The sequence below is a fragment of the Triticum aestivum genome, chromosome 7A, assembly GCF_018294505.1.
Source record: "Triticum aestivum cultivar Chinese Spring chromosome 7A, IWGSC CS RefSeq v2.1, whole genome shotgun sequence".
Classification (NCBI taxonomy): domain Eukaryota; kingdom Viridiplantae; phylum Streptophyta; class Magnoliopsida; order Poales; family Poaceae; genus Triticum; species Triticum aestivum.
Genome location: NC_057812.1, coordinates 219,721,070 through 219,793,158, shown reverse-complemented (window position 1 = coordinate 219,793,158; position 72,089 = coordinate 219,721,070).

The following is a 72,089-nucleotide window of genomic DNA, read 5'->3' as shown; positions in this document are numbered from 1 at the left end:
AGGGGAATCCGTCGCCATCGTCATCATCAACCTTCTTCCATCACCAATTTCATGATGCTCACCGCCGTGCGTGAGTAATTCCATCGTAGGCTTGCTGGACAGTGATGGGTTGGATGAGATTTATCATGTAATCGAGTTAGTTTTGTTAGGGTTTGATCCCTAGTATCCACTATGTTCTGAGATTGATGTTGTTATGACTTTGCTATGCTTAATGCTTGTCACTAGGGCCTGAGTGCCATGATTTCAGATCTGAACCTATTATGTTTTCATGAATATATGTGAGTTCTTGATCCTATCTTGCAAGTCTATAGTCACCTACTATGTGTAATGATCCGGCAACCCCGAAGTGACAATAATCGGGAGCACTCCCGGTGATGACCGTAGTTTGAGGAGTTCATGTATTCACTATGTGTTAATGCTTTGGTCCAGTACTCTATTAAAAGTAGGCCTTAATATCCCTTAGTTTCCAATAGGACCCCGCTGCCACGGGAGGGTAGGACAAAAGATGTCATGCAAGTTCTTTTCCATAAGCACGTATGACTATATTCGGAATACATGCCTACATTACATTGATGAACTGGAGCTAGTTCTGTGTCACCCTATGTTATGACTGTTACATGATCGATCGCATCCGACATAATTCTCCATCAGTGATCCAATGCCTACGAGCTTTTCATATATTGTTCTTCGCTTATTTACTTTTTTGCTGAAACTGTTACAATCATTACAAAACCCCAAAATAATACTTTTGCTACCGTTACCTTTTGCTATCGTTACCACTACTATCATATTACTTTGCTACTAAACACGTGCTGTAGATATTAAGTTTCCAGGTGCGGTTGAATTGACAACTCAGCTGCTAATACTTGAGAATATTCTTTGGCTCCCCTTGTGTCGAATCAATAAATTTGGGTTGAATACTCTACCCTAAAAAACTGTTGCGATCCCCTATACTTGTGGGTTATCAGCCGGCCGTCCCTAGGAGGGCGCGCCAAGAGGAGGAGTCCTCCTCCTAGTGGGAGTAGGACTCCCCTTTCCTAGTCCCACTAGGAGGGGGAAGGAAGGAGTGGGAGAGGGGAAAGGCAAGGCCCCCCTTCCTTGTCCTATTCGGAATCAAGGGGAGGGGGCGTGCGGCCTGCCCTGGTTGGCCCCTCTCTCTCTCCACTAGGTCCCATCAAGGCCCATTAGCCCCCCGGGGGTTCCGGTAACCCCTCCAGCGCTCCGGTTTTCTCCGAGATCATCCGAAACCCTTTCGGTGTCCGAATATAGCCGTCCAATATATCAATCTTTATGTCTCGACCAGTTTGAGACTCCTCTTCATGTCCATGATCACATCTGGGACTCCGAACTACCTTCGGTACATCAAAACACATAAACTCATAATACTGATCGTCACCGAACGTTTAAGCGTGCGGACCCTACGGGTTCGAGAACTATGTAGACACAATCCGAGACTCATCTCTAGTCAATAACCAATAGCGGAACCTGGAAGCTCATATTGGTTCCTACATATTCTATGAAGATCTTTATCGGTCAAACCGCATAACAACATACGTTGTTCCCTTTGTCACCGGTATGTTACTTGCCCGAGATTCGATCGTCGGTATCATCATACCTAGTTCAATCTCGTTACCGACAAGTCTCTTTACTCGTTTCGTAATGCATCATCCCGCAACTAACTCATTAGTCATAATGCTTGCAAGGCGTATTGTGATGTGCATTACCGAGAGGGCCCAGAGATACCTCTCCGATACACAGAGTGACAAATCCTAATCTTGATCTATGCCAACTCAACAAACACCATCGGAGACATCTTTAGAGCATATTTATAATCACCCAGTTACGTTGTGACGTTTGATAGCACACAAGGTGTTCCTTCGGTATTCGGGAGTTGCATAATCTCATAGTCTGAGGAACATGTATAAGTCATGAAGAAAGCAGTAGCAATGAAACTGTAACGATCATCGTGCTAAGCTAACGGATGGGTCAAGGTAATCACATCATTCTCTAATGATGTGATCCCGTTAATCAAATGACAACTCATGTCTATGGTTAGGAAACATAACCATCATTTATTCAACGAGCTAGTCAAGTGGAGGCAAACTAGTGACACTCTATTTGTCTATGTATTCACACATGTACTAAGTTTCCGGTTAATACAATTCTAGCATGAATAATAAACATTTATCATGATATAAGGAAATAAATAATAACTTTACTATTGCCTCTAGGGAATATTTCCTTCAGCTGCTTGCTCCATTGTTGCAAAGTGGCTTTGTGTGTTTCCTTCTGGTTCGGATATGGTCTTCACAAATACTGCCCACTGAGAATAGATGCTATCGACAAGATAGTATCCCATGTTGTAGTCATGATCGTGGGCAGTGCAGTTGCACGGTGATGATTCCCCATTACAAAGCCTCCTGAACAAGGGGGTCGCTGAAGCACGCTGGTGTTGTTGTGAGAATCCAACATTCCAAAAAGCATGCCAAATTCATAAGACGAAACCATGTGTCATCCAGTAAAGTTTGGTCCGGAGCAAAGTAGTCCTTGTGCAGTAGCCGTGCTTCGGCGACCCTATCTCAATTGAACATTATTGTTCCTTTGATTGAGCCCTTGAAATTGAGAATGTGCTCCACCTGCCGGTCCATTTCGTCTTGCATGCTCATGAGCATGATCATGTCCAATTCTTCATCTGAATTCGACGAATCGAAGAACGCATCTTCAATAATTTTATCAAACTCCGTCGGTCCATACTCCTTGTCTGACAAAGCATCGGAATTCATTGTTTTCCCTACAAATAAATCACAAAAAACTGGGACGGGCAATCTGTCGAACACATAGAGCGCAAGGGGCAGCTAGGTAGTTGTGGATGTACCGTGATGGCTTTTGTGCCGGGGACGATGCCGTGATGGTGAGCACGGGAGAGAGGACTATTGTGTAGCTGCTGGCGACACTGAGGCTCAGAACGGCTGCTAAGAAAGGGTGGCGGTGGAGCGGCGAGACATCCGCCGCGGAGGAGAAAGAAGAGAGGAGAGTGCAAACTGATCCACTAGGGCGAGGGGTGGATTTGGTGTAGTTTGTGGTCGGGTAGGCCTGTCTCGTCTGATGTGGTGGACGCACCCGAGCATCCCCATATCTAGCCAATTTTTGGGTTGGATATGAGGGGTGCCGGTCAGCCTAGGCGTTTACGCACTCGTCCCGGTCGGTTTTTTTATACAATCAGTGACCGAGCCATTCGCCGTGGCATTTGAGGGGGATTGGGGTGCCCGGTTGTAGATGCTCTAAGGGCATCTCCAATGCGGACCCTCAAACTACTTGTATTCATCCGGACATAGCTGTCCGGACCCCGGAATCCATCCAACATTGACTTGTATCCGTCCGCATAGTAGTCTGTACCATGATTTTCCTGCAAACAGGAACCAACCGTGGGGGGCTTTGCTAGAGTCCATACATGAGACACGTTGGACATTGGCACACCTGGCCCACCCAAAAGCAAGGCGGAGCCTGCGCTTTTGTAGCTGCCCGCCCTGTTTCCGCGCCAAAATCCACAATGTCTTCTTCCATCTCGCAACTCTTCACCTAATTCCTGCCCTTTTCTACCACTCTCTTTGATAAACTTTGAAGTCAAATCAATGTTGAAGACAAACCAAATATGCACGCCAGATGAAAATCTTCGAGAAAGTTTGGTGGTGGCGTTACCCACCGTATAGGAAGTATTAGACCCAGACACGGCGCACAATTATCGTGGCGCTCCGAAGTCAAATTCCACATTAATGTATTCACACTTAGAGGGTAAGTCTGCATGAATTGGAGATATACGTTACTTTGTGTGTTGCACATCTAAGTCATCAACATGCATAAGCGTTAGGATGTGTGTCCATCCACTGGAATTTTAGGATTCTAAGATATTTAGCTCACACCGCAGCTTGCAAAACCTTTTCTCATCCAAGGGCTTTGTGAAGATATCTGCCAATTGCTCTTCAGTGTTGACGTGAATGATATCAATGTCTTCGTTCAACACATGATCCCTAAGAAAATGATGACAGATTTGAATGTGCTTTGTCTTCGAGTGTTGAACAGGATTATGAGCAATCTTGATGGCGCTCTCATTGTCGCAGTAGAGTGGCACATGCTTCGTGTTGATTCCATAGTCCTTGAGAGTTTGCTTCATCCAAAGAAGCTGAGCACAACAAGATCCAGTAGCAATGTATTCGGATTCAGCAGTGGAGAGTGATACACAGTTCTACTTCCTTTAAGACCAATAGACAAGAGATCGTCCAAGAAAGTGACGTCTGCCTGATGTGGACTTGCGATCAACCTTGTCACTGATACGTCTCCAATGTATCTATAATTTTTTTGATTGTTCCATGCTATTATATTATCTGTTTTGGATGTTTAATGGGCTTTAATATGCTCTTCTATATTATTTTTGGGACTAACCTATTAACCGGAGGCCCAGTACCAGTTTTTGTTTTTTTGCCTATTTTAGTGTTTCGCAGAAAAGGAATATCAAACGGAATCCAAACGGAACGAAACCTTCGCGAGGATCTTTCTTGGAACAAACGCAAACCATGAGACTTGGAGTGGAAGTCTGGAAGTCCGCGAGGCGGCCACGAGATAGGAGGGCGCGCTCGGGGGTAGGCGCGCCCCCACCCACGTGGGCCCCATGGAGCTCCACCGACGTACTTCTTTCGCCTATATATATACTCTTATACCCTAAAAACATCAAGGGGAGCCACGAAACCACTTTTCCACCGCTGCAACCTTCTGTACCCATGAGATCCCATCTAGGGGCCTTTTCCGGCGATCTGCCAGAGGGGGAATCGATCACGAAGGGCTTCTATATCAACACCATAGCCTCTTCGATGATGTGTGAGTAGTTTACCACACACCTTCGGGTCCATAGTTATTAGCTAGATGACTTCTTCTCTCTCTTTGGTTCTCAATGCAAAGTTCTCCTCGATGTTCTTGGAGATCTATTCGATGTAATACTTTTTGCGGTGTGTTTGCCGAGATCCGATGAATTGTGGATTTATGATCAAGTTTATCTATGAATAATATTTGGTTCTTCTTTGAATTCTTATATGCATGATTTGATATCTTTGCAAGTCTCTTCGAATTATTGGTTTAGTTTGGCCTACTAGATTGATCTTTCTTGCAATGGGAGAAGTGCTTAGCTTTGGATTCAATCTTGCGGTATCCTTTCCCAGTGACAGTAGGGCAGCAAGGCACATATTGTATTGTTGCCATCGAGGATAAAAATATGCGATTTATATCGTATTGCTTGAGTTTATCCCTCTACATCATGTCATCTTGCTTAAAGCGTTACTCTGTTCTTATGAGCTTAATACTCTAGATGCATGCTGGATAGCAGTCGATGTGTGGAGTAATAGTAGAAGATGCATAATCGTTTTGGTCTACTTAAGACAAACGTGATGCCTGTATTCATAATCATTGCCTAGATATTCTCATAACTATGCGCTCTTATATCAATTGCTCGACAGTAATTTGTTCACCCACCATAATACATGCTATCATGAGAGAAGCCACTAGCGAAACCTATGGCCCCTGGGTCTCTTTCTTATCATATTGCATCTCTTCTTATTTACATCGCATCTTGTTTACTATTTTGCAATCTTTACTTTCCAATCTACATAACAAAAATACCAAAAATATGTATCTTACTATCTTTATCAGATCTCACTTTCACAAGTGACCGTGAAGGGATTGACAACCCCTTTATCGCGTTGGTTGCGAGGTTCTTGATTGTTTGTGCAGGTACTAGGTGACTTGCGTGTTATCTCCTACTGGATTGATGCCTTTGTTCTCCAAAACTGGGGGAAATACTTACGCTACTTTGTTGCATCACCCTTTCCTCTTCAAGGGAAAACCAACACATGCTCAAGAGGTAGCAAGAAGGATTTCTGGCGCTGTTGCCGGGGAGATCTACGCTCAAGTCAAGACATACCAAGTACCCATCATAAACTCTTCTCCCTCGCATTACATTATTTGCCATTCGCCTTTCGTTTTCGTCTCCCCCACTTCTAAAGTGATTTTCGAAAAGATTTGCCTTTTTCTTTGCCCCTCTTTCGTTCGTCCTTCTGTTTGCTCGTGTTACCATGTGCCTTCTATTTGCTTGCATCTTCGATTTCTAAAAATCTTTTGTTATGGATCCTCATCCTCTTGCTAATCTTTTTAAAATATCCAATTATGATGAACCAATTGCTAGTGAGTTTTGTGCACTAGATTATCTTTATGAGGTTTTGCTTGAAATTCGTGAATCTGAAAATTGGGATGAAGTGTTGAAAGAAGAAACTTATGAAGTGATTCACGATAGCTCCTTGAATGAAAAGCATGATTGAAATGATATTATTATAAATTCTATTAATGTCAATTGTGTTAATGATATGCAAAACCCTAAGCTTGGGGCTGCTAGTTTTGCTATGTCCACTAGTTGTTGCAATGATCATGATTGGGGTGATTCTTCTTACAATCTTGAAAATTTATTTAAGCCCCATGATGAATATGAGATTGATAATAATGTTTGCAATAATACCGAAAGTGGGTTTGGAAGAGTGTCAACTTTAGATCACACATATTTGGATAATGTTCAATCTTATCAAGTTTTTGATAAAAGTGGGTTTGGAGAGGTCACGACTTTAGTTAATGGTATTCCCACTAATTTGGAAGAGTGTCAACTTTGCATGCATGTGGATCATGTAGAGAAAAATTTATGTGAGAGCTATATTATTGAATTTGAAAATGATCCCACATTTAATTATTATGAGAGAGGAAAATATGGTTGTAGAAATTTTCATGTTACTAAATTACCCCTCGTTATGTTGAGATTGTTATTGTTTCTTACTTATTTCTTGCATATGCTAGTTTTTGCTTGTATTGATAATTTATTTGCCTATAAGATGCCTATGCATAGGAAGTATGTTAGACTTAGATGTGTTTTTCATATTCTTTATGATGCTCTCTTTGTGCTTCAATTCTTGTCTTTCTAGTGAGCATCATCGAAATTATCAATGCCTAGCTAAGGGCATTAACTGATAGCGCTTGTTGGGAGGCAACCCAATTTTATATTTGTTCATTACTTTTTGTTCCTGTTTAAATAATTTATCTAGCCTCTGTTATTATTGTGTTTTTTATCTTTTCATTAGTGTTTGTGCCAAGTAAAGCCTTTAGGATCTTCTTGGGTGATAGTTGTTTGACCTTGCAGAAAAAAACAGAAAGTATGCGCTCACGAAAATAATTTTCATTTTTTACCAGGGAGCGCTAAAATACCAATTCAAACTGCATTATAACAATATACAAATTATTTAGGTCGTCCTAATATTTCAGAATTTTTGGATTTCAGAAGTATTCGAAACCTCCAGATTGCTACAGACTATTCTGTTTTGACAGATTCTGTTTTTCGTGTGCTTATTTTGATGAATCTATGGGTAGTATCGGGGGGTATGAACCATAGAGAAGTTGGAATACAGTAGGTTTAACACCAATATAAATAAATAATGAGTTCATTACAGTACATTAAAGTGGTGGTTTGTTTTCTTATACTAATGGAGCTCATGAGATTTTCTGTTAAGTTTTGTGTTGTGTAGTTTTCAAGTTTTTGGGCAAAGATTTGATGAATTTTGGAACAAGGAGTGGTAAGAGCCTAAGCTTGGGGATTCCCAAGGCACCCCAAGGTAAAATTCAAGGACAACCAAAAGCCTAAGCTTTGGGATGCCTCGGAAGGCATCCTCTCTTTCGTCTTCGTCTATCGGTAACTTTACTTGAGGCTATATTTTTATTCACCACATGATATGTGTTTTGCTTGGAGCGCCTTGTATGATTTGAGTCTTCGCTTTTTAGTTTACCACAATCATCCTTTCTGTACACACATTTTGGGAGAGACACACATGAATCAGAATTTATTAGAATACTCTATGTGCTTCACTTATATCTTTTGAGCTAGATAATTTTGCTCTAGTATTCCACTTATATCTTTTTAGAGCAGGGTGGTGGTTTTATTTTATAGAAATTATTGATCGCTCATGCTTAACTTATATTATTTTGAGAGTCTTTTAGAACAGCATGGTAATTTGCTTTGGTTATAAAATTAGTCCTAATATGATGGGCATCCAAGATGGGTATAATAAAAACTTTCATATAGAGTGCATTAAAAACTATGAGAAGTTTGATACTTGATAATTTTTTTGAGATATAAAGATGGTTATATTAGAGTCGTGCTAGTTGAGTAATTGTGAAATTGAGAAATACTTGTGTTGAGGTTTGCAAGTCCCGTAGCATGCATGTATGGTAACCGTTGTGTGACAAATTTGAAGCATGAGGTGTTCTTTGATTGCCTTCCTTATGAGTGGAGGTCGGGGACGAGCGATGGTCTTTTCCTGCCAATCTATCCCCCTGGGAGAATGTGCGTAGTGCTTGGTTTTGATGACTTGTAGATTTTTGCAATAAGTATGTGAGTTCTGTATGACTAATGTCGAGTCCATGGATTATACACACTCTCACCCTTCCACCATTGCTAGCCTCTCTTGTGCCGCGCAACTTTCGCCGGTACCATAAACCCATCATTTACCTTCATCAAAACAGCCACCATACCTACCTATTATGGCATTTCCATAGCCATTCCGAAATATATTGCCATGCAACTTTCCACCGTTCCGTTTATTATGACACGCTTCATCATAGTCATATTGCTTTGCATGATCATGTAGTTGACATCGTATCTGTGGCATGGCCACCATTCATAATTTTTTATACATGTCACTCTTGATTCATTGCACATCCTGGTACACCGCCGGAGGCATTCACATAGAGTCATATTTTGTTCTAAGTATCGAGTTGTAATTCTTGAGTTGTAAGTAAATAAAAGTGTGATGATCTTCATTATTACAGCATTGTCCCATGTGAGGAAAGGATGATGGAGACTATGATTCCCCCACAAGTCGGGATGAGACTCCGGACGAAAAAAAGGCCATAAAAAAAGAAGGCCCAAACAAAAAAATGAGAGAAAAAGAGAGAAGGGGCAATGTTACTATCCTTTTTCCACACTTGTGCTTCAAAGTAGCACCATGATCTTCATGATAGAGAGTCTCTTATGTTGTCACTTTCATATACTAGTGGGAATTTTTCTATAGAATTTGGCTTGTATATTCCAATGATGGGCTTCCTCAAATTGCCCTAGGTCTTCATGAGCAAGCAAGTTGGATGCACACCCACTTAGTTACTTTTGTTGAGCTTTCATACACTTATAGCTCTAGTGCATCCGTTGCATGTCAATCCCTACTCACTCACATTGATATCTATCGATGGGCATCTCCATAGCCCGTTGATACACCTAGTTGATGTGAGACTATCTTCCTCCTTTTTGTCTTCTCCACAACCACCGTTCTATTCCACCTATAGTGCTATGTCCATGGCTCACGCTCATATATTGCATGAAAGTTGAAAATGTTTGAGAATGCTAAAGTATGAAACAATTGCTTGGCTTATCATCGGGGTTGTGCATGATGGGAGAATTTTGTGTGACGAAAATGAAGCATGGCCAAACTATATGATTTTGTAGGGATGAGCTTTCTTTGGCTATGTTATTTTGAGAAGACATAATTTCTTGGTCAGTATGCTTGAAGTATTATTATTTTTATGTCAATATTAAAATTTTGTCTTTATTCTTTTGGATCTAAACATTCATCCCACAATAAATAAAATTACATAGAAAATTATGTTAGGTAGCATTCCACATCAAAAATTATGTTTTTATCATTTACCTACTCGAGGACGAGCAGGAATTAAGCTTGGGGATGCTTGTTACGTCTCCAACGTATCTATAATTTCTTGATTGTTCCATGCTATTATATTATCTGTTCTGGATGTTTAATGGGCTTTAATATGCTCTTTTATATTATTTTTGGGACTAACCTATTAACCGGAGGCCCAGTGCCAGTTTTTGTTTTTGTGTGTGCCTATTTTAGTGTTTCACAGAAAAGGAATATCAAACAGAATCCAAACGGAACGAAACCTTCACGAGGATCTTTCTTGGAACAAATGCAAACCAGGAGACTTGGAGTGGAAGTCTGGAAGTCAGCGAGGCAGCCATGAGATAGGAGGGCGCGCCCAGGGGGTAGGCGCACCCCCACCCTCGTGGGCCCCACGGAGCTCCTCCGACGTACTTCTTTCGCCTATATGTACTCTTATACCCGAAAAACATTAGGGGGAGCCACGAAACCACTTTTCCACCGCCGCAACCTTCTGTACCCGTGAGATCCCATCTGGGGGCCTTTTCCGGCGATCTGCCGGAGGGAGAATCGATCACGAAGGGCTTCTACATCAACACCATAGCCTCTCCGATGATGTGTGAGTATTTTACCACAGACCTTCGGGTCCATAGTTATTAGCTAGATGGCTTCTTCTCTCTCTTTGGTTCTCAATACAAGGTTCTCCTCGATGTTCTTGTAGATCTATTCGATGTAATACTTTTTGCGGTGTGTTTGCCGAGATCCGATGAATTGTGGATTTATGATCAAGTTTATCTATGAATAATATTTGGTTCTTCTCTGAATTCTTATATGCATGATTTGATATCTTTGCAAGTCTCTTCAAATTATTGGTTTAGCTTGGCCTACTAGATTGATCTTTCTTGCAATGGGAGAAGTGCTTAGCTTTGGGTTCAATCTTGCGGTGTCCTTTCCCAATGACAGTAGGGGCAGCAAGGCACGTATTGTATTGTTGCCATCGAGGATAAAAAGATGGGGTTTATATCCTATTGCTTGATTTTATCCCTCTACATCATGTCATCTTGCTTAAAGCGTCACTCTGTTCTTATGAGCTTAATACTCTAGATGCATGCTAGATAGCGGTCGATGTGTGGAGTAATAGAAGTAGATGCAGAATCGTTTCGGTCTACTTAACACGGATGTGATGCCTATATTCATAATCATTGCCTAAATATTCTCATAACTATGCGCTCTTATATCAATTGCTCGACAGTAATTTGTTCACCCACCGTAATACATGCTATCATGAGAGAAGCCACTAGTGAAACCTATGTCCCCTGGGTCTCTTTCTTATCATATTGCATCTCTTCTTATTTACATCGCATCTTGTTTACTATTTTGCAATCTTTACTTTCCAATCTACACAACAAAAATACCAAAAATATGTATCTTACTATCTTTATCAGATCTCACTTTCGCAAGTGACCGTGAAGGGATTGACAACCCCTTTATCGCGTTGGTTGCGAGGTTCTTGATTGTTTGTGCAGGTACTAGGTGACTTGCGTGTTATCTCCTACTGGATTGATGCCTTTGTTCTCAAAAACTGGGGGAAATACTTACGCTACTTTGTTGCATCACCCTTTCCTCTTCAAGGGAAAACCAACGCATGCTCAAGAGGCAGCGGTCACCAGCATAATCAGCATATGAGAATCCAACTAGATCAAACTCCGAGCCCTTTGGATACCATAATCCTAGTGTTGGGATGTGAGAGCCAAATATCAAAGAATTCACTTCACTGCTAAGTGATGCGATTCCTTTGGTGTCTCTTGGAATCGAGCACACATGCAAACGCCAAGCATTATATTAGGCCTAGATGCACATAAGTATAGTAAAGAACCAATCATGGAGCGGTATACCTTTTGATTGAACTCTTTACCATTGTCGTCGGGGCCCAATTGGCCTTTGCTTGGCATTGGCGTCATGTACCCTTTGCAGTCTTGCATTCCAAACTTCTTCAGGCTCTTTGAGATACTTCTCTTGTGATATATGAAGATGCCATTTCTTCACCGACGGATTTGAAGACCAAGGAAGAACTTTAGCTCACCCATCATGGACATTTGATATTGCTCTTGCATCATATGCCCAAACTCATCACTGTATCTCTTATTAGTGCAGCCAAAGATAATGTCATCTACATAGATTTGGCATACAAACAGTTCACCATCATATGTCTTCGTGAAGAGAGTGGGATCTAGAGAACCAGGTTTGAAGCATTTGCTCTTCAGTAAGTCTTTGAGAGTGTCATACCAAGTGCGAGGTGCTTGTTTAAGGCCATACAGTGCCTTGTTGAGCTTGTACACCATGTCAGGACACTTTGGATCTTCAAAACCAGGTGGTTGTGCAACATACACTTCTTCAATTTTGCCGTTGAGGAAGACACTCTTTACATCCATTTGTTACAGAAGAATGTTTTTGTGGTTGGCATAGGCTAATAGTATGTGAATGGCTTCAAGCCTAGCCACAGGAGCAAAGGTTTCATTGAAGTCAATTTCTTCCACTTGTGTGTATCCTTGAGCAACGAGACGAGCCTTGTTTCTAACAACTTGACCATTCTCATCTTATTTGTTGCGATAGATCCATTTGGTGTCGACGATATTGTGCTTGCGAGGATCGGGATGCCTTACTAGCTCCCATACATTATTCAGCTCAAACTGTTGAAGCTCTTCTTGCATAGCTTGAATCCATGCAGGTTCCATGAAGGCTTCATCAACTTTCTTGGGTTCAGATATAGAGACAAATGCAAAGTGCCCACAGGCGTTTGCTAGATGTGTTGCTCTTGAATGAGTGAGTGGACTAGGTGCATTGATACTATCAATTATCTTCTCAATCTGGACTTCATTTGCAACATGAGGATGTACTGGACGAAAATTTTGCCGTTGCTGATCATTGTCTTCATCTTGAGCATTGGCTTCAGGCTGAGCATTATCTTCATGTTGGTTAGGTGTAGAAATGATGATTTCTTCTTCAGCCTGTTCCTCAGAAGGTATGATTTCTCCAGTACCCATTAGCTTAATAGATCACTCGGTGTAGCTTCATCTAGCACAATTGGCAGGTGCTCTCTTTGCGAGCCGTTAGTCTCATCGAACCGCACATCCACAGTTTCAACCACTTTTTAGTAAAAGAGTTTGAAGACTCTATATGTGTGTGAATCCTTTCCGTACCCAAGCATAAAACCTTCATGTGCTTTCGGTGCGAATTTTGAAGTTTGATGTGGATCCTTGATACAGCACCTAGCACCAAAGACCTTGAAATAGCTGATGTTTGGCTTCTTACCAGTTAGAAGTTCATAGGATGTCTTCTTGAAGAACTTATGAAGATAAACACGGTTGATGATCTGGCAAGCAGTATCAATGGCTTGAGGCCAGAACTTCCATGGATTCTTGTACTCATCAAGCATCGTATGTGCCATCTCAATGAGGGTTCTGTTCTTGCGCTCCATGATGCCATTCTGCTGAGGTGTGTATGGAGTAGAGAACTCATGTGTGATGCCCAATGTATCAAGATAAGTGTCGAGGCCGGTGTTCTTGAATTTTGTGTCAGTGTCACTTCTGATGTGCTTGATCTTGATGCCATAGTTGGTCATGGCACGATTGGCGAAACATCTGAAGACATTCTGCACTTTAGTCTTGTAGAGAATTATGTGCACCCATGTGTATCTTGAATAATCATCAATGATAATGAAGCCATAAATACATGAAGTGGTAGTAAGGGTGGACTAATGAGTAGGGCCAAATAAGTCCATGTGAAGTAACTCGAAGGGGCGTGATGTAGTCATGATTGTCTTCGAGGGATGCTTGGCCCTTGTCATCTTCCCAGCTTCACATGCACCACATAGATGATCCTTCTTGAACTTGACGCCCTCAATGCTAATGATATGCTTCTTCTTCATGAGAGTGTGCAAGTTCCTCATGCCTGCATGCCCTAGCCTCTTATGCCAGAGCCAACACTCTGAAGCTTTTGCTAGAAGACATATGGCAAGCTGTGGTCTTGCAGAGAAATCTACCATATATAGATTGTCTCTTCGATACCCTTCGAAGTCTAGAGATTTGTCAGATTCCATAAGCACAAGGCGATGATATTTTCCAAATATCACAATCATGTTCAGATCACAAAGCATTGAGACAGACATTAAGTTGAATCCAAGGGATTCAACAAGCATCACTTTATCAATGTGCTGATCCTTTGAGATTGCAACTCTACCTAGGCCCAATACCTTGCTTTTACCAGTGTCCGCGGACGTGATGTGACTTTTAGTAGATGGTCGTAGGGTTGAATCCATGAGAAGACTTCGATTACCAGTCATGTGGTTAGTGCATCCACTATCCATGATCCACTTAGTAGCTTTCGGAGTCGTACCCTACAGTGCAGTTAGCGCGATAGGCTTCACCAAGAGTATTGTGAAGCACAAACATGTAACGAACAAGCATATTATCAAAGTTGAGATACTTGTTAGGTAAGATAGGATGCTTGTCAAGAAAGCCCGAGACGAAAGAAATGGTAAGACCATCCTGGCATTTTATCTTGCGTCCCACAAGATTTTTAGGTCCCCGGCATTAGCATCAGAAGACTTTGATTTTCGGCTGGAGACCTTTCCCTGCAAGAAAAGGTTAATTCTTCTTAACCACCCACATCTTCAGGGGTGGCTTAGAAGCAATGATTCTAAGTGTGGCATCTGAGAACTTTGGCTTTGGAGCCCTAGCAAATAGCCTTGCAGGAGGTGAATAATACTCATAAGAATAAGTAGAAAAGTTCTTTGTTTTATGAACATAGCTGTTTGAAGAAACACTCTCATATTCATGAGTCTGAATATGGTTTCCCTGTAAAACATTGGCATTAGGGTTACCTTGTGAGGTCCTCTATCTGTATGAAGCCTTTGGGCCATATGAAGCCTTTCATATGGGGTTTGTCTTCTTCCCAGGTGGTGTCATGATGACATTCACGTGAAGCTTCTCAAGACAACTTTTGGGCACCCTGATCTTCTTCAAAGGTGGCCCGTTCCTGCAGTTAGTCCCAATAAACCTGGAAAATAGCCCTAGAGTTCAAAAGATTCATCAATGATAATGGGATTAGTACAAGTGAAGCCAGATAAGGTGGATGGGTCCACTGAAGGGCCCTTCGCAGCAACCCATGAAGTTTTGGGGTACTGCTCAGGCTTCCAGTAAGAACCATCAACATTCATTTTCCTCTCGAACCCAATACCCTCTTTCCTAGGGTTTCGGTTCAGAATCTGTTTCTTGAGGACATCACATAGTGTCTGATGCCCTTTGAGGCTTTTGTACATGCCTGTTTCAAGCAATGTCTTCAACCTGGCATTTTCATTAGCAATAGTAGTGGTATCCTCAGAAGAGGGGTTAGTTACCACATCAGCAATTGAAGATATTGCAACATTAGAGGCAGTAGAACATCCAACAATAGAGATATCATTATCACGCTCAAGACATTTTAAACATGGTGGCTCAAAATCTTCCTGAGCGGCACTGATCTGTTGGGCAAGTAGTGAATCGTTCTCCTTTTGAAGATCTTCATGAGACGCTCTCAGTTTCTCTAGTTCTTGTTTCCTTTGAAGATAAGCATAGGAAAGATTCTCATGAGTAGCTGAGAGTGTTTCATGACGACTTTCAAGTTCATCGTACTTAACATGAAGATTTTTAATGTCTTCGATGAAGGACTGAGTTCGATTCATTTCTGCGTCCAATAGGTCATCGCTTTTGTCAAGTAATTTTTGAATATGTTCCATAGCATTTTGTTATTCAGTACCAATTTTAGCAAGAGTCTTGTAGTTGGGTTTGGATTCACGCTCAGAGTCATCTTCACTGGAGGTTTAGAAGTAAGCATTTCATGAGTTTACCTTGGCACCTCGTGCCATAAAGCAGTAGGTCGTAGCAGATTCGTCCTCATCATCGGCTTCAAAGTCGGCGCCGTGACCATTGTCTTCAGTGTTGAAGATGGACTTAGCGATGAATGTCGAAGCTAGAGCCAGGCTTGCCACGCCTAAATCAGACTCCTCCTCAGACTCCACCTCCACCTCCTTAGAAGAAGACTCCTCCTCTGAATCCATCTCTTTACCAACGAACGCACGAGCCTTGCCAGATGAGCTCTTCTTATGAGATGACGACTTCGAAGAAGACTTTGAAGACGACTTTGATGATTTTTTCTTCTTCTTGTCATCAGAATCATATTCCTTGCTCTTCTTCTTATTATTAGATTCCTTGTCCCATTGGGGGCACTCTGAGATGTAGTGGCCTGGCTTCTTGCATTTGTGGCATGTTCTCTTCTTGTGGTCATGAGAGGAAGCCTCATCATTTCTTGAGCTGGATATTGAAGACTTTCTGAAGTGATTCTTCTTGAATAACTTTTGGAACTTCTTCACAAGCATTGCTAGTTCATTGCCAATGTCTTCAGGATCCTCAGAACTGCAGTCAGATTCTTCTTCAGATAGGGAAATATCCTTTCCCTTCAAAGCACGAGTTAGGCCATAGTTGGGGCCATACATGTCTCTTTTCTCAGATAGCTGGAACTCATGTGTGTTGAGCCTCTCAAGTATGTTAGACGGATCAAGATCTTTGAAGTCAGGACGTTCTTGTATCATCAGGGCTAGGGTGTCAAATGAGCTCTCAAGTGATCTCAGAAGCTTCTTCACGATTTCGTGCTTGGTGATATCAGTGGCGCCAAGAGCGAGAAGCTCATTTGTGATATCAGTGAGAAGATCAAATGTGAGATGGACATTCTCATTGTCATTTCTCTTGAAGCGGTTGAAGGGATTGCAAAGAACATCAATACTTGAGTCTCTCCAAGTTGAGACGCCTTTGTTGACCTTGGACAACCAGTCCCAGACTAGCTTCACAGTTTACTGTGCACTCACATGGCCATACCGTCCCTTGGTTAGATGACCACAGATGATGTTCTTGGCGGTTGAGTCCAGTTGTGCGAACCTCTTGACATCAGCAGCGGTGACACCTTCACCGACCTCGGGAACACATGCCTTGGCAACATACCAGAGGTGAACATCAATGGCTTCAAGATGCATGGGCATCTTATTCTTCCAATAGGGGTCATCAGTGCCATTGAAGACTGAGCATGCAGTGGAGACCTTGATTATCCCTGTAGTCGACATAGCTAAAATTCCAGGTGGTTAAACCGAATCACACAGAACAAGGGAGAACATTGCTCTAATACCAATTGAAACTGCTAGTTATCGACTAGAGGGGGTGAATAGGCGATCTTTGTGAAAGTCTTTGATAACCCACAAGTATAGGGGATCGCAATAGTTTTCGATAAGTAAGAGTGTCGAACCCAACGAGGAGCTAAAGGTAGAACAAATATTCCCTCAAGTTCTATTGACCACTGATACAACTCTACGCACGCTTGACGTTCGCTTTACCTAGAACAAGTATGAAACTAGAAGTACTTTGTAGGTGTTGTTGGATAGGTTTGCAAGATAATAAAGAGTACGTAAATAAAAAGTAGGGGATGTTTAGATAAAGACACAACTAAGTTAGTTTTAGTAAAGAGCTTGTTGTTACGAGAAAGTTATTTGTCCCTAGGCAATCGATAACTAGACCGGTAATCATTATTACAATTTTATTTGAGGGAGAGGCATAAGCTAACATACTTTATCTACTTGGATCATATGCACTTATGATTGGAACTCTAGCAAGCATCCGCAACTACTAAAGATCATTAAGGTAAGCCATGGTTTCAGCTTCACTGGCAACAGCTGGTAGGGACATTTGTTGTGGTAACCATAGCATTAAAGCATCAAGGCCTCTTTATCCCATACGCAAACAACCTACTTACTCGGGTCTGTGCTTCTGTTCACTCACGCCACCCACCATAAGCAAATCATAAACATATTGCAACACCCTACAGCGGGAATCCCTCACGCTTGCGCGACACAGAGAGCACCATAGGAGAGCACCAATAATAAAACATGCAACTCAAACCAATCTTGATCATCAAATAGCCATTAGGACAAAACAGATCTACTCAAACATCATAGGATAGCCATACATCATAGGGAAATAATATATAGCGTTGAGCACCATGTTTAAGTAGAGATTACAGCGGGTAAGAGAGAGGTTACACCGCTGCATAGAGGGGGGGGGAGAGTTGGTGGTGAAGGCGGTGGAGTTGTTGGTGAAGATGACGGTGATGATGATGGCCCCAGTGGCACTCCGGTGCCACCGGAAGCGAGGGGGAGAGAGCCCCCCTCCTTCTTATTCTTCCTTGACCTCCTCCCTAGATGGGAGAAGGGTTTCCCCTCTGGTCCTTGGCCTCCATGGCGTGGGAGGGGCGAGAGCCCCTCCGAGATTGGATCTCTCTCTCTCTCTCTCTCTCTCTCTCTCTCTCTCTCTCTGTGTGTGTGTGTTTCTGCGTTCTGTTCTGCTGCCCTTTCACCGTTTCTTTTATATCTGGAGATCCGTAACTTCGATTGGAACGAAACCTTCGCCATGATTTTTTTCTGAAAATTAGCTTTCTTGCGGCCGAAGAAGGGCGTCAACCGCCTTACAGGTGGGTCACGAGGGTCAGGGGCGCGCCCTAGGGGGAGGCGCCCCCCTACCTCGTGCCCACCTGGACACTGGTTCGCGTTGATTTTTCCTCCAGATTTTCCAAATATTCCGAAAAGTATCTCCGTCCGTTTTTATCCCGTTTGGACTCCGTTTGATATGGACATTCTATGAAACCAAAAACATGCAACAGACAAGAACTGGCACTGGGCACTGGATCAATATGTTAGTCCCAAAAAATAGTATAAAAAGTTTCCAAAAAGTATATGGAAGTTGTAGAATATTGGCATGGAACAATCAAAAATTATAGATACGACGGAGACGTATCAGTCTTCAAAACACGAGGTCTTTGAAGACAAACTGTTGGAATGAGCCTATATGATATACAGCGGAAGATGAAACTACACTAGACAAGCCATAGTCAAGTAACAGTATAGTGAAAGTATGAAGACTAACAATAGCTAGGTAGTATGGATCAGAACGGAAGACAGTATGAAGCCAAATAGGTAATAGTCTTCACACAGTGAAGTCAAACAGATCAGGCAAGCAAGCAATGACTTCACGAAGACAAAACTGAAATGTAAAGGAAGTAAGGGATGGAACTGGTAGCTTGGTGAAGACAAGGATTTGGCAGACCAGTTCCAGTTGCTGTGACAACTGTACGTCTGGTTAGGGAGGCTGAGATTGTACTTAGAAGATAGTGTCTTCTCCTTATTCCCCTTGAGATAAGGACACCCAGTCCTCGCCCAATCACTCTGGTAAGTCTTCAAGGTAGACTTCCAAACATTCACAGACTTCGTTCACCGGCGGTCCACAATGACTCTGGGATGCTTAGAACGCGACGCCTAACCGGCTGGAGGATTCACAGTCCTCAAGTGTAACAAGTCTTCGGGTCACACAGACAGAAACACTTTAGTGATGCCTAACACTCTTTGGCTCTGGGTGTTCGGGCTTTGTCCTCGCAAGGATCTCTCTCTTTCTCAAAGGCTTTGGAGCTGGGTTGCTCTCAAACGATAAAATCGTTCACTAACTCTGAGAAGCCACCAATTTATGGTGTAGGTGGTGGGCTATTGATAGCCTGGAGGCAACCCGACATGATATATCCGAAATGACCCTGGGTCACTAAGGAACTAACACGTGTCCAACGGTCGGATTTCAAACACACGCGACAGCTTGGCTTGGGCTACAAGAAAAGATGACTCATCCTACTCTAGATAAGATTTTCTCTCATTGTCTTCGCTCAAAGACATAGGATTTTGGTTGAGCATCACATCAGTCATCTGACTTTGTTCACTTGGACCCCACTTAATAGTACGATGGTTCCTATGACTCAATAAAGAAGAAAAGGAAACTGCAAAACAACTATGTCTTCGCACTCCATAGTCTTCAAGTGAATGTATTCACATGTCATTATCTTCATCGTGAATGTCTTCACGAACCACCATTGTCTTCAAAGTCTTCATACATTTTTAGGGGTCATCTTTGGTAGGTGAACTGCATCAATGAGGGACTACTACCTGTGTTATCCTGCAATTCTCACAAACACATTAGTCCCTCAACCAAGTTTGTCGTCAATACTCCAAAACCAACTAGGGGTGGCACTAGATGCACTTACAATATGATCACCATCGCACACTCCCTCTACCTTCGGGATTAGTGTTGAACCTAAATAAATGTTATTTGGTGTTTGCGTTGAGCATGAATATGATCAGATCATGTTTATTGCAATACGTTTATTCATTTAAGTTAGAGAATAATTATTGTTCTCTTTACATGAATAAAACCTTCTATGGTCATACACCCAATGTGAATGATTTATTGAATCTAGATCGTAGTGATACACATATTCATAATATTGATGCCAAAAGATGCAAAGTTGATAATGATAGTGCAACATACTTGTGCCATTACCGTTTAGGTCATATTGGTGTAAAGCGCATGAAGAAACTCCATTTAGATGGACTTTTGGAATCACTTGATTATTAATCATTTGATACTTGCGAACCATGCCTCATGGGCAAGATGACTAAAACTCCGTTCTCCGGAACAATGGAGCGAGCTAATGACTTAGTGGAAATAATACATACCGATGTATGCAGTCCGATGAGTGTTGAAGCATGCGGAGGGTATCGTTATTTTGTGACCTTCACTAATGATTTGAGTAGATATGGGTATATCTACTTGATGAAACACAAGTCTAAAACATTTGAAAAGTTCAAAGAATTTCAGAGTGATGTGGAGAATCATCGTAACAAGAAAATAAAGTTTCTACAATCTGATCGCGGAGGCAAATATTTGAGTTACGAGTTTGGCCTTCATTTAAAACAATGTGGAATAGTTTCACAACTCATGCCACCTGGAACACCACAGCGTAATGGTGTATCCAAACATCGTAACCATACTTTATTGGATATGATGCAGTCTGTGATGTCTCTTACCGATTTACTACTATCGTTTTGGGGTTATGCATTAGAGACAACCGCATTCACGTTAAATAGGGCACCATCTAAATTTGTTGAGACGACACCGTATGAACTATGGTTTGGCAAGAAACCTAAGTTGTCGTTTCTTAAAGTTTGTGGTTGCGACACTTATGTCAAAAGGCTTTAGCCTGATAAGCTCGAACCTAAATCGAAGAAATGCGTCTTCATAGGATACCCTAAGGAAACAATTGGGTACACCTTCTACCACAGATCCGAAGGCAAGATCTTTGTTGCCAAGAATGGGACATTTCTAGAGAAGAGTTCCTCTCGAAAGAAGTGAGTAGGAGGAAAGTAGAACTTGATGAGGTAATTGTACCTTCTCTCAATTTGCAAAGTAGCATATAAGAGAAATCTGCTCCCGTGATGCCTATACTAACTAGAGAGGAAGTTAATGATGATGATCATGAAACTTCAGATCAAGTTACTACTGGACCTCGTAGGTCGAACAGAGCATGTTCCGCAGCAGAGTGGTATGGTAATCCTGTCCTGGAAGTCATGTTACTAGACCATGATGAACCTACGAACTATGAAGAAGCTACGATGAGCCCGTGTTCCGATAAATGGCTTGAGGCCATGAAGTCCGATATAGGATCCATGTATGAGAACAAAGTGTGGACTTTGGTGGACTTGCCCGATGATCGGCAAGCCATTGAGAATAAATGGATCTTCAAGGAGAAGACAAACGCTGATGGTAATGTCACCATCTACAAAGCTTGACTTGTTGCGAAAGGTTTTCCACAAGTTCAAGGGATTGACTACGATGAGACCTTCTCACTACTACCTCTTGAGCATGCGTTGGTTTCCCTTGAAGAGGGAAGGGTGATGCATCAAAGTAGCGTAAGTATTTCACTCAGTTTTTGAGAACAAAGGTATCAATCCAGTAGGAGACTACATGAAAGTTGCCTAGTACAAGTATAAGAGTATATATAGAAGGTTGCGGCGGTGGAACAATGGTTTCGTTGCTCCCCTGGATGTTTTCAGGGTATAAGAGTATATATAGGCGAAAGAAGTAGGTCGGTGGAGCTGCGAGGGGCCCACAAGGGTGGGGACATGTCGCCCTACCTCGTGGCCACCTTGCTGCTTCCTTGATCTCCACTCCAAGTCTCCTGGGTTGCGTTTGTTCCAAAAAAGATCCTCGCAAAGGTTTCATTCCGTTTGGATTCCGTTTGATATTCCTTTTCTGCGAAACATTGAAATAGGCAAAAAACAACAATTTGCACCGGGCCTTCCGTTAATAGGTTAGTCCCAAAAATAATATAAAACTGCATAATAAAGCCCATTAAACATCCAAACAGATAATATAATAGCATGGAACAATAAAAAATTATAGATATGTTGGAGATGTATCAAGCATCCCCAAGCTTAATCTTGCTCGTCCTCGAGTAGGTAAATGATAAAAAAAACAGAATTTTTGATGTGGAATGCTACCTAACATAATTTTCAATGTATTTATCTTTATTGCGGCATGAATGTTTACATCCGATAGATTCTAGATAGAAGTTTAATATTGACATAAAAATAATAATACTTCAAGCAATGCTAACCAAGCAATCATGTCTTATCAAAATAACATAGCCAAATAAAGCTTATCCCTACAAAATCATATAGTTTGGCCATGCTTCATTTTTGTCACACAAAATTCTCCCATCATGCACAACCCCAATGACAAGCCAAGCAATTGTTTTATACTTTAGCCTTTTCAAACTTTTACAAATTCACACAATATATGAGCGCGAGCCATGGACATAGCACTATGGGTGGAATAGAATATGATGATGGAGGTTGTGTGAGAAGACAAAAAGGGATAAAGTCTCACATTGACGCGGCTAATCGATGGGCTATGGAGATGCCCATCAATTGATGTCAATGCAAGGAGTAGTGATTGCCATGCAACGGATGCACTAGATCTATAAATATATGAAAGCTCAACAAAAGAAACTAAGTGGGTGTGCATCCAACTTGCTTGCTCACAAAGACCTAGGGCATTTTGAGGAAGCCCATTATTGGAATATACAAGCCGTGTTCTATAATGAAAAATTCCCACTAGTATATGAAAGTGACAACATAAGAGACTCTCTATCATGAAGATCATGGTGCTACCTTGAAGCACAAGTGTGGAAAAAGGATAGTAACATTGCCCCTTCTCTCTTCCAATCTCTTTTTTGGCCTCTCTTTTTTGATGGCCTCTCTCTCTCTTTTTTTCGAAGAACTTTCCTCACATGGGACAATGCTCTAATAATGAAAATCATCACACTTTTATTTACTGACAACTCAAGAATTACAACTTGATACTTAGAACAAAATATGACTCTATGTGAATGCCTCCGGCGGTGTACCGAGATATGCAATGAATCAAGAGTGACATGTATGAAAGAATTATGACGGTGGCTTTGCCACAAATACGATGTAAACTACATGATCATGCAAGGCAATATGACAATGATGGAGCATGTCATAATAAACGGAACGGTGGAAAGTTGCGTGGCAATATATCTCGGAATGGCTATGGAAATGCCATAATAGGTAGGTATGGTGGCTGTTTTGAGGAAGATACAAGGAGGCTTATGTGTGATAGAGCATATCATATCACGGGGTTTGGATGCACCGGCGAAGTTTGCACCAACTCTTGAGGTGAGAAAGGGCAATGCACGATACCGAAGAGGCTAGCAATGATGGAAGGGTGAGAGTGCGTATAATCCATGGACTCAACATTAGTCATAAAGAACTCACATACTTATTGCGAAAATCTACAAGTAATCAAAACCAAGCACTACATGCATGCTCCTAGGGGGATAGATTGGTAGGAAAATACCATCGCTCGTCCCCGACCGCCACTCATAAGGAAAGCAATCAAAGAACACCTCATGCTTCAAATTTGTCACACAACGTTTACCATACATGTATGCTATGAGACTTGCCAACTTCAACACAAGTATTTCTCAATTCCACAATTACTCAACTAGCACCACTCTAATATTACCATCTTTATATTTGAAAACAACTATCAAGAATCAAACTTCTCATAACATTTAATGCATCTTGGATGCCTATCATATTATATCCATCTTGGATGCCTATCATATTAGGACTAATTTCATAACCAAAGCAAATTACCATGCTGTTCTAAAAGACTCTCAAAATAATATAAGTGAAGCATGAGAGATCAATAATTTCTATAAAATAATACCAGCACCGTGCTCTAAAAATATATAAGTGAAGCACTAGAGCAAAATTATCTAGCTCAAAAGATATAAGTGAAGCACATAGAGTATTCTAATAAATTCTGATTCAGGTGTGTATCTCCCAAAAGGTGTGTACATCAAGGATGATTGTGGTAAACTAAAAAGCAAAGACTCAAATCATACCATACGCTCCAAGCAAAACACATATCATGTGGTGAATAAAATATAGCCTCAAGTAAAGTTACCGATAGATGAAGACGAAAGAGGGAATGCCTTCCGGGGCATCCCCAAGCTTAGGCTTTTGGTAGTCCTTGCATTTTACCTTGGGTTGCCTTGGGCATACCCAAGCTTAGGCTCTTGCCACTCCTTGTTCCTAAATCCATCAAATCTTTACCGAAAAACTTGAAAACTTCACAACACAAAACTCAACAGAAAATCTCACGAGCTCCGTTAGTATAAGAAAACAAATCACCACCTTAAGGTACTGTAATAAACTCATTCTTTATTTATTTGGGTGTTGAACCTACAGTATTCCAACTTCTCTATGGCCCCTCGATACTAGCCATAGATTCATCAAAATAAGCAAACAACACACGAAAAACAGAATCTATCAAAAACAGGACAGTCTGTAGTAATCTGTAGGTTTCAAATACTTCTGTAACTCCAAAAATCCTGATAAATTTGGATGTCCTAAATAATTTGTATATTGATCTTCTGCCGTTGGAATCAGTATTTTATCGCTCTCTGGTTAAAAACAAAAATTATTCTCGTGAGCGCCTACTTTTTGTTTTTTTCCAGCAAGATCAAATAACAATCATCCAAGAAGATCCTAAAGGTTTTACTTGGAACAAACACTAATTAAAACATAAAAAACACAATCATAACAGAGGATAGATGACTTGTTTATTACTAAACAGGAACAAAAATAAAATTGGGTTGCCTCCCAACAAGCGTTATCGTTTAATGCCCTTAGCTAGGCATTGATAATTTCAATGATGCTCAGATGAAAGACAAGAATTGAAGCACAAAGAGAGCATCATGAAACACGTGACAAACACATCTAAATCTAACATACTTCCTATGCATAGGCATCTTATAGTCAAACAAATTAGCATAGCAAGCAAAAACTAGCATATGCAAGGAAGCAGAAAGAAACAATAGCAATCTCAATATAACGAGAGGTAATTTAGTAATATGAAAATTTCTACAATCATATTTCCCTCTCTCATAATAATTACATGTGGGGCCATAAGAAAATTTAACAAAATAGCTATCACATAAAATATTTTCAACACGATCCACATGCATGCAAAGTTGACACTCTTCCAAAATAGCGGGATTAACATTAACTAAAGTCATGACCTCTCCAAACCCACTTTTATCGAAAATTGCATCAAATTGAACATTCTCCAAATACGTGGGATCTAAAGTTGACACTCTTCCAAACCCACTTTCAATATTGCAAACATTATTATTAATCTTATATTCATCATGGGGCTTAACTAAATTTTCAAGATCATAAGAAGAATCACCCCAATCATGATCATTGCAACAAGTAGTGGACATAACAAAACTAGCATCCTCAAGCTTAGGGTTTTGCATATTATTAGTACAATTGACATTCATAGAATTTATAATAACATCATTGCAATCATGCTTTTTATTCAAAGATCTATCATGAATCACTTTATAAAGCACTTCATCACAATTTTCAGATTCATGGATTTCAAGCAAAACTCCATAAAGATAATCTAGTGCACTCAACTCACTAGCAATTGGTTCCTCATAATTAGATCTCTTAAAAAGATTAGCAAGAGCATGACGATCCATAACTATAGATATTTTAGCAAGCGAAGATGCAAGCTAATAGAAGGCACATGGTAACACATGCAAACAGAATGACGAACGAAAGAGGGCGAATAAAACGGCAAAGGTGAAGTAGGGGAGAGGAAAACGAGAGGCAAATGGAAAATAATGTAATGCGAGGGATACGAGTTTGTGATGTGTACTTGGTATCTTAACTTGGCGTAGATCTCCCCGGCAACGGCGCCAGAAATCCTTCTTGCTACCTCTTGAGCATGCGTTGGTTTTCCCTGGAAGAGGAAAGGGTGATGCAGCAAAGTAGCATAAGTATTTCCCTCATTTTTTTAGAACCAAGGTATCAATCTAGTAGGAGACTACATGCAAGTCGCCTAGTACCTGCACAAACAAACAAGAACCTCGCAACCAATGCGATAAATGGGTTGCCAATCCCTTCACGGCCACTTACAAAAGTGAGATCTCATAGAGATAATAAGATAAATATTTTTGGTACTTTTGTTGTATAGATTGAAAAGTAAAGATTGCAAAATAAATAGTAAAGTGGAGTTGTAGATCAGAAACTTATATGATGTAAAGTAGACCCGGGGGCCATAGGTTTCACTAGTGGCTTCTCTCAAGATAGCATACATTACGGTTGGTGAACAAATTACTGCCGAGCAATTGATAGAAAAGTGCATAGTTATGAGAATATCTAGGCATGATCATGAACATAGGCATCATGTCCGTGTCAAGTAGACCGAAACGATTCTGCATCTACTACTATTACTCCACACATCGACCGCTATCCAGCATGCATCTAGAGTATTAAGTTCATGAGAACAGAGTAACACATTAGGCAATATTACATGATATAGAGGGATAAACTCAAGCAGTATGACATAAACCCCATCTTTTTATCCTCGATGGCAACAATACAATACGTGTCGGTTCCCTTTCTGTCACTGGGATCGAGCACCGCAAGATTGAACCCAAAGCTAAGCACTTATCACATTCCAAGAAAGATCAATCTAGTAGGACAAACCAAACTGATAATTCGAAGAGACTTGCAAAGATATCAAATCATGCATATAAGAATTCAGAGAAGAATCAAATATTGTTCATAGATAATATTAATCATAAACCCACAATTCATCAGATCTCGACAAACACACCGCAAAAAGAATTACATCGAATATATCTCCAAGAACATCGAGGAGAACTTTGTATTGAGATCCAAATAGAGAGAAGAAGCCATCTAGCTAATAACCATGGACCCGAAGGTCTGTGGTAAACTACTCACACATCATCGGAGAGGCTATGGTGTTGATGTAGAAGCACTCCGTGATCGAATCCCCCTCCGGCAGATCGCTGGAAAAGGTCCCCATATGGGATCTCACGGGTACAGAAGGTTGCGGCGGTGGAAAAGTGGTTTCGTGGCCCCCTGGATGTTTTCAGGGTCTAAGAGTATATATAGGCGAAAGAAGTAGGTCAGTGGAGCTACGAGGGGCCCACGAGGGTGGGGGGCGCGCCGCCCTGCCTTGTGGCCGCCTCGCTGCTTCCTTGATGTCCACTCCAAGTCTCCTGGATTACGTTTGTTCCAAAAAAGATCCTCGCGAAGGTTTCATTCTGTTTGGATTCTGTTTGATATTCCTTTTCTGCGGAACACTGAAATAGGCAAAAAAAACAACAATTTGCACTGGGCCTTCGGTTAATAGGTTAGTCCCAAAAATAATATAAAAGTGCATAATAAAGCCCATTAAACATCCAAACAGATAATATAATAGCATGGAACAGTAAAAAATTATAGATACGTTGGAGACGTATCACTCACCTGTAGCGATGCTTGAGTTGGTCTGAGTCATGTTAGCAATTGCCGCATTTTATAACTATGAAATCTAGCAAATGGACGTCAAAACTGCATTTCTTAATGAATTTCTTAAAGAAGAGTTTTATATGATGCAACCAGAAGGTTCTATCGATCCTAAAGGTGCTAACAAAGTGTGCAAGCTCCAGCGATCTATCTATGGACTAGTGCAAGCATCTCGGAGTTGGGATATACGCTTTGATGAGGTGATCAACGCATATGGTTTTATACAGACTTACAGTGAAGCCTGTATTTACAAGAAAGTGAGTGGGAGCTCTGTAGCATTTCCGATATTATATGTGGATGACATATTGTTGATTGGAAATGATATAGAATTTCTGGAAAGCATAAAAGGATACTTGAATAAGAATTCACTACTGCAGGATGCTGCTAAGGCGACACTACGATCAGAGACCCATTGAGAAACTGTGTGCGATGCAATAATCGCAAACTGTGGTGTATGAAACCGTCAAAAATGTGTAAAACATTTGCGATGAAGAATGCATCAAACACGGTTTAGATTTTAGTTGTGTGTGCGATGAAGGGCATACGGTTCAGTTCAATTAACTGTTTACGATGAGGAGGGACAAAAGAAACGGGCAGCCAGATGAAGGCGTGTGCGATACACAACATATGGTTCACTCGGATGAACTGTTTGTGATTAGGCAACACAAAATAAATGGGCAGCCAGATGAAGGTGTGTGCGATATACATCATACGGTTCACTCAGATTAATTGTTTGTGATTAGGCAACACAAAAGAAACGGTCAGCCGAATCAAGGTGTGTGCGATATACGACATGCGGTTCACTCGGATGAACTATTTGCGTTGACACAAGAGAACAGAAATGGTTCAACTTAACAAGACGTGTGTGTTGCGCGATGGGATTGCATGCGGTTCACTCGGCCCTTGTCGTCAGTGTGTGACCTCTGTGGCAATTGTTTGTTCCCCAGGTGCCTCTTTGTGTACCGTGGCGATCGTCCATCGACTTTCGCCTTTCCCTCTCGATTTGGAACTGTTGTCGCACGCTAGCTCTTCCTCCCTCCTCCATTTGCCTTCACCCTTCCTTCTGCCATTGTTTGGTCGTCTTCTCCATGGAGGCAACAAGCCGGAAACGACTCCGTTATTCTTGCCCTGATCTGAATGATGACGCGATGGAGGAACTCATTGATCGGTGCGACATCATCACCTCGGCTAGCATGGCAGGTTCATTCAAGACCATTCTCAACTCAACTAATAACATCATTACAAGGAACCCAAGGGTCCAAGAGCGGTTTGATCTCCCCTATCTTCTTCACCGTGACCCCGCTGACTAGCGCGGGGACGAGGGAAGCCTCGCCTTGTGTAAGTTGATGCTGCTTGATAATGATACGTATGATGTTAAGATGCCATCACTTGAGGGCAAGGCTTGGGCAGGCACAAATGGAGATTGGGTTGTTTATATTGGGTACAAGTACAAGTGGGAACTTGTGAATGTGTACACTCGTCACTGGGTTCCACTTTGAAAAATCTCAGACGACTACCCAGAGGTTGAGTACACCGGTATTCTACGTGAGTTCAAATACGATCATGCTGAATGTTGTCTGCGGAAGATAGGAATTTGTCGAGTTCCCAACCGCTCTTGGGGTTATAGGAATGCTTGTGTTGTCGCTATCTTCGACAACCTTGTTGCCATCCTTCATGGTTCGACTCGATGGATATTGCTCAAAAATCAGTTTCTATACACGGATGAGTACTGTGATGCAATTCAATACGAGGGTCTTGTGTTTGCTGCCACCACCCGTGGCACTGTTTTTGCATGGAATCCTCATGATTTCGGTATGTTTTTCTTCCACCGTAATTATAATTGTTTCATCCACATGCATGTGGGTTAGCTAGTTTCCCTTTACTAATTAACCTTCTTGTGTTTCCAAGGTCCTATGAACATTCCACCACCTATACTTGAAAATTTTATTCACGAGCATGAGCACGAGCAGGACCCACATACTCAGTGGCGCCTGGCAACTTATTCTGATGGATCACCTCTTCTTGTCTATATATAGGGCACTGCTGATGTTACTAAGGAAGCAGGTGTTGTCTCGTATGGTCGCACTCTACGGACCTATTCCAACATCCGTTACAAGGTATTCGGGATGGATACTAGTGTACTAGCGCCAACGCCTTCTCCCTGGTTCAGTATTGAATGTCTTGGAGGAAACTCGCTCTTCCTTGGACAAAACTATCCAATGATGGTGGAAGGCGATACAGCTGCTGTTGACACAATGTTACTACCATTTATGAGAAGCAACTATATCTATACCTCGGACATTAATATGCATCCCTACCGTCCCAATATGGGTCCTGACATAGGCCGCTTCAGCCTCGATGATCAGTCCTGCGTTGGTCTCGAGAATGACAGTAGCTGGCCCTTCCCAGAGAATCACTTCTGGTTCAAAGCAAGCGTTTCCAACACCGACGAATGGTTGAGCTGAAGTTCATTCATCGCTTTGTTATTTTTTGTGTGAGAAAAACTTTACTAGAATGTTTTGTTGGAAATGATCTATAATCCAATGTGTATCCTCGTTGTCGTTGTGGGTTGATGACTTGTTGTATGTAATCAATGGTACATTTGCATATGCGTCCATGAACTCACGCCTGCTAGTGGTGTCCATATGAACAGTGCTAGTGATTTTAGTTGCAAAAATTAGATACTGCTAGTGATTTGTAGCTGCATATTTTGAAAAATCGCAGTGTTACAAGGTTGACAAATGGCAATTTTACTAGATAAACAAATGTTAATCTTTCCAGTTTGAGAAATGGCAACATACCCAAAATGACAGATATGAAAATCTTACCCAATTGTTTGTACGTGGTTGCACACGGGTCATGCAAAACAACCGTTTGCGTTGAAGGGATGCACAAATACTGCTCGGCACATTTTCCCTTGGCTTCCTGGGGAAGTTTTCGGTTTGCATATGGGTGTTCTAACTAAAACGTTTGCGATGAGTGTTTTATATTTAAAAACCATTGATTTTTTTTCAAAAGAAAATCATTTGATAAGTCTATACATTAAGAGATAAAAATGCAAGTTCGTTCAAACCATATCTTTCATTCAGTCACATTGCGAATTTATATTCATATGATCGAGAATTCGAGATACAGTATTAAACCCCAAAAAAATATTTTTGGCGGCGGCGGAGGCAGCATGCCACGCTGTCATTATCATTGTCATCCTCCGGGATGCCGTTGTTGAAGCCTTCAAGGCAGCACAAAATGTTCTTCACTTGTAAGTCAAACATCATGTCGTCACGCGATCGACGGGCGGGGCGCGGGAGGACGGCAACTGGCGCCGCTGACAGGTAGCGGTCGACGGCAGCGTCCCATGCCGCTGAGGGGGGCGCGCGCATGGGCACGGGCACGAGTGCGGTGGGTGTCGCCAAACACACAGGGACCGGCGCCGCGGTGGGTGGAGGGGCACGCACGGGCGCGGCGGGTGCAACTAAATGCACGAGGGCCGGTGCCACGGTGGATGGAGGGGTGCGCACGGGCACGGGCGCTAGCGCTGGCATGTACATTAGCCCGCGCGGGTCCACGGAGACCTCGCTGACGCCCACGGATTCCAGCTCTATGATAGTGCTCGTCGACCAGCCTGTCAATGCTATGGGGATGGTCACTGACGCGGGCGCGGGGATGGGAGCTAGGACGGGAGCGGGGGCAGCAACCGCCGCGGCAAGCTCGTTCTGGGCCATGTCCATGAGGCCCCATTCCTCCTTATTTTCTATCTCCTCCGGCTCGGAGTCGACTTCACCAAACTTGAAGACTAGCGGCAGATGACCATTCCGCGCCATGGCGGTGGAGGTCTACGGGGGGGGGGGAGGGGAATGGGAGGCGAATAGTAAGGCCGCCCGTATTAAACAGCGGCTCGGGCGCCATTAATGGAGAGGAAGTCGGGCGTCCATGGAAGTCAAAGGGCTCGTTTCCCAGTGAGCATGCGCAGCATACAACTCACACACTTCCCGGTGAGCCTGCGCATTGGAGGACAGCTTGCACGCCTCTCGGTCAGCCTGCGCACTGGGCTGCACTCGCACACCTCCCATTCAGTGAAGGTCAAGCAGCTGTCTGCACGGCACCTCCTACAGTCATTAAAACCAAGACATGTGGCATCATGTGAATGGTTAACAGAACACACACAGTTTGAATTATACAAACATTTGAGATATTAAGGTGGTAGCTATTTTTTCAGAATGCCTTTGTTGGCTGTCACTATTCGAGTGCGCCTTATCTCAAAATGGACATGGAAAATACCACATCATGTCGGGTGCCATTCCATGATAGCATGCCAAGTTCCATGAATTTCAGACGAGTTTTGGATTTACTAGAATTTAAAAACCAAGCATCTCAATGTTTTGCCAGCAATCAACGGTGCCCTAGTGTTTGAAATTCATTCCCATTTCTTGCATGGGACCTAAGCATGCACCCAAGGACACATCTTTGATTTTTCAACCAATTTATATGCACTGGAGCATGTGCATGCAGTTCAAATTCGAATTATGCACATAAATGCATTGAAAACTCAGTTAATGCATATAAATGTCCAAATGAACCCCGAAAAATCACAAAAATTGAACAACACTCCTGTTGTTCTATGCTGACACGAGAAAAGTTTTGGGAGCAATAAGAAGCAGTGGATATCGTTTCGTCCGCAAAGGTGGGACGTTCCCTATCGAAACCATGATGCATGCTGTGAGAAGCTCTGGTTTGTGAGAAGCCTATATGCAACCTGCCCCAAACGGGACAATTTTTTTACCAAAACATGTTGATGCCGCTCCATCAAAGCATGCCAAGTTTCATGAATTTCAGACAAGTTTTGGATTTACTAGAATTTAAAAATGAGACATCTCAATGTTTTGCCGGCAATCATCGATGCCCTGGTGTTTGAAATTCATTCCCATTTCTTGCATGGGACCAAAGCATGAACCCAAGGACACAGATTTGATTTTTCAACCAATTTATATTCACTGGAGCATGTGCATGTGGTTCAAATTTGAATTATGCACATAAATGCATTGAAAACTCAGTTAATGCATAAAAATGTCCAAACAAACCCCAAAAAATCACAAAAATTGACACAACACTCCTGTTGTTCTATGCTGACATGAGAAAATTGTGGGAGCAATAAGAAGCAGTGGATATCGTTTCGTCCCCAAAGGTGGGACGTTCCCTATCGAAACCATGATGCTTGTTGTGAGAAGCTTTGGTTTGTGAGAAGCCTATACCCAACCTGCCCCAAACATGACAAATTTTTTACCCCGACATGTTGATGCCGCTCCATGAAAGAATGCCAAGTTTCATGAATTTCAGACGAGTTTTGGATTTACTAGAATTTAAAAACGAGGCATCTCAATGTTTTGCCGGCAATCAACGGTGCCCTGGTGTTTGAAATTCATTCCCATTTCTTGCATGGGACCAAAGCATGCACCCAAGGGCACATATTTGATTTTTCAACCAATTTATATGCACTGGAGCATGTGCATGTAGTTCAAATTAGAATTATGCACATAAATGCATTGAGAACTCAGTTAATGCATAAAAATGTCCAAACGAACCCCGAAAAATCCCAAAAGTTGACACAACACTCATGTTATTCTATGTTGACACGAGAAATTTTTAAAAGCAATAAGAGGCAATGGATGTCGTTTCCTCCCCAAAGGTGGGACGTTCCCTACCGAAACCATGATGCTTGTTGTGAGAAGCTCGGGTTTGTGAGAAGCATATACCCGAACCTGCCCCAAATGGGATAAAAATTTTAACATGACATGTTGATGCCGCTCCATCATTGCATGCCAAGTTTCATGAATTTCTAACGAGTTTTGGATTTACTAGAATTTAAAAACAAGGCATCTCAATGTTTTGCCAGCAATCAAAGTGCCCTAGTGTTTGAATCTAAGTCCCATCTCTTGCATGAGACCTGGAAATTCACGCAAGGACACAGATTAGATTTTGCAACCAACCTTAGTGCATTGGAGCATGTGCTTTTAGTTCAAATTTGAGTTATGCACATAAAATGCCTAGAAACCCCAGTTAATGCATAAAAATGTCCAAATGAACCCCGAAAAATCACGAAAATTGACACAACACTCCTGTTGTTCTATGTTCTCACTATAAATTTTTTGAAAGCAATAAGATGCAATGAATATCATTTCGTCCCCAAAGGTGGGACGTTCCCTATTGAAACCATCATGCTTTGTGAGAAGCTTATACCTGAACCTGCCCCAAATGGGACAAATTTTTTACCACGACGTGTTGATGCCGCTCCATGATAGCATGCCAAGTTTCATGAATTTCATACGAGTTTTGGATTTTCTAGAATTTAAAAACCAGGCATCTCAATGTTTTGCCGGCAATCAACGGTGCCCTGGTGTTTGAATTTCATTCCCATCTCTTGCATGGGACTTAGAAATTCACCCAAGGATACACATGTGATTTTTCAACCAACTTTAGTGCATTGGAGCATGTGCTTGTAGTTCAAATTTAAATTATGCACATAAAATACCTAGTAAACCCGGTTAATGTATAAAAAAGGCCAAACGAACCCCGAAAAATTCCAAGATTGAACACAACACTCTTGTTGTTCTATGTTGACACTAGAACATTTTTGAAAGCAATAATAGGCAACGGATATCGTCCCATCACCAAAGGTGGTACGTTCCCTATCGAAACCATCATGCTTGTTGTGAGAAGCTCTAGTTTGTGAGAAGCTTATACCCAAACCTGCCCCAAATGGGACAAAATTTTCACCACGACATGTTGATGCCGCTCCATGATAGCATGCCAAGTTTCATGAATTCCAGACGCGTTTTGGATTTACTAGAATTTAAAAACCAGGCATCTCAACATTTTGCTGGCAATCAACAGTGCCATGGTGTTTGAATTTCATTCCCATCTCTTGCATGGGACCTAGAAATTCACCCAAGGACACACATGTGATTTTTCAACCACCTTTGGTGCATTGGAGCATTTGCTTGTAGTTCAAATTTGAATTATGCACATAAAATGCCTAGAAAACCTAGTAAATGTATAAAAAAGGCCAAACGAACCCCAAAAAATTCCAAGATTGAACACAACACTCATGTTGTTCTATGTTGACACCAGAAATTTTTTGAAATCAATAAGAGGCAACGGATTCTTCCCGTCCCCAAAGGTTGTATGTTCCCTATCGAAACCATCATGCTTGTTGTTAGAAGCTCTGGTTTGTGAGAAGCTTATACCCAAACCTGCCCCAAATGGGACCAAATTTTCACCACGACATGTTGATGCTGCTCCATGATATCATGCCAAGTTTCATGAATTTCACACGAGTTTTGGATTTACTAGAATTTAAAAACCAGGTATCTCAATGTTTTGCCGGCAATCAATAGTGCCATGGTGTTTGAATTTCATTCCCATCTCTTGCATGGGACCTAGAAATTCACCCAAGGACACACATATGATTTTTCAACCACCTTTCGTGCATTGGAGCATGTGCTTGTAGTTCAAATTTGAATTATGCACATAAAATGCCTAGAAAACCCAGTAAATGTATAAAAAAGGCCAAAAGAACCCCAAAAAATTCCAAGACTGAACACAACACGCATGTTGTTCTATGTTGACACTAGAATTTTTTTGAAAGCAATAAGAGGCAATGGATATCGTCCCGTCCCCAAAGGTGGTACATTCCCTATCGAAACCATCATGCTTGTTGTGAGAAACTTTGGTTTGTGAGAAGCTTATACCCAAACCTGCCCCAAATGGGACCAAATTTTCACCACGACATGTTGATGCCGCTCCATGAAAGCATGCCAAGTTTCATGAATTTCAGATGAGTTTTGGATTTACTATAATTTAAAAATCAGGTATCTCAATGTTTTGCCGGCAATCAACAGTGCCCTGGTGTTTGAAATTCATTCCCATCTCTTGCATGGGACCTAGAAATTCACCCAAGGACATACATGTGATTTTTCAACCAAATTTAGTGCATTGGAGGATGTTCACTGCAGATAAGAGGTCTAGCAATTCAAACAACGTCCATTGCCGCTATGACCCCATTTTGTAATTCAAATCAAGTAGACCCCACACACTTTATTCTCACCAATCGTGTGAGATGTAGTACAAAATATCTTGGAGCATCGTCGGTGTATAGTATGCCTATGGCTTAAGCGAGAAGGTGCGTCGGCTACAGGTCCACATCCGGCATGTCAAGCACACTAGCTCGCTCCTCCAAAACTCCTGCCTCTTCATCCCTCGCAATCTCGAAAATATCTACCGCCTGGAAGGTTTTAATGTTTGATAGCATACGATTAGTATGTGCGGACCGTGTGCGATGTCTGTTACTCCCGCTCTTCTTCAGTCCCTTGATTCAAATTTTTAGTTGCCCCGACATTTTACTCCTGCCTCTGCATCCCTCGCAATCTCAAAAATATCTGCTCACCCTTGATACAAATTTTTAGTAGCCCCGCCTTGTTACTCTCGCCTAGTAAAATTTTCAGTTGCTGCGGTATTTCCTCAAACACAACCTCCGCTCACACAGACACACTCAACCCTCGAAACCATTGGTAGGTCGCCGCCATCGTCGGCACCTCCATCCTCAACCTCTGCCTGTGTGCCGGGGAGCTCGAGTAGCCAATGGCTAAAAAGAGGTTTATCACGACATTTTCGCCCGACGCCGGCGAGGTGTCCCCGTCATCGTCCGCGGGCCCGATCCCCCGATCCACCCGCCGCCGCGCCCCTATGCCGGTTCGAGGACTTCCCTGTCCTCCCCCGGACCCGGCAGTCGACGAAGTCCTACCTCGGGGTCCGGCAGCGGCGGTGGGGGATGTGGGTCACCGAGATTACAGATCGAGAGACTTACACCCGCCGGTGGCTCGGTAGCTTCCACACGTCCGAGCTCGCGTCCATGGAGTACGACCGCTGGCAGGTCCGCTACCACGGCGTGGCGGCAAGGCTCAATTTTTCCCCTTCGGCACACGTCCGGTCCACCTCGTTTCGCCGGAGCCAGTGGTGGTGAGCTCGGCTATGGCGTGGGAGGACCGCAAGGCGTGGGAGCGTCTCAAGGCCGAGGCCACCGACGAGGCCTACATGCAATAGCTCCGCCGGCAGCACCCGGAGCTCGTGGAGGTGGAGCGGGCGATCTTTGCCTGCGTGGAGGGCGGCGAGGTTATCGTGCTCTCCTCCGATGACGAGGTCTAAGGCGGCAAGGACGAAAGCACGGAGGGCGGCGAGGTTATGGCGCTCTCCTCTGATGACGAGGTCGATGGCGGCGGCGACGGCGGCGCGGAGGGCGTCCAGGTGGGCCACGAGGATGAGGAGATCGACATCGACGAGTGGAGGAGTGCCTTCCCCAACGACCCCGACGATGGTACTGGCCCGGACCCAGCTCGCGGCACACCATACATGACGAGGAAGGATTGGCTCGACCTCTACTTCGACCGAAAGTAGTTTAGCTTAGTTTAAATTTATGCTTTATGTTCGGTTAAGCAAAACTATCTATGTTTATGTTTGAATGCATGCTAGTTTCGGTTGAACCTGCTTTGAACTTGATCAAATTGAAGTTTACAACCTTAAGTTTAGGGGATCGACTAGAAAAGGCCAAAAATTGCTGGAGTATATATATATATATATATATATATATATATATCCACTAAGGGTTTTAGTCCTTTAACTTTTTAAGGATCGCCTGGAGATGTCCTTATGACTTGTTTATTTCAGTTCTTCACAATGTGATGCTGCTCTATATGTGAAACTATTTGCCGTGCAGTTCAATTTCATCAATAACAGTTTCAACAATACCACTATGAATTACGATATTTGGTTGCCGCTAAGGATATTGCAGTTAACATGCCTTTTTATTTTTCAATGGTTGTTTAGCAACATGCATTGTACTAAATGGCTAAATATGCAATCCCAGGCTACATAGCAACAAGGAAGAGTGTTACCTTAATGTTCTGATGATGTCTAGATATGCATGTAATAAAATCTTATATAATGGGATGGATGGAGTGTTGTACTACATCATTTATCAATTGTCGTTTGGCTTCTAATATTAACTTGGTGCTTTTAGGTACATATATCATTGCCAAAGATCCACACTTCGACCCTTTCTGCATATGGGGCAATGAGATATTCATGAACCAACATCAAGTGAGGAAACTAATAAAGATTATTACTAAAATGGGTCAAAAGATGTCAATCGAACTATTTGTTTACACTTTATGCAATACAACAGTGAACTGCAGGATGATAAGTAAGAACCCTGTAGCCTTCTTTTTACTGCCCGTAATGAGTTGTGTTAGATGACAATATCTGAATCTTTTTTCTTTTGCAGTGGATCCTGAAGCAGTTTACTCAAGATTACCTCTCAAACTACATGATTGGCGGCCGACCATCACAAGGGGTTGGACTAGAGTCCTGCATGCCTTCTGCATCCAGGAGAGCACAATAGGGCCATTCTACTTCACCTTATACAGTAGCTAGAATGTTTTTCGCCTCTTTCTTTACCATATATAATAGTACAAGTATAGAACCCTGGTACATCATTCTTTATTTGGCGCTTCTATAATTCTTAAACATATGTACATATGAATCAAATAATGCTTTGGTTGTTTGAACCTGATGGATATGAATAAAGCTATAGCCTACTTTCAAGTTTAAATTAGGTACAATTTTAAATAGCAGCAATTAAATTAGGGCGAAATTACGTTGTGTAGGTCATTACAGCACACACGGTTGGTAAAACACAAACGTTTGCGACATACACCATAATCCGAGACGGTTCACAGAGAGGAAATGTGTGCAAGCATGTACACAGTTGCCGTTTGCAAAGCGTGTGTGATGTCAGACACTATCACATACGGTGCGGGAAAACTAAATGTGTGTGATTGTCTACCTATCGTACATGGTTTATAATCATGAACTGTTTGTGATGTGCCAGGCATCATAAAACTCCCGTGCCTAGAATCTGCCTGTAAAACTCCCGTGCCTGGAATCTGCCTGGTTTTAGGCAGAACCACAAAACTCCGACTGCGATGGCAATGCAAGCACAAACGAGTAGCAAGGATGAAGCATTTGGAATATTCAAGATATTGAAAACGGTTATATAGGGACAACTGTATGCATGAAGGCTCCCTATCCCCGACGGTTTCTGGGTGTGTGGGAAGGACCCCCCTATCACCCACACTCACTTGGTGACGGTTCCAAATGTCGTCATGGAAAGGGGTTAAAAACCATTTGTTTCAGACCTATGTTGCACCAGTGATTTTTCAGTGAAAGACCTCAGTGAAGCTACTTACATATTAGGCATCAAGATCTATAGAGATAGATCAAGATGCTTGATAAGATTTTCAATGAGTACATACATTGACAAGATTTTGAAGGAGTTAAAAATGGGCTAGTCAAAGAAAGGGTTCTTGCCTGTGTAACAAGGTGTGAAGTTGAGTAAGACTCGAAACCCGACCACGACAGAATATGGAGAGAGAATGAAAGTCATTCCCTATGCCTCAGCCATAGGTTGTATAAAGCATACCATGCTGTGTACCAGACCTGTTGTGTGCCTTGCCATGCATCTGGCAAGGGGGTAAGTGATCCAAGAGTGGATCACTGGACAGTGGTCAAAATTATCCTTAGGTACCTAAGAGGACTAAGGAAATGTTTCTCGGTTATGGAGGTGATAAAGAGTTCGTTGTAAAGAGTTACGTCGATGCAAGCTTTGACACCAATTCGGATGACTTTGAGTCTCGTACTGGATACATATTGAAAGTGGGAGCAATTAGCTAGAGTGGCTCCAAGCAGAGCATTGTAGACATAGAAAATTATAAAATACATATGGATTTGAATGTGGAGGCTCGTTTACTAAACCTCTCTCACAAGCAAAACATGATCAAACCTTAGTTCTCTTTGGGTGTTAATCACATGGCGATGTGAACTAGATTATTGACTCTAGTAAACTCTTTGGGTGTTAGTTACATGGCGATGTGAACTATGGGTGTTAATCACATGGCGATGTGGACTGGATTATTGACTCTAGTGCAAGTGGGAGACTTATGGAAATATGCCCTAGAGGCAATAAAGTTGTTATTATTATATTTCCTTATTCATGATAAAGGTTTATTATTCATGCTAGAATTGTATTGATCGAAAACCTTAATACATGTATTAATACATAAACAAACACCATGTCCCTAGTGAGCCTCTACTAGACTAGCTCGTTGATCAAAGATGGTTAAGGTTTCCTAACCATGGACATGAGTTATCATTTGATAACAGGATCACATCATTAGGAAAATGATGTGGTGGACAAGACCCATCCGTTAGCTTAGCATAATGATCGTTCAGTTTTATTGCTATTGCTTTCTTCATGTTAAATACATATTCCTTTGACCATGAGATTATCCAACTCCCGGATACCGGAGGAATGCCTTGTGTGCTATCAACGTCACAATGTAACTAGGCGATTATAAAGATGCTCTATAGGTATCTTCGAAGGTGTTTGTTGAGTTGGCATAGATCGAGATTAGGATTTGTCACTCCTAATATCGGAGAGGTATCTCGGGGCCCTCTCGGTAATACAGATCATAAGCTTGCAAGCAAACGACTAAATAGTTAGTCACGAGGTGATGTATTACGGAAAGAGTAAAGAGACTTGCCGGCAACGATATTAAACTAGGTATGAAGATACTGACGATCGAATCTTGGGCATGTAAAATACCGATAGACAAAGGGAATTACGTATGTTATCATAACGGTTCGACCGATAAATACCATCATAGAATATGTAGGAGCCAATATGGAAATCCAAGTTCCGCTATTGGTTATTGACCGGAGAGGTGTCTCGGCCATGTCTACATAGTTCTCGAACCCATAGGGTCCGCACGCTTAACGTCCGATGACGATATAGTATTATATGAGTCATGTGATTTGGTGAACGAATGGTGTTCGATGTCCCAGATGAGATCACGGATATGATGAGGAGTCTCTAAATGGTCGAGAGGTAAATATTGATATATAGGATGACGGTATTCGGACACTGGAAGTGTTTCGGGGGTTATCGGGTACTTATCGGGTCACCGGAAGGGGTTCTGGGCACCCCCGGCAAAAGATATGGGCCTTATGGGCCAAGAGGGGAAACATGCCAGCCACAAGGGGCTGGTGTGCTCGTCATATGGGCCAGCCTAGGAGGAGAAGGAAAGAGGGTTAGGGAAAGGAAAGAGAGGAACATGATTCCCCCTTCCTGCCCTCTCCCTCCTCTTTCCTTCCCCTCCGACAAACATGGTAGGGGGGCGCGGCGAAGGGGAGGACCCCAAGTAGGATTCGGCCTACTTGGGGCACCTCCTGGCAGCCTCCCCTCTCCCTCCCACCTACATATATGTGTGTGTGGGGGGGGGGGGCTAGCACACTCCAGACAATTGCCTAGCCATTTGCGGCGCCCCCCTCCACCGTTTACACCCCCGGTCATATTTTCGTAGTGCTTAGGCGAAGCCCTGCGAAGATCACTTCACCATCACCGTCGTGCTGATGAAACTCATCTACTACCTCGACGTCTAGCTGGATCAAGAAGGTAAGGGACGTCACCGAGCTGAACGTGTGTAGAACGCCGAGGTGTCGTGTGTTTGGTATTTGATCGGTTGAAGCGCGAAGAAGTTCGACTACATCAACTGCATTGTGGAACGCTTCCGCTTATGATCTACGAGGGTACGTAGACACACTCTCCCCCTCGTTGCTATGCATCTCCATGGATAGATCATTGCGTGCGCGTAGATTTTTTTTGTTTTCCATGCAACGATTCCCAGCACTCTTCTTCCCTCCTGTCACCGACGCATGGAACTGGAGGATAGCCTACCTGAGATGGAGGTGGTGGATGCGTGATACGTCTCCAACATATTCATAATATTTTATTGTTCCATGCTATTATATTATCTGTTTTGGATGTTTTATGCATCAATATGCTATTTTATATTATTTTTGGGACTAACCTATTAACCTAGAGCCCAGTGCCAGTTTATGTTTTTTCCTTGTTTTTTAGCTTCGCGGAGAAGGAATTCCAAAAGAGTCCAAATGGAATAAAACCTTCATGATGATTTTTCTTGGACCAGAAGACACCCAGGAGACTTGGAGATCAAGTCAGAGGAGCCACGAGGTGCCCACTAGGGTGGAGAGCATGGCCCCTGCCTTGTGCCCCTCCCCCCCGTGACTCCCCCAACATACTTCTTCCTCCTATATATTCACATATATTTCTGAACCTCCAGAAGCATCCACAAAAACACTTTTCCACTGCCACAATCTTCTGTTCCCATGAGATCCCATCTAGGGGCCTTTTATGGCATCCTGCCGTCGGGGGATTCGATCACGGAGGGCTTCTACATCAACTCTATTACCCTTACGATGAAGCGTGAGTAGTTTACCACAGACCTATGGGTCCATAGCTAGTAGCTAGATGGCTTCTTCTCTCTCTTTGATTCTCAATACCATGTTCTCCTCGATGTTCTTGGAGATCTATCCGACGTAATCTTCTTTTGCGGTGTGTTTGTCGAGATCCGATGAATTGTGGATTTATGGTCAGGTTATCTATGAATATTATTTGAATCTTCTCTGAATTATTTTATGCATGATTTGGTATCTTTGTAATTCTCTTCAAACTATCGGTTTGGTTTGGCCAACTAGATTGGTTTTTCTTGCAATGAGAGAAGTGCTTAGCTTTGGGTTCAATCTTGCGTTGTCCTTTCCCAGTGATAGTAGGGGCAGCAAGGCACATATTGTATTATTGCCATCGAGGATAAAAGGATGGGGTTTACATCATATTGCTTGAGTTTATTCCTCTACATCATGTCATCTTACTTAATGCGTTACTCTATTCTTCATGAACTTAATACTCTAGATGCGGGCAGGAGTCGGTCGATGTATGGAGTAATAGTAGTAGATGCAGAATCGTTTCGGCCTACTTGACACGGGCGTGATGCCTATATTTCATAATCATTGCCTTAGATATCGTCATAACTTTGCACTTTTCTATTAATTGCTCGATAGTAATTTGTTCACCCAGCGTATTATTTGCTATCTTGAGAGAGGCCACTAGTGAAACCTATGGCCCCGGGTCTATTTTCCATCATATAAGTTTCCGATCTACTATTTTCCATCTTATTAGTTTCTAATCTACTATTTTCCAATCTTTTACTTTCCGATCTATAAACCAAAAAACCCCAAAATATTTCCTTTATCTTTTGTTTAGTTTCATCTATCTCTATCAGATCTCACTTTTGCAAGTAACCGTGATGGGATTGACAACCCCTTTATCGTGTTGGGTGGAAGTTGTTTGATTGTTTGTGCGGGTATTGGTAATTTGTGCGTTGTCTCCTGCTGGATTGATATGTTGGATCCCTAACTGAGGGAAATATGTATCTCTACTTTGCTGCATCACCCTTTCCTCTTTAAGGGAAAAACCAACGCAAACTCAAGAAGTAGCAGGAAGAATTTCTGGCGCCGTTGCCGGGGAGATCTGCGCCAAGTCAAGACATACCAATTACCCATCATAAAACTCTCATCTCTTGCATTACATTATTATCCATTTGCCTCTTGTTTTCCTCTCGCCCACTTCTAAAACGATTTTTGAAAATATTTGCCTTCTTATTCTCCCTTCTTTCATTCGTCTTTTCGTTTGCCCTTATCTTACTTGGTCTATTTGCTCATTTGCTTGGTATAATTGTGTGTTTATTGAAAATCGGAAGCAAAGCGTTTATGGATCCTCGTCCACTTGCTAATGTTTTTAAAAGATACAGCTATGATGAACCAATTTCTAGTGAGTTGAGTGCACCAGATTATCTTTATGATGTTTTGCTTGAAATACGTGAATCTGAAAATTGTGATGAAGTGATTCATGATAGATCTTTGAATAAAAAGCATAATTGCAATGATGTTATTATAAATTCTATTAATGTCAATTTTGCTAATAATATGCAAAACCCCAAGCTTGGGGATGCTAGTTTTGCTATGTCCACTACCTATTGCAATGATCATGATTGGGGTGATTCTTCATATGATCTTGAAAAATTATTTAAGCCTCATGATGAATATGATATTGATAATAGTGTTTGCAATAATATTGAAAGTGGGTTTGGAAGAGTGTCAACTTTAGGACATAATGATCCCACCGGAGTTCGATCAATCCTATGGAATTTTTGACAAAGGTGGGCTTGGAGATGTCATGACTTTATTTGACGATAATCCCATTATTTTGGAAGAGTGTCAACTTTGTATGCATGTGGCTCATGAAGAGAATATTTTATGTGATAGTTATATTGTTAAGTTTGAATACGATCCCACATGTAATTATTATGAGAGAGGAAAATATGGTTGTAGAAATTTTCATATTACAAAATTACCTCTCGTTATGTTGAGGTTGCTATTGTTCCTTTTTTCTTCCTTGCATATGCTAGTATTTGTTCGCCTTGATAATTTGTTTGCTTGTAAGATGCCTATGCATAGGAAGTATGTTAGACTTATATGTGTTTTTCACATGCTACATGATGCTCTCTTCGTTTTTCAATTGCTATCTTTCATGTGAGCTTCATCAAAATCTCAAAGCCAAGCTTAATGGCTTTAAAGAAAAGCGCTTGTTGGGAGATAACCCAATATTTTTCTTTCCTTTTTCAATAAATAATTCATCTAGCCTCTAGTTAGATGTGGTTTTGTGTTTTAATTAGTGTTTGTGCCAAGTAAGACCTTTGGGATGGCTTACGGTGATAGTTGATTTGATGTTGCTGAAAAATAGAAGCTTTTGTGCCCAGGAAAATAATTTTCATTATTTACACAAGGGCGATAGAATACTGATGATTTTTGCAGAAGATTAATAAACAAATTTCATAGGCCTTCCTAATTTTTGAGAATTATTGGAGTTACAGAAGTATTCGAGAGTTACAGATTACTACAGACTATTCTGTTCTTGACAGATTCTGTTTTCTATGTGTTGTTTGCTTATTTTGATGAATCTATCGGTAGTATCGGGGGGTATGAACCATGGAAAAGTTAATACAGTAGATATTACACCAATATAAATAAATAATAAGTTCACAACAGTACCAAAAGTGGTGATTTATTTTCTTATACTAACGGAGCTTATGAGATTTTTTGTTGAGTTTTGTGTTGTGAAGTTTTCAAGTTTTGGGTAAGGATTTGATGGACTATGGAATAAGGAGTGGCAAGAGCCTAATCTTGGGGATGCCTGGCGATGACATGTACCTAGGGTAGGGTAATAGGCCTGACCTAGACACCCTTCCCAAGGACACTACCCTAAGATCAACAACATTTAAAGTCTAGCAGCATCCACCGACTGGAATCACCTCAGAGTGCAAATCACTCAACCAACAACTCCACTCAGATAACCCAATTCCATTCGACCAGTATATCACCAATAGACTATACAAGAAACCACTCAAAATATAGAAGATCTAAAGTCACTCAGTATGGCAACGGTCAGGCGTTCACTCTGTAGCGTTAATGATCATTTATATGTCTTTACTGCTGGCGTTACCAGTAACGTCTCACCTTAATGTACATTGAACTCCTTGTAACGTGGGCTGGCTGGGGTCCTGGCGCACTCTATATAAGCCACCCCCTCCACTGAGACAAGGGTTTTGCACCCCCTGTAATTTCACGCATAATCCATGCGACCGCCTCCGGGCACCGAGACGTAGGGCTTTTACTTCCTTCGAGAAGGGCCTGAACTCGTAAATCTTGTGTGCACAACCTCATCGTAGTTAGGATCTTGCCTCCTTCGACATACCCCCTTTTCTACTGTCAGACTTAGAACCATGACAGTTGGTGCCCACCATGGGGTAGGTGTCTTAGCAACTTCCGGTGAGGTTGCAATTTTTCTGATTCCCATCATCATGGTTTTCGGCGGTGGTTTGGCTGAGGGCTGCGAGATACATATCGGCGCGCTCGTTTTCATCATCGACGACTCAACCTGGCTCCAAGAGGCTCCTCTCGATGTCGAGAGGCTCCCTGTCCGTGGCGCGACATACTCCCACACATTTGTCCGCGGCGTCCTTCTGTGGCAGCCGTCGACCCCGTATCGGCAGGCTCCCACAACATCTTCGCTTCTCGCTGCTCACCATCGCAACCGATCCGGTCGATCGCGGCTTTAGCGGTGGATCAAGTATGCGGTGGCTCGTCAATCGGCCACCCCTCAAGTTGCGGCAATCGAGCCCGATGAATCTCTCTACGGGCTGTTCAACCTGTCAACTGGCTCCATCGAGACCCTGTCCGAGTGTGACAACAGCGACCCTACGGCAGAAGTCCTGATGGTCGACACACCGCGCAGTCCGCCTGGTTTCTGCCACAACGATGGCAGCGATGGTGGCATTGATCCATCGCATGTTCACGAAGAATATCGTCCTCAAGCCCTCACTTCGCAGCAGAGGGAGGAGCTGCATCGTCGCAGTATGAAGGCACTCCACACTCCCATCGTCGGGGAAACCTCTGAGGCTCGGGCCTTGGAGGTTGCGTGCCTCGCCACGTTGGCTGAGCGCGCGCGACTGGAGAACCTTCAGCATTCACTCGACGAATGCGCTCGGCGACTGATTCCAGAATCTAGTCGATGACAGTGGCAATTGTTCCCACCCGAACCTCATGTATACCACGATCCAATTCAGAATCTTACTGCTGCGACCCGCATAGCTAAGTCGATCCAGTCATCCCAATCGAACGCTGGAAGGGGTTTGATGCAGATTTGGGCGTTGCTCCGAGCAGCGGGAGAGCAAAACACAGCAGTTTCCCAGTCGCACAACAGGATCCATAGCAGATCTGTGGTGGTGGACACCGTCGAGTCGGTCCACATCCCAAGATCGCCTCCGGGGCATGAGGGTCGAGGGCACCATCAAGAGCAGTACATGGGTCAGGACCATGAGCAATATGATCATCGGTTCGGCCGTGAAGATCGCAGTCAAGTGCCCACGCGCCCTCCGAGGGGCGGATCATATGCACCCCGGCGACCCAATGACAGACATCTATATGGTGATGAGCGAAGACATCCAATCGACCCCAGAGAACCCGGATTTGATGCAAGGTCAATTTTGGTACAAGGTCTGGTCGACCGGAACAGGGCCCATAGAGAAGGACATGAAAGAGATCATCCAACGAGCAACCGAGTGCATGTATCTGGACCCGAGTGTTTCAGCAGAGCCATCAGGGCCGCGGAAATCCCTCCCAACTTCAGCTTGGCGACTGGGGTAAGTAAGTTTACAGGTGAATCCAAACCTGACACTTGGCTAGAGGATTATCGAGTGGCTGTACAGATTGGTGGCGGTAATGATGAGGTAGCCATGACACATATCCCTTTGATGTTGGAAGGGTCGGCCAGGGCTTTGCTGAATCAGTTGGCTCCAGCCAGCATATTCAGTTGGGAAGAGTTGGCATAAGTGTTTGTTAGGACATTTGAGGGCACCTGCAAGTGGCCTGCAGGGCTGAAAGAATTACAACATTGTGTTCATAAACTGAATGAAACTTTGAGGGATTATATCCAGAGGTGGACCACTTTGCATCACACAGTGGAAAACGTGTCACCACACCAGGCAGTGTGCGCCTTCAAGGAGGGCATTCGGTACCGAGAGCTTAACCTGAAATTCGGTCGGACAGGAGATATGACTCTGACCCGAATGATGGAAATAGCCACTCGGTACGCTAATGGTGAGGAAGAAGACCGACTCCGCAGTGACAAGAACAAACCAGTCACCCAAGACACCGGAGGGGGTAATTCCAATCGGAAACAAAAGCGCAAAGCCGAACCCGCCGCTCCTGGTGAAACCGTAGTGGTGACCCAGGAAAAATTCAAAGGAAAACCTAAATGACCATGGGTCCCCAAAAAGGTGAAAGACTCAGGAAGAAATGATGTGCTAGATTTACCATGTCATATACACACCAAGGTGGAAGAAGAGCGGAACCTGATTTATCCCAAGAATACCACTCGACAATGTCGACTCCTTATCCAGCAATTTCGAGAGGGCCAAACCAATGAGAAAGAGAAGGAATTTGATAAGGATGAAGACAAAGAGGAGGATGATGGTTTCCCCAATATCAATGCCACCTTGATGATTTTTGCCGACGTTGAGAGCAAAAGTCGACTGAAAGTCATCAACAGAGAAGTGAACATGGTTGGCCCGGCAACGCCAACATATTTGAAGTGGTCTAAGACTCCCATTACATTTGACCAATCTGACCACCCGGCATGCGTTGCTACCCCAGGGCGGCAAGCGTTGGTGGTCGACCCAGTCATTGGGGGCACTCAGTTGACCAAAGTCCTGATGGATGGTGGCAGTGGCCTGAACATTTTGTATGCTGAGACTCTCCGAGAGATGGGCATCCCGATGTCCAAGCTCAATGAAAGCAATATGCACTTCCACGGTGTCATCCCCGGGAAGAAAGCTGATTCACTCGGACAGACCACTCTTGATGTGGTTTTTGGTGATTCGAAGAAATATCGCAAGGAAAAGTGGACATTTGAATTTGTGGATTTTCACAGTGCTTATCATGCTATTTTGGGCAGGTCTGCGTATGTCCGCTTCATGGCTCGACCATGTTACATATACCTCAAGCTGAAGATGCCTGGTCCCAAGAGTGTGATCACAATCACTTGTAATCGACAGAGAGTAGAGGAGTGTTTCCAGAAGGGCTCAAAGATTGCCGATGAACAGATGGCAACAGTGGAAATGCAATAATACCAGAAGAACTCAGATCCGAGTGATTTGCTACGTGCTAAGAAGCCTGCTTCAGAATCTGCATTTCAGTCGTCTGGTGAAACAAAGCAAGTTCATATTCACCCGACCGAACCTAATGCTGCTTCGACTCATATCTCAACAACACTCGAGAGCAAATAGGAAGAAGCGCTCATCTAGTTCCTCCGTGAGAACTGGGACATCTTTGCATGGAAGCCTTCTGACATGCCAGGTGTACCCAGAGGACTGGCTGGAGCACCATTTGCGAGTCGACCCGAAAGCAAAACCTATCAAAGAGCATCTCCGTCGGTCCGCCGTGGAGAAGAGGAAGGCAATTGGTGAAGAGGTGGCTCGGCTTCTGGTAGCTAAGTTCATCCGCGAGATATACCACTCCGAGTGGCTTGCCAATGTTGTCATGGTCCCCAAGAAAGAGCATCTCCGTCGGCCCGCCGTGGAGAAGAGGAAGGCAATTGGTGAAGAGCTGGCTCGGCTTCTGGCAGCTGAGTTCATCCGCGAGATATACCACTCCGAGTGGCTTGCCAATGTGCATCGACTTCAAGCATATCAATCGGGCCTGCCCGAAAGATCTTTTCCCTCTGCCCCGCATCGATCAAATTGTTGACTCGACTGCGGGATGTGATCATTTGTCCTTTTTGGATGCTTATTCTGGGTACCATCAGATACGACTGCATGTACCTGACGAAATAAAAACAGCTTTTATCACCCCATTCGGGTGCTTTGGCTATGTTACCATGCTCTTTGGTCTTAAGAATGCTGGTGCCACGTTCATGTGCATGATTCAGAAGTGCCTACTCACTCGGAATGTGGAAGCATACATGGATGACATCGAGGTCAAGTCACGTCAAGGTTCCGACCTACTGACTGACCTTGCCGAAACCTCTACCAACCTGAGAAAGTATGATATCAAGCTTAATCCGTCAAAGTGCACATTCAGAGTCCCAGGAGGAAAGTTACTCGGTTTTCTCGTTTCTGAACGAGGGATCGATGCAAACCCAGAAAAAGTTGGTGCAATCCTCCGAATGAAACGCCATGTGCATGTGCATGACGTCCAGAAGCTTACTAGTTGCCTGGCTACATTGAGCCAATTCATTTCTCGTCTCGGTGAAAAGTCATTGCCTCTTTACCAACCGATGAAGAAATCTGACAAGTTCGAGTGGACTCCGGAAGCTGACGCAGCGTTTGCAGAGCTCAAAGCCCTGCTTTCCACCCAGCCGGTGCTTGCTGCCCCAATCAGCAAAGAGCCTTTACTGCTTTATATCACAGGCATAGGACAAGTTGTCAGTACGGTGCTCACGGTCGAGCGAGAAGAAGAAGGCAAAGCCTACAAAGTTCACCGCCCAGTGTATTCTATTTCTGAAGTCTTAACTCCGTCCAAGCAGAGATATCCACATTATCAGAAGTTGGTTTATGGAATCTATTTGAAGACAAAGAAAGTTGCACATTACTTCTCAGATCACTCGGTTTCTGTTGTCAGCGATGCTCCATTATCAAAAATTCTGAACAACAGAGATGCAACTGGTCGAGTGGTGAAGTGGGCGATTGAACTCCTTCCATTGGATATCAAGTTTGAGGCAAAGGAAGCAATCAAGTCCCAAGCAATTGGAGATTTTCTCACCGAGTGGAGTGAGTAGCAACAACATACTCAAATTCACTCGGAACATTGGACTATGTTCTTTGATGGGTCCAAGATGCCGAATGGTTCTAGTGCTGGCGTAGTCCTGGTATCCCCGTGAGGCGACAAGCTCAGTTATATTCTCCAGATTCACTTTGATTCCTCTAACATTGAGGCTGAATATGAGGCACTTCTGTATGGATTGCGTATGGCCATTTCACTCGGCGTCCATCGCCTAATGGTTTACAGTGACTCAGATTTGGTGGTCAATCAAGTGATGAAGGAATGGGGATGTCAGGAGCCCAGCTATGACTGGCTATTGCAATTCAGTGAGGAAGTTGGAAAAGAAGTTTGAGGGGTTAGAGCTCCACCACATACCTCGAGTCAAGAATCAAGCAGTTGATGATCTGGCGAAGATAGGCTCCAAGTGCGAGCCTGTTCCCAGCAATGTGTTTTTGGAGCATCTCCACACCCCGTCAGTTCAAAAGGATCCTTTCACAGAAGAGCCCCCACAACCAAAAAGTTCCATCGATCCAACTGAAGTTGAAATCCCTGCCGTGGTCGACCTGATCATGGAGGTTTTGGTCATCACCCCTGATTGGACGGTGCCATATGTTGCATACCTACTCAGAAAAGAGCTCCCAAAAGATGAGGATGAGGCCCGTCAGACCGTCCATCGATCCAAAGCCTTCACCATGATAGGTGGACGACTGTACAGAGAGAGCGTTACTGGAGTTTCTCAACGATGCATCACACCAGAAGAAGGTCGAATGATTCTCAATGATATCCACTCGGGGACCTATGGTCACCATGCATCCTCTCGAACAATCATGGCCAAAGCATGCCGAGCGGGTTTTTACTGGCCACGAGCAAATGAAATGGCAAAGGAAATAGTCGACAAGTGCGAGGGCTGCCAATTCTACTCCAACATGTCCAACAAACCTGCATCAGCCCTGAAGACCATTCCACTCATCTGGCCATTTGCTTTTTGGGGATTGGGTATGGTTGGACCCTGAGGACCGCCAGAAGTGGTTTCACTCATTTGCTTGTAGCAGTCAACAAGTTCACTAAATTGATCGAAGCCAAGCCAATCAAGAGTCTCGATTTAAGCACGGCCATCAGTTTTGTCAGAGAGCTGACATTTAGATATGGAGTCCCTCACAGTATTATCACAAATAATGGCTCCAACTTTGATTCTGATGAGTTCAGAGCATTCAGAGCCTCCCAAGGAACTCAGGTCGACTACGCGTCTGTCGCGCATTCACAGTCGAATGGGCAGGCAGAGAGAGCAAATGGTTTGATCCTCCATGGGTTGAAACCCCAGTTGATGCATGACCTCAAGCATGTAATAGGTGGTTGGGTAGATGAGTTGCCATGCGTCCTTTGGGGGTTTACAACAACGCCAAATCGGTCGACTGGTCGGACTCCCTTCTTCATGGTCTATGGGGCCGAAGCCGTGCTGCCAAGCGATTTCCTTCACAACGCACCTCGAGTGGAACTTTTCTCAGAAGTTGAAGTAGAGCAGGCTCGGTAGGACGCTGTTGACCTCCTAGAAGAAGAGAGAGATATGGCCTTGATCAGCTCGACATTTATCAACAAGACCTCCATCGATTCCATGCCAGAAACATGAGCAGTCCTGTTGAGGGAGTCCTGGATTAGGGGGTCTCCGGACAGCCGGACTATATCCTTTGGCCGGACTGTTGGACTATGACATAACTCCACCGTCGGACAGTATTCGGGAGATCGCGTCCGCAGCTACTCCGTCCATCAATCCGGAGCAAGTCGCGCCATCCGAGAGCAGAGGGATGGACCCCGCCATGGAGGCCGCACCCTCAGTGGCGATAGAGCCGGATACTGACTTCACCCCTTATGAGAGTCGTCTTGCCGAACCATTGGATTTATCCCCGGCCATGGACTCTGAGCCGCCTACATCCATGCCCGTCGAATCCGACGGGGCGCCGATCATGGAGTTCACCTCTGCGGATATCTTTCAGCACTCACCTTTCGAAGATGTGCTAAATTCATTAAGGTCTCTCTCCCTGTCAGGAGAACCTTGGCCGAACTATGTCCGACTAAGACAGGATATGGACAACGAAGAAATTCGATTCCCACCCACCACCCACTTAGTAGCCACTGTCGATGACTTAACCGACATGCTCGACTTCGACTCCGAAGACATCAACGGTATGGACGACGATGCAGGAGACGAACCGGAACCACCGCCCACAGGGCGCTGGACCGCTACTTCATCACACGACATATACATGGTGGATGCACCCAGAGAGGGCAATGGCGATGAGACAGTGGAGGATGACCCCTCCAAGAAGCAACCCAAGCGTCGACGTCAACTGCGCCGCTCTAAGTCCCGCCATAGCAAAAACAGCGATAATAATAGTCCACGTGACTCTAGAAGAAACGACAACTGCACCACCCCGGTGGCAGAACACGATCAAGATGCAAACTGCACACATAGCACGGATCCGATGTCCGAACACGATGACGCCAAAGATAAGCCTCATCAATCCCCGTCTAGGGAAGAAAACAGTCCGGACGAAGATGCACACATCATCCCGGAAACGCACTTGGAGCAAGAAAACCTCCGCAGAAGGCTTATTGCCACAGCGAGGAGCCTGAAGAAATAGAAACAAAGGCTCAAGGTTGCACAAGATACGCTCAACAGCAAGTGGAACAAAGTAACAAAGTATGGTGGAAGTTACCATCCAAATAGCTATCCAAAGCGCAAGCTATTACCGGAATTCAACGATGAGGCCTTAGAGCCCATACAACCGAAAAGTGATACGGCCAACCGGCCGGATCCACCACCCTGTGAACATGATAGAGCAGCTAACAAAGTCACGCATAAGTCAACACACGATCTACGTGAGAACTTGCATCAAAAATCCGGCGCGACCAGATCTATCTATGGATCTAGGAAGCACGCTACGGTACACAACCAACACCGAATACTACAACCGTCCGAACACCATGGCGCATCCCAATACAGGGGCGCCGCACACCCCTTATGTTTCACTGATGAGGTGCTGGATCACGAATTCCCAGAGGGATTCAAACCGGTGAACATAGAGGCGTACGACGTAACCATAGACCCCGGAGTCTGGATAGAGGACTTCATCCTCCACATCCATATGGCTCGTGGAGACGATCTCCATGCCATTAAATACTTGCCCCTCGAGCTTAAAGGACCAGCTCGGCACTAGGTGAAAAGCCTCCCCGAAAACTCAATTGGAAGTTGGGAGGAGCTCGAGGATGCTTTTCGGGCCAATTTTCAAGGGACTTATGTCCGACCTCCGGACGCAGACAATTTAAGTCATATAATCGAACAGTCCGGAGAGTCCGCCCGAAAGCTATGGAACAGGTTCCTCACCAAGAAGAACCAAATTGTCGGCTGTCCGGACGCCGAAGCCTTAGCAGCTTTCAAACACAGCGTCCGAGACGAATGGCTCGCCAGACACCTCGGTCAAGAAAAACCGAGAACAATGGCAGCCATAACAAGCCTCATGACCCGCTGTTGTGCGGGTGAGGACAGCTAGTTGGCCCGTAGCAGCACCAGCGACCCAAGCATATCCGAAGTCAGGGATGGCAATGGTAAACCCCGACGCAACAAAAACAAGCGTCGAAATGAAGAAGGTAGCCTAGATAACACGGCGGTAAAGGCCGGATTCTGGGGCTCCCGGCCAGGTCAGTAGAAAAAGCCTTTCAAAGGCAGCAGAGAAGGACAATCTGGCCTAAAAAAATTCTTGACAAACTCTGTCAGATTCACGGCACCCCAGACAAACCTGCGAATCATACTCACAGAGAATTTTGGGTCTTCAAGCTGGCCGGTAAGCTAAACGCCGAACATAAAGGGGAAGAGGCACCAAGCGAAGACGAGGATGAACCTCGCCAGCAAAGCGCCGGAGGTCCGAAAAAGTTCCCACCAAAGGTTAAAACAGTAAACGTGATCCATGTGACAAAGAGGAGAAGCAATCACGCACTCTGATGCACACGCGCCATAGAGCCCATCACCCCTAGGTCCAACCCCTGGTTGGCCTGCCCGATCACTTTTGATCGTAGGGATCACGATACACATATCCGGTGCCAAAGACTGACGGCCTTGGTGTTAGACCCAATAATAAATGGGTACCATTTCACAAGGGTCCTCATGGACGGCGGTAGTGATCTAAATCTGATATATTAGGATACAGTCCGCAAAATGGGGATAGACCCGACACAAATAAGCCACAGTAATACTACCTTCAAGGGAGTAATACCAGGACAAGAGGCCCACTGCATGGGCTCTCTACTACTAGAGGTGGTATTCGGTTCTCCCGATAACTTTCGAAGTGAAACGTTAACTTTTCACATCACTCCATTCCGAAGTGATTTTCAAGCACTACTCGGAAGGGCGGCTTTTGCTCGTTTTAACGCAATACCGCATTATGCTTTTCTCAAGATCAAGATGCCCGGTCCATGAGGCGTCATCACAGTTAGCGGAAATACCAACCGTCGTTTACGTACGGAAGAGGACGCGGCAGCTCTAACAGCCGCACACGAGACGACCTCACCAACCAGAAAAGATGGTAGGTCGTCAAGACCACAGACACGGTTAGACGAGTCCGGTGTTCCATCATACATGCATGAGATTGGTTTTCGAACCCTCATAAAAGGGGCTTCCCGCGTGTAATCAGGGCCAGCCCGGCTCAACTAGGCCTCTCTGGAATTTTGATAATTCATTCTTCTTTTTGGCACGACAACTTTCACCTAAGTTCTTTCCTTTTGCAGATGACAATCGTGCTACACCCGTCGAGGACACGACACAACGGAGATACAGGTGCAGACGTGCAGCAGGGACCCGCCCAAAGGTTTCTTTTTAGATTATGAACCTGCGTAAACCTTTTTTACTGTCTCTTGTTGCTCACATCCTCCGGATACTCCACACAACCGATAAGGATGCCGGCGTTATTGGCATGTGGCCACGCCAGGATTTTGCACGTACCTGGACACATGGGGTTTCTTATAAAGGGCATTGTTTATCCTGGTATATGATTATAAAGACCAAACACCTTAGGGAGTGTTCGACGTCGTGAGTTTGGCCCTATATGCATCAGCTCCGAATCATGTCTTTGGTCAAATGTTGGGTTTGCCCGGCTCCCACATTTTGGTACCTTACGTTCCGTTATATCGGCTAAGGTAGCATTGGGAGAACTGCTGCGATTGTGCCCTGGTTCATCCGGATGAGCACCTCAGTAGGGAAAGCCGAAAACTGACTGTCATGATATAGTGAGAGACTGGTCAACCACTCGATGATTGATCAGAATCTTCGGGATTCTTCCGCATTAACGAAGGGCCATTTCCCAGTCATGTACGTACGCGCCTCGTATTCAGACGAGCGCAGAAGTACCAGGTGCTATATAGTACCCCAACTGTCAAACTCCTATGGCTAAGTGAAAGTGTTAAAGCAATATAGTCCTATTGCCTCGTTCGCTACGCTATCACCTCCTTAACGGACCAAGATGTTGGATCAAAGTGTGGATATGCATCTTTTGTGAACACCCCCGCATTATATGCATGGGGGCGGAAGCCGACGACTGCAAACTTTCAGGCTATATACATATATACATAAATGGCCGCACAGGAGGCATCATAGTACTCTCGGGCAAAAGTATAAATACAGCCTTGATTAATTCAGTAAAACATTGTTTGTACAATGGGACTACATGTCACTGGAAAATAAGATTCTTCGAGCACTGAGCCTCTATCGAACGAGCTCCTTCAAGGACTTCTTCAAAGTAGTGCTCGGCAGCCACTCGGCCTATGGTCGAACCCTGTGCCACAACATTGGTGGCCTCCATCTCCGCCCAGTATGTCTTGACACGGGCAAGGGCCATCTGCGCACCTTCTATGCATGTCGATCTCTTTACAGCATCGATGTGTGGCACATCACCAAGGAATTGTTGCACTAAGCTAAAGTAGCTATTCGGCCTTGGCCCTCCCGGCCACAGTTATCCACAACAGACCTCATGGCAAGTCCGAACAACCTATGGAGCTCGGCCCACCCGGCCAATCGCTCATTCAACAGCAGCGGGCGGACTGGAGCGTGAAACTATGACCAGAACAACTTTTCCACTTCGGGACCTTTCTGATCCTTGAAGTACTCGGCCGCATCAGCAGCACTTGCAGCCAAATCCATGTAGGCGTCCGCAGAACTCCATAGCTGGTCCAGAGGAGCATACTTCGGATCTCCGAACTTAGTCCGCAACAAGAAGGGCTTCCCAGACACGATATCTGCAGCTTGATTCAGCTCCCCCTTCGTCGCTCTAATTTTGGAGCGGGCTTCCTTGGAAGCCACCCGGGCCTTCTCCAGGTCCGTCGCCTTCGCCCGGTTTTCTTCTTCAAGAAGCTGGTAATGATCAACAGCATCTTTTAACTCTACAGCCATCTTGGCTAACTTTTCCTTGCTCTCGCAATGCGCGGCCTGTTCGGCCCTTAACTCTTCGGCCGCCTTTAAAGCGGCCGCATTGCTACTCCTTGCTTGCTCCTTGGCTCGGGCAAGCTCCGCCCGAAGGGTCTCCACGGTGGCAGCTCCATCTGCAGTCACAACATATTAAAGATACTGGCATCATGCTGCTCTTATTATGTGACGATCACCAGAAAAATCACTCACCCTATGCCTCGTCAAGCCGCTTGTTGACAAGCACGATGCCGGCATCTACCGCATCCAGTTACCGCTTTAGTTCGGCAAACCCATCAGTCCGGCTAGCCACCGGAGCTTCAACAACCTATACATAAAGGCGGTCTGGTTATTACCTGGGACTATGATGCTCTGTTTGCCGCCGTTCTCGACGACAACCAGAGTCTCAGGGGCTACTATCTGCATGGGCATACCTAACGTATGCGGTACTGTTAAAAGCACACATTATTTCATGTACCTTGAAGCCTTTCAGCAGACTGATAAAAGCTTCATGCAAACTGCTTTCAGCGGATGAAATCTCCTCCATTACCGTACCCATTAGCGTACGATGCGCTTCCGAGACGGCAGCTTGCCCCAGAAGATCCTTCAGTGCGTCCGACCGCACACTGTACGGACCCCTGCTGTTGCTCTCCTTAGGAGCCGGATACTGGGGATTCCGGGCAGGCAAAGGATTATCCTCTGGCCCTAGTGGATCCGCAGATACCCTTCGCGACGACACTTCATGGTCGCCCGCTTCTTGAGCTGGAGAGTCCGGGGGAGGCGTTTCTCTCTCCATCATCTCCGGAAGAAGATCCCTCAAGGATGAACTCTGTCGAGAAGGGCTGTGATCCAGACTACAATTTATAAGCATCGGTTATTGTATTCGGAAGTAAGGTAGGATATCTTCACTATTAAGTACTTTTTGATTACTTACAGCTCGGTAGAGGCTGATCCCCGCACAGACTTTGTGCGGCAAGAATACCCTCCGAGGCAGGACCCTCTGGCGGAGATTTCTTCTCCCGTTTGGAAACCTTAGTTTCCGGATCTTCAGAGGTAGTCCTCTTCCTTCCCCGGGGAGAGAGAATGTCAGATTCTTCCCCTTAGTTATCCTCCCTCACGGAGGTGCTCATTCCCTTGGTTGGAATAGGTAGCGAAGGAGGCCCACTTTCGCCTTCTTTATTCCCCCTTCATCTTCCTTTGAGGGCACTAGAGAAGGCGTTGGCTCGAGCATCTTTTCCAGCACCGGATTGTCCAACCCTCAGGAAGGGGGCTGAACACCGGATCATCTTCGCCTTTGTTATCGACTCCTGGTCAAAGAGCGATTCTTCAGAATGATGTCATGATAAATAAAAGGACAGTGTGTTCGGCCATGGGATTACTTACCGGGGCAGCGGGGCGGTTGCAGCTCAGGCCCACGTCCTCGGTGGTATCCGAACACTCTATTTGGGGTCCAAAGAACGATTTGTACATATCCTCGTGCGTCATGCCGAGGAAATGCTGAATAGTGCCCGGTCCTTTCGAGTTGAATTCCCACATATGGAGGGGCCGGCGTTTGCAAGGCTGGACTCGACAAACCAGCATAACTTGCATTACCATAACCAGACTGAAATCTCCCTCGAAGAGATCTCGGATACGGCTCTGCAGTATTGGCACGTCCTTGGCTGGACCCCAGCTCAGCCCCCTACTGATCCATGACATCAGTTGTGGTGGGGGGGGGGCGAGCGAAAGATGGGGCAGCCACCCATTTGTTACTTCGGGGAGCTGTGACGTAAAACCACTCCCGCTGCCACAATCGGGACACCTCTGGGAAGGAACCCTTTGGCCATGGAGCGTCAGCAATTTTGCTTATTAAAGCACCTCCGCACGCTGCGTACTACCCCTCGACCGTCTTCGGCTTCACATCGAAGGTCTTGAGCCAGAGGCCGAAGTGAGGGGTAATGCGGAGGAAGGCCTCACATACGACAATAAATGACAAGATGTGAAGAAGGGAATCCGGGGCTAGATCGTGAAAATCCAGCCCGTAATAAAACATAAGACCCCTAACAAAGGGATCCAGAGCGAGGCCTAGTCCTCGGAGGAAGTGGGAGACGAACACAACGCTCTCATTACGTTCAGGAGTAGGGACGACCTGCCCTCGGGCGGGACGCCTATGCGCAATTTCGGCGGTCAGATATCTGGCCTCCCTCAACTTCTTGATGTACTCCTCCATGATGGAGGAAGGCATCCACCGGCCTTGAAGGTTGGATCCAGACATGATTGAAGGTCCGAAGCACGTGACCTGAGATTTGGGCGTTGGAACTCGAGGCGGGGGAAGGATTCGATTGAGCGCAGGAGGGGAAAAAGAAAAAAGCCTTGTCCCCTTTATAAAGAGGGTGAATATCAGGCATCCCCCTCATGGTCGTTTGAGACTTACCTAATATCTAGGAGTCATTCCAACAGGCACGGTTGGGTTACCCACGTTTGTATTGATGAGAATCCCGTGATAAGGGGAACACGATCTCTGCTTTGACAAGACGTGTCAAGGAAACCGCCTCGCGTTATGTGCGGGGCTGGTTAAAGAAAAACAATTCAAATAATGGCCGGGCCGTGGCGTGATGTCATGCGGTCAAAACGTGTCAGCAGATTAGATTTGTGGAAATATTATTCTCTCTACGGTGGTATGTGGAACTTATTTTGCAGGGTCAGACAATATCCTTGTATTTAAACTCTTCCGTGGTGTATTCGGAGGAGGAACCCGCCTTGCAATGCCGAAGACAACACTGTGCGCCGGACTCATTGTCATTGAAGCCTGGTTTAGGGGCTACTGAGGGAGTCCTGGATTAGGGGGTCTCCGGACAACCGGACTATATCCTTTGGCCGGACTGTTGGACTATGAAGATACAACATTGAAGACTTCGTCCCGTGTCCGGATGGGACTCTACTTGGCGTGGAAGGCAAGCTAGGCAATACGGATATGTATATCTCCTCCTTTGTAACCGACCTTGTGTAACCCTAGCCCCCTCCGATGTCTATATAAACCGGAGGGTTCTAGTCCGTAGGACAACAGACAATCATACCATAGGCTAGCTTCTAGGGTTTCGCCTTTCTAATCTCGTGGTAGATCAACTCTTGTAATACTCATATCATCAAGAACAATCAAGCATGAAGTAGGGTATTACCTCCATCAAGAGGGCCCGAATCTGGGTAAACATCGTGTCCCCTGCCTCCTGTTACCATCCGCCTTAGACGCACAGTTCTGGACCCCCTACCCGAGATCCACCAGTTTTGACACCGACACCCGTACTCACCTAAGTTTCTAAAATCCTACCAAGTGGAGAGCAATCCTCCCACTCGGGGGCTTAGCTGCAGTCACGTACTCGCCTAAGTTTCTAAAATCCTACTGAGTGGAGAGCAATCCTCCCACTCGGGGGCTTAGCTGTAGTCCCGTACTCGCCCAAGTTTCTAAAATCCTACCGAGTGGAGAGCAATCCTCCCACTCGGGGGCTTAGCTGCAGTCTCATACTCGCCTAAGTTTCTAAAATCCTACCGAGTGGAGAGCAATCCTCCCACTCGGGGGCTTAGCTGCAGTCCCGTACTCGCCTAAGTTTCTAAAATCCTACCGAGTGGAGAGCAATCCTCCCACTCGGGGCTTAGCTGCAGTCCCGTACTCGCCTAAGTTTCTAAAAATCCTACCGAGTGGAGAGAAATCCTCCCACTCGGAGGCTTAGTTGCAGTCTCGTACTCGCCTAAGTTAAAAACCATCACGATCCGCAAGGACGACGAAGTGTAGGTCGTGCGCAGCACCTAGTGCTCTTGTCCATGACCCACTCGACGGAGCTGCGCCACAAGTACAACGTCCACTCCATCCTGATCCGCAAGGACGACGAAGTGCAGGTCGTGCACAAGACCTAGTGCTCTTGTCCATGACCCACTCGACGGAGCTGCGCCACAAGTACAACGTCCGATCCATCCTGGTCCGCAAGGACGACGAAGTGTAGGTCATGCACAACACCTAGTGCTCTTGTCCATGACCCACTCGACGGAGTTGCGCCACAAGTACAATGTCCACTCCATCCGGATCCGCAAGGACAACGAAGTGCAGGTCGTGCACATCACCTAGTGCTCTTGTCCATGACCCATGCGACAGAGATGCGCCACACAGTCAATGACAATTCCGACTGAAGAATTAAGTTTCACTCGGAGTCAAGAGATTCAAAAGCAGTAAAGATGAAGACAAACATATCCAAAGAAAAACCAAGTTCATATAAATCTCACAGGGTTCAGAACCGCAGATAAAAGCGCTCGGGCATCAAGCCCGAACGTGTTTTAACGGTTACAAAATCACTCGGCATTCGGAGGCAAATTTATTTAAGGCATAAAGTTTGTTCACTCCTTTGGAGGAGGACTGGCTAGCTCGACGAATTCGTCCAGATCAATTCCGTCCGCGATGCGAGTGGCTGCTTCAATGAAGGTCTCCATGAAGGACTAGAACTGGTGATGCTTGGTGTTAGCAACCTTGAGCGCTACTAGATTCTCCTCCTTAGCCTCTTTGCAATGGACACGAACCAGAGACAAAGCCACATCAGCACCACATCGGGCAAATGACTTCTTCCATGCCTCCACTCGGACGGGGATCTCATTGAGTCGAGTCATCAGAGACTGGAGGTCATTCTGGAACCTCTCCTTTGGCTAGAGCTCCGTATTGACTCGGGAAACCGCCACCTTCAGTCGAGCCAGATAATCCACGACGCTAGCAAGATGAGATTCCAGTCGGAGAACGTTCATGGCGGCTTCATCCTTAACATGAGAGTTGATGGGGTCCAAGTTCATTTCAATCCGCCTAGTCTCTTCTTTGAAGTTTTGGCAAAATTCTGAATAGCACAGGAAAATAATGAGTCGAAGAGACGTCTGAAGAATCAACAACTGTCAAGAGAAACCAGTCGAGGAGGAGAAAATACCTTCAAGCATGAGGAATAACTTCTTGGCAAGTCCCCCGAGATAAGCCTCCGGTTCATTCCTCTTCCGGGAGAGATCTTCAATCTTGTCATTCAGAGCTACCTTGTCCTTCTTCAGACGTGTCACTTCCTTGTTAGCTTCAACAAGAGCACTCTTCAGCTTGGCGTTGTCTTCCTTTAACGTCCCGACTGAAGCCAACTTCTCGTCGGTGAGCGCTGTTTTCTCTTGGGCTTCTTTCTGTGCTGCTGCGAGATCAAGGTCCTTCTGTGCCAGAGCCCGCCTCATTTTCTCTAAAAAATAATAAACAACACTCGGTTCAGAAGGAAGAACGGAAAGATGACACGAGAGACAGTCCAATCTCACAGTCGGCAAGCTTTTACCTTCCATACCAGTTGTTTCGTCCTTAGCCTTCTGTATGTTCTGCTTGGCCAAGTCTAGGTCAAGATTGAGCTGGATCTGCTTCCTCTTGAATTCAGCAAATTGGGATATGAGCTCACATGATTTCTGAAGTCATCAAATAAGATATGTCAGTTGATGGAAATGAAGGTACAAGCTCGGGATATTACGACAAAAAGAGTTCTAAGACTACTGCAGAATCAAACATCCAACAGTAGTCTCGAGGACTACACCTAGTGGGCGCACTTGGCGTGCCCCCACTAGTTCGGTTCGGTACTCGACTTGCTCAGGCCAGTCGGCAAAAAAGAAGAAGGAAGAGAAAAGCAACTGCAACATTGATTTTGAGACCACCACTGACTGCCCACAGTCGACCGCGGTCTCGCGGACTACACCCAGTGGGTCACTTGGCATGCCCCCACTAGTTCGAGAATTCACTCGATGAGATCCGTTCAAGACCGAGTGGATATATTATAAACAAGATCTAAGACCCTCGCCGAATCGAACATTTGACGACGGTCTTGGGGACTACACCCAATGGGTGCACTCTGTGTGCCCCCACAAATCTGAAAGTTCATTCGACGAGATAGAGTCAACTCAAGAGAACAAGATTGCAAAATAAAAGAAAACACCTAGCGGGTGAACAGATGCACATGAAGTTTGAAAAGGTTTGAAAACGCTCATCCACGGACATCTTACGAATAATAAGGCAACAGTTTTCAAGTGTCAAGCTAGGAGATCGGTCGGAAATCAACTAACCTGGACGTTGGCTTGGAGAGCTGCACTAGCGTCATAGGCTCACGCACCGTCTTCATCCGCTCCATCATCAGGCCTGCTTGGCGTATAGCTTCTTTAGCAGCGCTCGCTTGATCCTCTGGGACATGACGGAACAGTCGCAGCAGTCTGGGGATCTGAAGTATGAAGTTGTACAGATGAAGCAGGATCTTGAGTAGTCGATGCTGAAGGACGTTCAGTCGACACAGGATCAGCAAAAGTGACAAAGGCCCGATTGAGGTCTCCAGTCTGCTGGATCACCAGTTCGAGCATTGATGTCGTCTGAGCTGTCTTGCCGGCCGGCGCCTTCCTAGCCGAGCTCCTGCCTCTCCTTCCCGTAGGCCTCTGGGGCACATCTTCATCGTCGTCTGGAAGTTCAATCACATGTTGCGGTGCTGCAAAAGACTCGACCGTAAGATATCAATCGACCTGCAAATTAATTGACAAAGTGGAGGCAAGATGGCAGAGTCACACCTGCTTTGGAGGTGGCCGCATCCTCCATTTCCGCATCATCTTCATCCCTGTAAATATCCATGGAGGTCCCAGAAGTAGCAGCACTGCAAGTTCCCGAACTCACTCGGTCAAGCAAGAAAATGAGTCGACGGCTACTTAAGAAGTTCTTGCGTAAAAAGAGAAAACAAAACACTTACCCGAAGGCGATCGGAACGTCAACCTTGATCTTAGGCAAGGTCTTCCGAGGCTTGGGAACCGCAATCTTGGGTTGCTTCGGGGCCTTCTTAGTCGGAACAGGGGAGGAAGTCCGAGTGCGCTTCAAGGTCTGCGCAACTGCCTTGCCACGGATACTCGCTGGGTCATGGGTCTGCTTGGAGCGCCTTTCAGTGCGGGGTGGGGAGTCGACCTCCTCTCCGTCGCTTGAGTCCTCTCTCTCCTCCCCATCTTCGTCACTGGATTTTTAGTTGTCACTTTCGCCTCCACTCGCCTCTCCTTCCTGGTCCTGCTCTCCGTTGGGCATCGAGTACATCTCAGTGTAAATCTGCAAGGCAAAGAATATCATAGACATCACTCGGACACACAGACAGTTGCAAATCAGAATGAAGAAACACTCGACAGTAAAGACAAACCTTTTCAGGTTCATGGTCAGCGCCGAATGGTTGGACTCTTCTGGACCCCCTGGGGTTATCTTTGTTTCTAGCGATGCCCTGCAACCACTGCTCCACCGTTTCTTCGGTGACCTCCTCCGGGTGGATCCGACTGGTTTCTTCAATACCCGAGTACATCCACATAGGATGATCGCGGGCCTGGAGTGGCTGGACGCGTCGACTGAGAAACACCTCCAGCAAGTCCATACCAGTTACGCCGTCGCAGACTAATTGGACTACTCGTTCCATCAGCATGTTCACCTCTGTTTTCTCTGCTAGAGTTACTTTCAAAGAAGTGGGCTACTGGAATCACTCCATGGAGAAGGGAGGAAGACCGGTCGACTGGCCAGGAGTCGGTTGGTCCTTGCAGTAAAACCAGGTCGACTGCCACCATCCAACTGACTCGGGAAGAATCATAGCTCAAAAAGTACTTTTGCCTCTCGTGTGAATACCTAGAACTCCACACATCTAGATCACGTGTGTCCTCTCATCACTCGGATTAGCCTTTTTCATAGACTGAGAATGACAGGTAAAGATGTGTTCGAAGAGACCCCAGTGTGGTCGACAGCCCAGAAAACTTTCACACATGGAAACGAATGCAGCAAGGTACGTGATGGTGTTGGGGGTAAAGTGGTGAAGTTGGGCTCCAAAAAAGTTCAGAAAACCCCGGAAGAAAGGATGAGGGGGCGGAGAGAAATCACGGTCAACGTGAGTCGCGAGGAGGGCGCACTCACCCTCCTGCGGCTGCGGCTCGGTCTCGTTGCCCGGCAGCCTCCAAGATCCGTGGGCAATCAAGCCCCCTTCGGCCAGATCCTCCACATCCTCCTACTGAATCGTGGACCGAATCCAGTCGCCCTGGATCCAGCCGGGCGGCAGTCCGGACCTAGAAGAAGACCCCCCCAACTCATCTTCTTGCCCTTCAGCTTCCCCGTCACCATCGCCGTCACCTTCTTGGCACGCTCGAGGGCCGCCATCTTGTCCTTCCCCATCGCCGCGGGCTGCTCACGGGTGGTGCAGTTGTGTTGAGAGCGGCGGAGGACGAGGTGAAGAAATAGAGGAAGGAGAAGGAGAATGAGATGCGCTATGTAGATGCACCGGCCACAGAGCCTTTTATTTGCCCGCTTCTGAGTGGCTGACATGCGGGCCCGAGATATCCTGTCCAATCCCGCAACAGCCGCGCGCTTGGTACGTGGCAAAAAAGGTGGCGCGGAGATTGAGGCGCCCCTGCCTAATCCGTCCCATCTACTGCGGCACTCTCCGTCCCGTGCGCTTCCCCAAATCCGGGAACAACAGCGCAACCAGTCACGCCCAAGATTTCATACCCATCCGACACTCGAAGCATACCAGGATAAGTTCAGTCGACAAATTCTGAATAGATCAAGGCGATTGAAAATAAAGTTGAAGTTCCAGCACGGTTCACCAACCCAGGTAAGATGCCTCCGAAGCATGAGAATTGGGTCGGAATCATCATCAACCTCTTCTCCCCTCGGACCTCGATCCATTCGGGGGCTAATAACGATGACATGTACCTAGGGTAGGGTAATAGGCCTGACCTAGACGCCGTTCCCAAGGACACTACCCTAAGATCAACAGCATTTAAAGTACAGCAGCATCCATCGATTGGAATCACCTCAGAGTGCAACTCACTCGACCAATAACTCCACTCGGATAACCCAATTCCATTCGACCAGTATATCACCAATCGACCGTACAAGAAACCACTATGAGTATAGAAGATCTAAAGTCACTTAGGATGGCAACGGTTAGGCGTTCACTTCATAGCGTTAATGATAATTTATATGTGTTTATTGTTGGCGTTACCAGTAACGTCTCACCTTAATGTACATTGAACTCCTTGTAACGTGGGCTTGCTGGGGTCCTGGCGCACTCTATATAAGCCACCCCCTCCACTGAGACAAGGGTTCGCACACCCTGTAATTTCACACATAATCCAGTCGACTGCCTGCGGGCACCGAGTCATAGGGCTTTTACTTCATTCGAGAAGGGCCTGAACTCATAAATCTTGCATGCACAACCTCATCGTAGCTAGGATCTTGCCTCCTTATACGTACCCCCCTTTCTACTGTCAGACTTAGAACCACGACAATTCCCAAGGCACCCCAAGGTAATATTCAAGGACAACCAAGAGCCTAAGCTTGGGGATGCCCCGGAAGGCATCCCCTCTTTCATCTTCGTCTATCGGTAACTTTACTTGAGGCTATATTTTTATTCACCACATGATATGTCTTATGCTTGGAGCGTCTTGTATGATATGAGTCTTTGCTTTTCAGCTTGCCGCAATCATCCTTGCTGTACACACCTTTTGAGAGGGACACACATGAATCGTGATTTATTAGAATACTCTATGTGCTTCACTTATATCTTTTGAGCTAGGCAATTTTGTTCTACTGCTTCACTTATATATTTTTAGAGCACGGCGGTAGCTTTATTTTGTAGAAATTAGTGAAGTCTCATGCTTCACTTATATTGTTTTGAGAGTCTCTAAACAACATCGTAATTTGCTTTGGTTATAAATTTAGTCCTAATATGATAGACATCCAAGAGGGGTATAATAAAAACTTTCATATAAAGTGCATTGAATAATATGAGAAGTTTCATTCTTTATGATTGTTTTAAGATATAAAGATGGTGATATTAGAGTCATGCTAGTGAGTAATTGTGGATTATAGAAATACTTGTGTTAAAGTTTGTGATTCCCGTAGCATGCACGTATGGTGAACCGTTATGTGATGAAGTCAGAGCATGATTTATTTATTGATTGTCTTCCTTATGAGTGGCGGTCGGGAACGAGCGCTGGTCTTTTCCTACCAATCTATTCCCCTAGGACCATCCACGTAGTACTTCGTTTTGATAACTAATAGATTTTTGCAATAAGTATGTGAGTTCTTTATGACTAATGTTGCGTCCATGGATTATACACACTCTCACCCTTCCACCATTGCTAGCCTCTCTAGTACCGCGCAACTTTTGCTGGTACCATACACCCACCATATACCTTCCTCAAAACAGCCACCATACCTACCTATTATGGCATTTCCATAGCCATTCCGAGATATATTGCCATGCAACTTTCCACCGTTCCGTTGATTATGACACGCTTCATCATTTTCATATTGCTTTGCATGATCATGTAGTTGACATCGTATATGTGGCAAAGCCACCGTTCATAATTCTTTCATAAATGTCACTCTTGATTCATTGCACATCCCGGAGGCATTCATATAGAGTCATATTTTGTTCTAAGTATCGAATTGTAATTCTTGAGTTGTAAGTAAATAAAAGTGTGATGATCTTCATTATTAGAGCATTGTCCCATGTGAAGAAAGGATGATGGAGACTATGATTCCCCCACAAGCCGGGATGATACTACGGGAGAAAAAAGAGGCCAAAAAAAGAGAGAAGGCCCAAAATAAAAAAATGAGAGAAAATTCCAAATCAAACGTAGCATTCCCCAGCTTGTAGCTTTGCATATCATTAGCATCATGGATATTCAAGGAATTCATACTAACAACATTGCAGTCATGCTCATCATAGAAGTATTTAGTGCCAAGCATTTTATTAACTTCCTCTTGTAGCACTTGAGCACAATTTTCCTTTCCATCATTTTCACGAAGGATATTAAAAAGATGAAGCATATGAGGCAACCTCAATTCCATTTTTTGTACTATTCTTTTATAAACTAAACAGGTGATAAAACAAGAAACTAAAAGATTCAATTGCAAGATCTAAAGATATACCTTCAAGCACTCACCTCCCCGGCAACAGCGCCAGAAAAGAGCTTGATGTCTACTATGCAACCTTCTTCTTGTAGACTCGTGTGGGGCCTCCAAGCGCAGAGTTTTGTAGGATAGTAGAAAATTTCCCTCAAGTGGATGACCTGAGGTTTATCAATCTGTGGGAGGCGTAGTATGAAGATGGTCTCTCTCAAACAACCCTACAACCAAATAACAAAGAGTCTCTTGTGTCCCCAACACACCCAATACAATGGTAAGTTGTATAGGTGCACTAGCCCGGCGAAGAGATGGTGATACAAGTGTAATATGGATAGTATATATAGGTTTTGGTAATTTGAAATATAAAAACAGCAAGGTAGTAAGTGGTAAACTAAGAAAAAACGTTATTGCAATGCTTGAAAACAAGGCCTAGGATTCATACTTACACTAGTGCAAGTTCTCTCAACAATGATAACATAATTAATTAGATCATATGGAAATCCCTCAACGTGCGACAAAAGTCACTCCAAAGTTCCTATCGCGGAGAACAAAAGATGAAATCGCTTGTAGGGTACGAAACCACCTCAAAGTTATTCTTTCCGATTAATCCAGTGAGCTATTCCTACAAGTGTCACAAACAGCCCTAGAGTTCGTAGTAAAATAACACCATATGATACACATCAATCAACCCTAATGTCACCTAGATACTCCAATGTCACCACAAGTATCCGTGGGTCAATTATATGAAATGCATCAAAAAAATTCAGAATCATAATATTCAATCCAACACAAAGAACCTCAAAGAGTGCCCAAAGATTCCTACCGGAGAAACAAGGACAAAAACATGCATCAACCCCTATGCATAGATTACCCCAATGTCACCTCGGGAATCCGTGAGTTGAGTGCCAAAACATACATCAAGTGAATAAATAGAACATCCCATTGTCACCACGGGTATCCCATGCAAGACATACATCAAGTGTTCTCAAATCCATAATAGTATTCAATCCGATAATAGTGAAACCTCAAAGGTAAAACTCAATTCATCACAAGAAGGTAGAGGGGGAGAAACACAATATGATTCAACTATAGTAACCAAGCTCGCGGTACATCAAGATCGTGTCAAATCAAGAACACAAGAGAGAGAGAGGGAGAGAGAGAGATCAAACACATAGCTAATGGTACATACCCTCAGCCCGGAGGGTGAACTACTCCCTCCTCATCATGGAGACCGCTGGGGTGATGAAGATGGCCGCCGGTGATGGTTTCCCCCTCCGGTAGGGTGCCAGAACTGGCTCCGATTGGTTTTTCGTGGCTATAGAGGCTTGCGGCGGCAGAACTCCGAATCTAGTTTTTTTGTCTGCGGGTTTATAGATTTATAGGAATTTTTGGCGTTTGTTTCACGTCAGGGGGGTCCACAAGTCAGCGACAAGGCAGGGGGCGTGCCCCCACCCTTGTGGTTGCCTCGGGACTCCTCTCCGATATCTTTTGGTTCCAATATTTTTTATATTTTCCAAAAATATTCTCCATAAATTTTCAGCTCGTTCCGAGAACTTTTATTTCTGCACACAAAAATGACACCACGGTAGTTCTGCTGGAAACATCGTCAGTCCGGGTTAGCTCTAATCAAATCATACCAAAATCATATAGAATTGATGTAAATATGGCTTGAATACTTCATAAATTATAGATACGTTGGAGACGTATCAGTATCCCCAAGCTTAATTCCTGCTCGTCCTCGAATATGTAAATGAATAAATAAATAATTTATGAAGTGTGAATGCGAGCAAGTGCACAAGTTTGATTCACTCATAATTTCAATCATTTTTTCTAGCATCATTATATATCATAACAATATCTTATATTAAAAATCTTCTCGTCATCAAGTAACAAGCTATTCACATGTTAAAGCATAGACCATAAACTTTCTTGAAAACTAACAAACTATGTTCTCAGTCATCAAACAATTGCAATTCATCTTATTTTCAGGAAGGGTCTATGTAAGAGCTTTGATTCAGCAAATCCCACGTACTCAACTATCATATAGTCTTCCGTGATTGCTACCACTCAAAGCATATTTTTAGAACAAATAGCATCCATTGAACATACAGAAAGATAGGGGCTTAATGTTTCGTCTCCCAACTTATCATATAGATAGTTGTCAACAATAATAATTCATGATGAAATATATTTGAATGGCCATATTTGCTTAGATATATCCCCATCACATGTTGCTTGCCAACTAAAGAGTAGGTTGAAATGAGAAGGAATACTACTTACTCTTGCATAAAAGTAAAAGATATGCCGTTCGCGGAGGGAAGCAGGGATTTGCAGAGGTGCCAGAGCTCGAAGCTTTTAAAACAAAGATGAAAATAATTTGAGTGGTATGCTTTCATTGTCAGCATAACAACCAAGAGTTCTCACTATCTTCCATGCTAGACACATTATAGGCGGTTCCGAAACAGAATGGTAAAGTTTTTACTCCCCCACCACCAACAAGCACATTCCATGGACGGTCCGAAACAACGGGTACCGTCCAACTATCAACAATCCTGGTTATATTTTGATTTGATTTGAGCATGGAACTGGGCATCCCGGTCACCAGCCATTTTCTCGTGAATGATGAGTGGAGTCCACTCATCGTGAGAATAACCCACCTAGCATAGAAGATACCAACAGCCCCTAGTCGCTACATGAGCGTTTCAGACATACAAAACAAATTATTATTTGAAGGTTTGGACTTTGGCACATGCAAATTTACTTGAAACGGCAGATAAATACCACATATAGGTAGATATGGTGGACACTCATGGAAGAAACTTGGTTCAAGGATTTTGGATGTACAAGTAGTATTCCCGGTTAGTACAGAACTTTTGGCCAGTAAAATATTCTAAAAAGCAAGCACCACATGTTGGAGGATCCATAACAATATAACTTCTATACAAATATACCCAAGCATAACTCATTATGTTGTCTTCCTTGTCCAACTTCAACTAATTTGTTCAAGTTTGAAAATAATTAACGGGGCTCATAATCATATAAGATGTCCAAGATAGTATATTTATATGTGAAATCTCTCTTCCTTCAATAATCTTTCATGAATTGTTCAAGTGACCAATACTATGTTTGCTAAATTTCAATAGATTTACCACCTCTACTTCTTATATGTGTAGTCATTACTCCCCATGGTATAAGCATATGAAACATATATAAGTTCAGATTTATGATATTCAATTCATTCAACCATTTACTCATGGGATATAAGTGAAGCACGAGAGTAAATGACAAACTACTCCAAAAAGATATAAGTGAAGATCAATGAGTAGTCAAATAATTATGTAGCTATGTGAAGACTCTCTCTCATTTAAAAATTTCAAATCTTAATATTTTATTCAAACAGCAAGTAAAACAAAATAAAATGACATTTCAAGAATAGGACATATCATGTGAAGAAGCAAAAACTTAGGTTCAACCAAAACTGACCAACCATTATTGAAGAACATGGGTGGGATGCCAACCGGGGCATCCCCAAGCTTAGCTGCTTGAGACTTCTTGAAATATTAATTAGGGATGACTTGGGAATCCCCAAGCTTGAGCTTTTGTGTCTCCTTATGTAACGCTCCGGATACAACTTTCCATATTTGTAACTCTGACTCATGGCATTTCCGTAGAAGCGATTTGAGATTCCCCTTCATGGTTGAGTTTTTGTCTTTCGTTTTGCATTTTGTTCATGTCATGCATTTCATATCATGTCATCATGTGCATCACATTTGTATTAGTGTTCGTCTCATGCATCCGAGCATTTTCCCCGTTGTCCGTTTCGCAATCCGACTATCCCACATGCACCGGCGCCCCTCTTGTCTCTTTTTGTGAGCTGGTGTTAAACGTTCTCGGAATGGACCGAGATTTGCCAAGTGGCCTTGGTACACCACCGGTAGACCGCCTGTCAAATTTCGTTTCATTTGGAGGCCGTTTGATGCTCCAACAGTTAACCGGGTAACCGCAAAAGCCTATTTTGTGTTGCAGCCCAACACCCCTCCAAAACCGCCCAATAACCCATCTAAACCTTCTCCATGTCCTCCGTCGTCGGATCACGATCATGTGGGCGAAAACCGCACCTCATTTGGGCATTCCTAGCTCCTTCTACCTATATAAACACCTCCCCCTCCGAAATTTCGGGTCCAAACCCTAGATCTCACCTCCACCACACCACCGGACATGTCCGTCCGCCATCGGACGCGTCCACCGCTGCTGCCACGTCGCTCCGACCAATGAGACGCCTCCACTTCACCTCCGCCGCCTCCCACATCCAATCTGGTGCCGCCACCTGTCGCCGCCACCTCCCACCACCGCGCGGCCCGCCGAGACCATCCGGGGCCTGCGCGAACCTGACCGTGTCCGTCGCCATGCCCCGTGAGCCCGAGCGCTCCGCCGCCGCCGCTCGAGCTCCCGCCGGCCACCCGTGCTTCACCGGAGACCGTCTACCTCGCCGGCTTCTCATCCCCGCCGCCTCGCACCTCCAGCGCCGTCGTTGGCCTCCGCCTGCTGGACCCTGCGGGCAACCCGCGCCGCCAGCAACTCCTTCCGCGCCCGAGCGCTAGTGTCATCACCGCTCAACCTCAGGCAGCCACACTGGTGAGCCCTGCGACTAGCCACCGCCGCCGTCTGAAGCTTCCCCGCCGACCACCGTCTCCGTGCCACCCTATGGAGCTCTGCCGTCGACCCTGTCTCCCG